Source organism: Sorex araneus, chromosome 2, assembly GCF_027595985.1.
Source record: "Sorex araneus isolate mSorAra2 chromosome 2, mSorAra2.pri, whole genome shotgun sequence".
In the NCBI taxonomy this organism is placed as follows: domain Eukaryota; kingdom Metazoa; phylum Chordata; class Mammalia; order Eulipotyphla; family Soricidae; genus Sorex; species Sorex araneus.
Genome location: NC_073303.1, coordinates 108,620,060 through 108,692,148, shown reverse-complemented (window position 1 = coordinate 108,692,148; position 72,089 = coordinate 108,620,060). Strand labels below are relative to the sequence as shown.

Here is a 72,089-nt window from a genome sequence, read left to right as displayed (position 1 = left end):
TTATTTTTGATCCTATAGTCTTTGCCATTGGCATTATTTCATTGAAGACACCTATGAGGTTCAGATCTTAGAGCATTCTGCCTATATTTTCCTTAGTGCATTTTATAGACTCTGGTCTAATCTCCAGGACAAAATCCATTTTGAATTGATTTTTGTGTAAGGTGTTAGATACAGTTCCAGTTTTAATTTTTTTGCATGTGGTTTTCCAGTTTTGCCAGCACCATTTGTTGAAGAGGATATTTTTTACTCCATTTCATGCTCTCAGCTCTTTTGTCAAATATTAGCTGAAGGACAGACTCTTAGACCAATGGATCAGAATAAAATATTCAAGGACAGACCCCCAACATATATTGACATAAATTTATAATCCAGACAAATATTGACTAACTCTTTCTTCAGCAGTTGCTTTGTTCATATTTTATAGTAGCCAACGCATCATTTTTGTGGGGGATCTCTTTAAAAAAAGAAAGAAAGTTCAAGTTCTTTACCTCACACAGTCAATCACTAAAATTAAACTGGAAATTCTAGAAATTTTCCAAAAAATAAAAATATTATTTGATTTACAAACAATTATAATTGTCACATCCTTTTATAGTTTTTTATGTAAAGTTTTCTTGGTTTACCTGCTTGCAAACAAAAGTTTTATTATAGCATGTTGTTATTACTTAATAATTAAATTCATCTCAATTGAATTTTGAGCCATTTATTATCTTCTAGTTAGGGGCCCAGCATAGGGCCATGGAATTTTCTACAACCCTTAAGTATCCAATATGATACTTATATGTCCACAACTCATATAATAATGTGGTAGTCTTTAGGAACATCATTCCTTTTGGAAGCCTTGAAACACTGACTTCTGTATCACTGTATCACTGTCATCTCATTGCTCATCGATTTGCTCCAGTGGGCACCAGTAATGTCTCCATTGTGAGACTTGTTGGTACTGTTTTTGGCATATTGGATATGCCACGGACAGCTTACCAGGCTCTGCTGTGCGGGTGGGATACTCAGTAACTTCCCTGCTCTCCTAAAGGGGCGGAGGAATCAAACCCGGGTAGGCTGCATGCAAGGCAAATGCCCTACCCGCTGTGCTAAGTTCTCCAAAATAATCATAAATTCCCACATTAGATTCTATTATAAAATGTATAATTTGAAATATATACCAAAAGATATTAATAAATGTCATTTGGATAACGTATTAACATCACAAAATAATAGTTACCTTCCAATCAGGATAAATGGGTCAGTATACAAGGTAAAACTTTGATGTATCTGAGTCTTGGTGAACTGGTTTACCACTTTGGCTCTCTTGCCACATGGGTAATGGATCAGGCAACCAGAAAATCATGGACTTACTTCAACTGTGGAAACACAGGGCACCAGTCCAAGCCAAAAGTGTGTCCATGGCCAGCAGTCTCATGCCTCTGTGTGTACTCAGTAACCAATAGTATGTTATAACATATGTGGTGTCAGTCCAGCCATTTTACCTCTAGAAAAACCTTGTTAGGAGAGTCTTTATTATATTTGGTACATAGCTAGGCACTTTGATTAAAGTATAGGCTGATGGTAGGGAGCTTATGTAGAGACATGGAGAGACTGAAATACGAAATGCAACTTTTTACTTTCAAACGGACTTTTTATTTTCAAGATTTTAATAATAGCCAATCCATCTTGATCTTCTTATTGAACTGATTTTTATTATAATATAAAAACAAATTTTTAGCATTCCTTTATACCTGTCTAATATGGTGAAGCTTCCTCTTTAAAAATGTTTATAAGCAAAGATAGGATATATTTACTCTTAACCACAAATCTCAGAGATATTGATTAACTTAAAAACTAAAGTTCTCCAGTTTTCTATATCTTTCTTGTTGCGTGAACGTTCGTGCAATCGGAGGCGCTGAGATAGGAACGCGGAAGAAATGCATTGATTGGAGGACTAAGGCTCTCTCTGGCTCTTAGCAAAGGCAGAGGGCCTCGTGGACCTCCTTATATTGATCATGGTAGCTCTAAAGGACGCAATATAGTGACGTCACCAAAGGCATCAAAAATTGTTACAGGGAGAACATTGAGACAATGGAAACATATTGTTTCCTTGTATGGGTAGGCCTATAGCCTCGGGAAAAGAATACAGAACTGAGAAGGAAAAGATACAAAACCGAAACTGAAACCTTCTACAGGCACCTGGATACAAAACCAAAACTGAAACCTTCTTCAGGCACCTGGAATCTGCATTGCAAAGACTATGCTGGGCCAGAGCCTACAATTTACAATATCAAAAGGTCAGGCCTGGCTAACACCATCTGCATGTCAAAGACCAGCCAGGCTTCTGTGAGAGAAGGAAAAACTATGTATATATATCACTGTATCATTGTCATCCCGTTGTTCGTTGATTTACTCTAGCAGGCACCAGTAACGTCTCTATTACACTCAGCCCTGAGATTTTAGCAGCCTCTCCTTACTCATCTTTCCCAACAATTGGAGGCTCTTTCGGGGTCAAGGAAATAAGACCTATCGTTATTGTTTTTGGCATATCGAATATGCCACTGGTAGCTTGCCAGGCTCTGCTGTGTAGGCAGGATACTCTAGGTAGCTTGCTGGGCTCTCCGAGAGGTATGTATATATCTTTTACTGTATTGGGGATATGAATACGCCATAGGGAGCTTGCAAGGCTCTCCTGTGTGGGCAGTAAACTCTTGGTAGCTTGTCAGGTTCTTCAAGAGGGAGAACAAGGCTATTAGATGTCTCGTGGCCGCAAAGCTTCCGGGAGCTTGGTCTTTAGTCTCTGGATGTTGGCCGTTGGTGGGATTATATGGTGCCAGGGCAGTTTGTGGGTGTGGCTGCCAAGCTACTGGAAAATGGGGGATCTGGGTGGAGAAGGCCAAGTCCCAATCTGAGCAGGCTTGGAGATCTAAACTCTGGGTTCCGCATACCTGGGTTCCTCTCCTGGTCCCATCATGTGTGAGGCTCGTCTGAATGTGTGGAGAGTGGCCTTGAGTATGATATATATATGTATATAATATATATGTATATATGTATATGTATGTATACTGTTACTGTCATCTCGTTTGCTCATCGATTTGTTCGAGCGGGCACCAGTAATGTCTCTCATTGAAAGACTTATTGTTACTGTTCTTGACATATCCAATAATCCAATACACATGGATAGCTTGCCAGGCTCTGCCTCGCAGGCTCGATACTCTCTGTAGCTTGCTGGGCTCTCCAAGAGGGGCAGAGAAATCGAACTCAAGTCAGTCGCGTGAAAGGCGAAAGCCCAACCGCTGTGCTATCGCTCCAGCCCATATATATGTATAGTAGTAACAAAATAGTACTATTGTGTACAATGTGGCATACTCTTGAAGGCTTTTGGATTCTTTGAAAGAAAAGTAATTTCATAAATAAAAGACTTCGGTTTGTATGCATACATAGAAATTTTAGTCATTTATGGGAACTTAGAAAATGAAGGTTATTTGTTTGGATCATCTCAAAACCATTCCATAAAAGTATGATTTTGATTGGGGCTGGAGCAATAGCACAGCAGGTAGGGTGTTTGCCTTGCATGCGGCCCACCCGGGTTCGATTCCCAGCATCCCATATGGTCCCCCGAGCACCACCAGGGGTAATTCCTGAGTGCAGAGTCAGCAGGAACCCCTGTTCATTGCCAGGTGTGACCCAGAAAGCAAAAACAGCAAAAAAGTATGATTTTGATATTCATAAGATTTAAGTCACCACAATCTGTGATGTGGAGTCTCTAAAACATAAACAGACATAAATTTTCCAGCAGGCTGAAATAAATATTTATTCCTGTAATGCAGAAAATATTTTCCTGGAGATGAATTATATCATGTGTTTCAGCAGTTTCACAAATGTCTGCTAGTCTCGCTTGATGCCTTTGTGTTAAGTGTCACACAAGTCCACCCGGTCAACTAAATGCTCATCAGTCTGTGTGCAAACCCGGCTGAATTCTGCTTCTTGCTTCCCAGAATGAAGAAGTAAAGATGAGAAGGTGCTTACAGTTACCCAGAAACATACTCACTCCTGATCTTGTGGACAGCAAGGAGAGGCAATGGCCTTGAGTATTTTAACATGAATCTGGTGCCTAGACCTTGAAGATCCAGGATTAGGAGTCTTTCTGTGACTGATCCATCTCTACACACAGATCCTGGATATTATTGAATGGATGTCCATTTGTGAAATGGAGAGCTAATATATGGAATAAATAAATCATCTTCCTATAGGCAAAATCTATGATAAAATTGAAAAGTTGGACCTAGCCCCCTTAAATCTCAAGTCCACACCATGCCTTAATATAATATCCATTAAACATATTAAATTTAATAATCTCTTTCTCCTAGAGAATGTAAAGCAATTTTTAAGGTTGTGCATTTGAACTGACTGCAAAGAATAAAAATGCCTTGTCCAAAAGAGGGAAATGCAAGTCTCCATGCCTGATCTCTGCTGTTTCACCAGTTCCAGTTGCTCAGCTTACTGCCACACCCTTTCAGGCAGATCTGTCTTTCAGCTAACAACTTTAAGGCCTTTGGCATGTAGGTGGGTGGAGTCTTCTCCTTTCAGGCAAAGCACAGCATTTTCCATGCTTGATCCTAATCCTAACATTTCAACAAGTCCAGTTCCACTACTCCTGAAGACAGGCACTGTAGCACTGTCCTCCTGTTGTTCATCGATTTGCTCGAGCAGGCACCAGTAATGTCTCCACTGTGAGACTTGTTATTACTGTTTTGGGCGCATTGAATACGCCACGGGTAGCTTGCCAGGCTCTGCCATGCGGGCACGATACTCTCAGTAGCTCACTAGGCTCTCTGAGAGGGACGGAGGAATCGGACCTGGGTGGGCCGCGTGCAAGGCAAACCCCTACCTGCTGTGCTATCACTCTACTGAAGACAGACAGTAGAGGAAAAAAGGCAATTCCCAACCTAATTCCTCAGAGAGTTCCAGGATCTCTAACTACAAAGATTCACCCTTAGCACTGTAAGAGCATAGCAAAGCCAGTGGGGAAGACATATAGAATCCCAGCAAGTTCAATGAGTGAAAACAATAACCCAGAATGCTCAACTAGCACCAACCAACTCAGTAAATACCCAGACAATGACTTTAGACACCATTGTAAGGATGTTTATTGAGCTCACAGAAATGGAGCCACAGGTAGTCAACAAAGGACAAAATGTATAAGTGCTGAAATTGTAGGTAATATAAAAAAATATATTGTAGGTAATATAAAAATGGATCTCTGAGCACCAGCTTAACAGCAGATGAAGAAAATATTTAGAGTTTTTAAGATGAGAGTGAGAAACCCACTAGAAAACAACTAACGGTGTAATCTGAACAGAAATGAACAGCACACCAGAGAACTATGGGATGAGTTGAAGAGAAACAATATGAGAATAATCAGAGAACAGAAAGGCAAACTCAATGAAGGAGTAATAGTTATAGAAATCAATGAGAACAACTTCCCAGGGTTGAGGAATATGGGACCAAGATACCCAAAGGGTTCCAGAATAAGTAGACTCGCATAGGAAAACTGCAAGACACATTTACTTAACACAACAAAATCCAAAGATAGAACAGGTAGAATAAAAATGAAACTTACATACAAAGAAAAGTCCATTGAATCACACTGAATTTACTAAATGAGACTTTATGAGAATGAGAATGGATAGATGTAGTACAAAAAATTCAATGGACTGAAATTGTCACCAGAAATATTCTGTCCAGCTAGATTATCATTCAGATTTGAAGAAATGAGCTTCAGGGACAGGTAACAGCTTAGGGAATTCATTGTATTTAAATAAGGCATGTAAGAAGTATTAATGAATTTTCTTAAAAAAAATAAAAGCAAGACAAACTTGTCAGCACTTGGCATTGAGTATGGCTCTCACACATGGCACTCATGATTAACCTCTTCAGAGTAGGAAAAGGTTGTTTACTCCTCTCCTGCTAAAGGATGTTATATTCATAAAAACAAATTGACATTTTTATATCAAATGTCATATACATGATTCATTGATTTTATTTTTAATCCTAGAGGTTTTTTAAATTATAATCCTATTAATGCAGACACGTAAGCAGTATCTATAATATAATATTTTCTAACATCAAGCCAATATTCTTTTTCTTAGGATAAAAATTTTTATCATTTAAATTTTATACATTTAAAAAATATTTTATTAAACCACTGTCACTGTCATCCCGTCTCTCATCGATTTACTAGAGCAGGCACCAGTAACGTCTCCATTGTGACACTTGTTGTTACTGGTTTTTGGCATATCAAATACGCCATGGGTAGCTTGCCAGGCTCTGCTGTACAGGCGAGATGCTCTTGGTAGCTTGCTGGGCTCTCCAAGAGGGCTGGAGGAATCGAACCCGGACAGACTGCGTGCAAGGCAAACACCCTACTACTGTGCTATTAAACCACACGATTTACAAAGTTACTCATATTTGGGTTTTAGATATACTATGTTCCAGCACCAATTCCACCACCAGTGTCTTCTCCCTCAACCAGGGTTCCCAGGTTCCCCTTCCTGCCTCTCACCCGTCCCCAGGGTACCACCTTGACTGCCACATTTTAAATTTTGGTTATTAAAGTTTGGATCTCTTGTTTTCAGTGTTGTTGACTCTGCTGTTTGGATATTTATCTGTACTACACCTTAGACCACCAGTGTGTTCAGATACTCTTGACTCTTGCTCCCTGTTACTCCCCATTTACCTCTTTAATCCCTCAATATATTTTCTTCTCTGCCTTTCTCCTCCCTAGGCCAAGGATGATCTAGGCATTCCATCATCCAGTACTTCTATGGCCTAGATTTTCCCCTTCAGTTTTTCTTAACTATTTTTCACTCTTACTAATTTCACATTTGTAGCATTTTTCTATTTTATGTAAATCTTAAAATGTACAAGCACAAAATCATGCATAATATTGATTTGAATTAAATTAAATTAAATTAAAATTGAATTTTAATTTATCTGCCTGTAAAACAAATACATAGTTTTGAAAAAAATGTTCTTAATTTACCACTTTATCATTGACTTACTATTCTGTGGAATTCCAGTAGTTTAGTTCGATTAAACTATATGTGTAGGGGTCACCACCTCCACAATTAAAAAAAAAATCTATACCAAATATATTTTTTAAAAAGACACATAGGAAGGGAACAACAAATGGTTAAAGTCATCAACACGAAAGATGCTGCCTACAGAAGTGAGTTTACATGTGTGTGGTGGGGATGGTCACAGGGAAATTGGGAGAGGGAAGTGGGCTCTTAATGGTGGTGGATGTGGTGTTGGAATGATGTATCCATGAAAAGTATGAGTAACAAGCAGCATTGTAATTCCAGGAACTTAATCAAAATGGTTTAAAAAAATGGGAGAGAAGGCTACAAGGTACTAATTTCCCTTTTGTGTTGCCCAAAGTTTCAAAAGAATCTTCCAATTATAAAATCTAAACTTCCTTCCCTTACACATACTTGACAAGCTATCAAAGCCTATTTATTTCTTCCTTTAAAATGTTCCAACCGTCTTTCTTTGAAGATCTTATTCATCTGATGACTTTAATTACAAACTACATGTTGATGACATCCTAAGCTGTACCTGGGACTGAGATTTCATTTGGACCATCAAATATAGCCTCAGGAAAATTCCCGAAGAATGTTGAACTGAGCATATCACCAATTTAAATCATCATCTTTTCCTTCAAATTAGCACTCCTCATCTAAATAAATGGCACCACATCTAATTGTATAAGGAACCTATAAATTACCCTCACTTCTTCCTCTCCATAACCAAAGAATCAGCAAGTCTTGTCACTTCCCTTAAAAAAAAAATTCATTTGATTCTTTATATTCCCATTACTTATACCAAGTACAGCACATCCAAAGCGTTGGATAGTACTTAATACTCATTCTTGTTTTCAAAGCCCTGATGTTCCTCATTAAGATATTTTATCTATTAATCTCCCTTGGCTTATAGCATAGGACATAATCCAGGTTAATGAGATATAAGCGGATTTCACTCCCAGTTTTCCAGGAAGTTTCTCTAAGAAGATGAGTAACTCAGCTAACTGGTTTACTTAGCCTACAGTCATTCCTAGAATATGAATGCAGTGTTTGAAATTGTAAATGCTCTTTCTTGACAAAGGTGAGAAATGTAAACTGCATGTAAACTGCAGTGCAGCCAGAAAGGAGAAGTCTTGGCTCCTAGTTATAGCACAATACTTCTGTGTTAAAATTATTGTTTTGGATATTTTGTCTGAATAAAGAAAAAATATTATTTCCTGAAGCCAGAGTTTCTATTGTGTGAAATCATGAATTTCTATTTCTGACACAGCTCTCATATTCTAATCTTCAGCTCTAAAAATGGCATCCCCTTTTCTTATAATTTTTCATGATCCTACTGCCCTTGGCCTTTTCCAAGAGGCCAGGGGGATGACTGACAGAGCTGGAGCACATTCTTTGCAGATAAGAGCCCCTGTTTGGTCCGCAGTACCACATGATACCTGAACACCATCAGGTTTGCCCCTCCTCTATGGTAATTAATGTATCTGAAAGTGAATTATGGACTCTTTACAGTGAAAATACTTCTGTTCTAAATATCCCTAAAAATATTTTTTTACAAATTTTTAAGCAACATAGAAGGCCCATAAGTTTCTAATTCTTGTCTTCAACTTGAGTCTTATCTATCTAATTTCCCAAAATCTAACCTAAAGAAACTACTTACAGGCCACATGGGCATCGTTTTTCTCTCAACCATTCAAGATTTTGCAATTTCTGGTCTGTGTGGATATCTTCCTTTTATTCCTTCTCAACTTTATTTAGGAAATAACAACCAAACAGTCATACACTCAAACTCACACACACATATATGTCATATATGAACATATATAAAAACACACATGGATACATACACTTACACAACTTTCTTACCCACTTGTTGGGGCTTGATTGAGCCATTATGGTGAGCCCATGTTTGTTTGATGTGAGTATGCAGATCCTAGGTACTTAGTCTGTTTGTTTTCAGTATGCAGAAAAGATTTCAGCTTTGCATGTTCTTCCTGTAACTCCTTTGTTGATAACCTCACTGTATTGAGCCCTTTAGAGTATGAACTATAGGATGGTAATAAAAGGAGATTTCGGGGCTCTCTACCTTTGTCACAGGTCTGAGAGAACCTAGCCCCCCCATGACATAAATTTCTTTCGTGTTCCTTGTCTCAGCACCTCTGACTGAACGAACATTCACCCAATACCCACTAAACCTAGACCAAGCCCTTTATTCTACATCACCTTAACCCACATATACCTATTTTTTTATTTGCTGAAATAGGTATAAAGTAACGTAAACTTTCGGTGGTGGTGGTGAAAGGATGTTGTCCCAGCCACAACAGAAGTTAGAATTACTCATCATTTTGTGTTCAATTCATTCTGGTGGTGTTTGGAGGAAAATTTGTGGTGCTGGGGATCAAACAGGTGGTTCTTTGGCAAGGCAAACACCTTATCTGTATACTATCTCTCCAGCCCCAGTAATGGAAAGTTTTAAACTTTCATTCCTTGTCCAATGAAAGAATAATACCTTAAGAAAAAGACTGTCTTATCATCTACTATAATTCCTGATGTTATATCTAATCAGCAAAATCTCATTAGATGGGTTGATGAATGTACTTTCATTATAACTATCTATCATTAAAATCAACTTCCATCATGGTATGCCTGTATAATTCTGGGACTCCACGCCCCAGGCTGTTTTCACTTGGGGTGCCCCAGAGGGGGGCAGGTAAGAACCCTCCCTGGCCCAAGGGATCCAGCCCTGGCAGCCGACCTCCACTACCCAACCGCCGCCATGCTCCAGGTCACGCTCCAGCTGAGCCTCACACATGAATGAAGTCCCCTGGAACCAGATAATGTGTAACTTTGTAACCTTGGACTCTGGACTCAACGGGACCCTGAAGTAGAGATCCTCAGCCTGCTATCCCCCCAATCTCCAGTGACCCAGGGATCACACCCATAAGCCACATCCTGACACACCCTGCCTCCTCATTGGCCACTCTTCAGATCTCAACGGCTGCTCCTCCCAGACGGGAGTATAAAATGAGGCCCCCATAGCCATGCCACCAGACTCTGTGCCAGGCTGTTTTCACTCGGGGTGCCCCAGAGGGGGGCGGGTGAGTACCATCCTCGCCCCAAGGGACCCAGCCTCAGCAGCTGACCTCCACTACCTACCTGCCACCATGCTCCAGGCCATTCATTTTCTGGACATATTATAAGTCACTTCCTACCCATTTCCCATACTTACCACAGCAAGTAGACAACAAATCATAGTGAGTAATAATACACACACACACACACACACACACACACACACACACACACATATATATATATGGGCTGGAGCAATAGCACAGTGGTAGGACATTCGCCTTTCACGCAGCTGACCCATGTTCGATTCCTCCGCCCCTCTCGAAGAGCCCGGCAAGCTACCGAGAGTATCTTTCCTTCATGGCAGAGCCTGGTCAGCTACCCGTGGTGTATTTTATATGCCAAAAACAGTAACAACAAGTCTCACAATAAAGACGTTAGTGGTGCCCGCTCGAGCAAATTGATGAGCAATAGGATGACAGTGACAGTGATAGTGACCTCTGGGAGAGCCTGGCAAGCTACTGAGAATATCTTGCCGGCTTGGGCAGAGCCTGGCAAGCTACCTGTGGTGTATTTGATATTGCAAAAAAACAGCAACATAGGTCTCATTCCACTGACCCTGAAAGAGCCTCCAATCATTGTGGAAGACAAGTAAGAAGAGGGTGCTAAAAATCTCAGGGCTGGGAGGAATAGAGCTGTTACTGGTGCCTGCTCAAGTAAATTGACAAACAATGGGATAACAATGATACAGTGATACAGTGATAATTTTATTTTATCCAATAGTATTCAAGAGATGACTATGTATAATTAGTCACAAAATGAAAACAATGAAACTCAAGAACTTGACTCTACCTCTATTAGTTCTAGAAGATGTAGTGATTACTTAAGAAGGAGAGATGGTTGAGAATACTTGAGCTCTTTAGCATAATTAATTTTATAATATGTTCTATACTTAGAGGTGTTTATATAGTAAAATTTAGCAACATATATTCTTTGTCTTTTCACTAGTTGTTTTCTATTGATTTCTTTGATTGGAAAGTCTAGCCTATGAACATCGTTTAGGTGTGCTGAATAAGTACATATCCAAGTGGAAACAATCTTATGATTGATCGTCTATTGAATGTACAGGAAATTCTTTTCAAAGCATAGACAAAATCAAGTTTATTTAACTGTTTCCAGGCTTATAAGCACAACTTGAGAATTAAACTATTTAAATGCAATTTAATTATAGAATTTTTACAGTTTTATGGAGAAATAAATGATACACTGTACAATTAATCATCCAATTAAAGGTGCAAAGTAGAACTTTTTAATACATCAGTGTAATTTTGCGACCATTACTATGATCCAGTTTTATAAAACAGCCATCACTCATCAAAGTTTCATCATAATCATGCACAATCAATCCCTGTTCTTAATGCAACCCCAGGTAATCACATTCTACATACTTCTCTACTCCCAAAGTGTCCATGATTCTCAACCACTGTTTTCTCACCTCTTATCTAATTTTCATTTTCTCCACTCTTAATCATTTTTTTGGAATCAAAAGACAAGAATTTTTCATCATTTGATACTGTCAATTTCGTTGTTTGGCTCTCTGTAGTCCAGAGTGAAATCACTTGTTATCTGTTCTTCTCCCTCTGACTTATTTCACTAAATGTGGCACCCTCCAAGTCCATCCACATTGCCTAGAGCTGCATAATATTCCACTATATATATTCACTACAATGTCTTTATTCATTAATCTGTTATTGGATTTGGCTCATTTCCATATCTTTGTTCTTGCCCTAAGTGCTACAATAAACATACACGTGCATATATCTTTTTAAATTATTTCTCTGTTTGGTGGGGGGTATATGCCAAGAAGTAGAATCACTGGGCTGTCTGGGAGCTCTGTTCTTAATTTTTTAAGAAATATGCATGCAATTTTCCATAGAAGTTGAGCAAGATGACATTCTCATCAAGAAATTGGGGTTCCTTTGCATTGCAACCCTACCAAACATTGGTTGTTTTCAGATATTTGTTTTTACAATATATTACATTCTTACTAGCATAAGATGATATATTAGTGCTATTTTGATTTGCCTTTCCCTTGTAATTAGTGACAATGAAAACATTTTTTCATTCTATCTTTTATCATGTCTCTACTATCTATGTACCTATTGTCTGTATATCAAACTATTTCAGAGAAAAAATAAGTTTCCCCTCTTCTCAGTTGTGATGTGATTGGTTTCTGTTGTTGAGTGTTCTCTTTTGTATGTGATTAAGATCTTGGTTAATAATGTACATGTTTTGGGGCTGGAGAGATAGCACAGCGGGTAGGGCGTTTGCCTTGCACGCGGCCAACCCGGGTTCAAATCCCAGAATCCCATATGGTCCCCTGAGCATGGCCAGGGGTAATTCCTGAGTGCAGAGCCAGGAGTAACCCCTGTGCATTGCCAGGTGTGACCCCCCCAAAAAAAAAGCAAAAATAAAAAATAATGTACATGTTTTTCCCTATTAAATAGATGCCATTTATTTTTCCCAAGTTTTCTTTTGCCACACAAAACCTTTTTAATTTGACATATTTCACTTGTTTATCTTTGTGTTGGTTATCTTGGAGAATAGAATCAGATCATTGAAGACACATTTGAGATCTATATCCTGTAGAATTTTATCTATGTTTTTCTCCCGGACCTATTTTATGAATTCTTGTTTAATCTAGATATCTTTAATCACTTTGAATTAATTTTTTGTGAATGACGTGAAATACAATTCTAGTTTTATTATTATTTCCATATAACTATCCAATTTTCGTTTTCCTGACACCATTTACTGAAGAAGCTTTCCTTTCTCCACTTTACACATCAAGCTCCTTTGTCATAGATTAACTGTCTATAAATTCAAGGGTTTGTTTCTAGCTCCTAATTTCTGTCACATTAGTCTTAGAGTGTATCTTTTCTCCAGTACCACCCGGTTGTGATTAGCATTAAACTTCTTATAGATATGTCTGCTCAAAGATTTAACTCTTATTATTTAATGATTTATATTCTTTCTATAAGGCTGGAGATAAGTCTTTTATTGGATTTGTGATTTGCAAATATTTTCTCCTAATGTGGTATTTGTTTTTGTTTTCTTTATGCTAAGGATATTTTTACACACAAGTGTTTTAAATTTTCAGTAGTATAAATTATTAATTTTTATATACATAGCTTTGATTATTTTTGCCTAATGAAAGATAATAAAATAGTTTATTATATTTTTCTCTAAGTTTTATACTATCTCTTTCATTTAAGTCTCTGATCTTTTCTACTGAATTTTTGTGAACAGTATGAATTATGGTTCTAAATTTGTTTTCTTATGTGATTATCCAATTTGCCACTTGACATTTTTTGAAAAGACACTTTTTCTGCTGAATTGTCTAAATACCCTTGTTGCCAATCAATCAACCTTTAATGTGAAGGATGCTTTTCATACCCACTAGTTACTTACTTTTATTGATTTGTGTGTTTTCACACCCATTGCATATTGAATCTGCCTATTACAACAATTTGACCAACCACATGCAAATAAAACTACTTTTCAAACCACCTGAGACAGGTAGAGATGCAGCTTGACTTCATTCATTCATTTAATGTTCTTGTCCAAAGCTATAGCATTTTGTCAGCAATAAATGCTTCTAAATTTTTTCTAAATAATGTAATCCCTGTCATTGTATTTGTTAATATTTTACCTAATTTATACATGCTATGCAGAAGGAATGCTTTATCTCTTCATACAGCCATATTTGGGAACACAACCCACAGGTAAGTTTTAGAAGAAATATTCTTAATAAACCTCATCTTGACACGTTTATCATGAGAGTTATCTAAATTGGGGCTGGAGGGATATCACAGTGGGTAGGGCGTTTGCCTTGCACACGGCCAACCCAGGTTCAATTCCTAACATCCCATATGGTCCCCTGAGCACCACCAGGGGTAATTCCTGAGTGCACACCCAGGAGTAACCCCTGTGCATCGCCGAGTGTGACCCAAAAAGCAAAACAATAATAATAATAATAATAATTTAATAATTTAAAGAGTTACCTAAATTATATTATGAAATAATCTTTAAAATATTTGAATGCATATGACAAATTTAAATTTTTTTGTTTTGGTGCCAAACCTGGGAACCTAAGGGCTTATTACTGAGGGAGTAAGGAATCACTCTTGGTAGTGCTAGAGGAATCATAATGCAATCCTAGTGCTGGGGATTAAACTCATCAACCACATTCAGAACAAGCACCTATCACTTGGACTCTGTTTTCAGCCCTGACATGTTGAATCTTTCTGTTTATGCTTTGCTCCATTGAGAAAGTCCCCAAAACAACAGTAATGGAATAGAAATATAATAAACCACAATAATAGCTACAAGAAACAAAAAAGTAAGTACAGTGACTGTGGAACAAGCCTATATTAAAAACATGTTTTAAATTTGAAAGTCTGAATTTCACAAGAAGGCAATGCATGCATATAATGCAATGTGTAAAGATTCTATGCCATCAGTTTCTCAACATTAAAATGAAATGTAAAAGAAAATGAACCATTTTTACATTTTAGGTTGACATTTTCCTTTTAACCTAGACATACTGTACATACTAGTCATCATAAAATATGGAGGTAGAATTTTTGTATTTTCACAAACTTAATATCTAAAAAATATGTATGACACTTTATTCTTATGAAACTGTTAGAAGAAATGCTAAAGCAAAATGAGGACTAAACCAAAAAAAGTGGATACAGGGAAAATGTACAGTATAGATTTTTAAGAATGGTGAAGTCGCATCCCAAGATTAGACCTTGCATTAAGTCTAAAGAATATTTTCCAGATGAAGTGAGAATTTGAGTTTTCTAGAAAAAGTATTTTTAAGAAAAGCAATATAAACTAATTAAACAATTTTTATTTCCCACAGAACTGACAAGCCTTAAGGTTAATATGGGATTTTACATTAAAAGCTATGCAAAGAAAACAACACAATCATTCATTCTTGTGAAAACAAAATTAGTACACGAAACAAAATGTAATTGCATTGCACTATGTAACTCAGCCATGAATAATTGTTAACAGTCATTATAATACAAGCACTGAATCAAAGTGATAATATTGTAAAACAAAATAAAAATAAGGAAATGTATGCAGAGAAATGTAGAGTAGAGGAAGAAAAAGAAAGAAATCTGTGTTTTCTAGAGTAAGAATTAAATTAAAAAACAAACTCTGGACTATCAGTAAATTTTGTTTTCTAAACAGAATGAAAGTAAAGAAGAAACACTAAAATTGCTAATAGTTTCCTTATGGGAATAAGAATCAGTGATGGAGAAGAAATAGCAGAAAGCATTTGATCCTCCTAAACCTGTTATAACCACTTGATTTTTAAAAATATTTTCTAAATAAGTTTTTAAATATGAAATATAAATAAATTTATCTTAGGAGTACACATTGCTTTATATGTGTGTCATTTTTAAAAGCATTCTAATTTCCATTATTTTGTAAATGGTTTTAAATTACTGATTCACAAGAGAAAACCTTAATCCAACAAAAAATTCACGTGAATGGGAAAAAAAAATAAGTCCTTTACTGAGGTATTATCAATTTGTCAGGATATTCCTTTAGGATCTAAGGTTGTCATTCTGTGACTCTTCTGTTTTAACTAGTAAAACACTCTGCCTTAGGATACGCTTGCTTCATATCCTGTATTTTATTTCCCTCCAGGTATCATTTAAGCTGGATGCATGTAATTAAAATGCATGAGAACAGATGTTGCTCCCCCCTCTGTCAGGCTCTGAGTAAATGTTTCCATGTATTATTTCTTTCAGTAACTGTGGATCAGTCTCCAGAAGAATGGTGTATTTGTTCTAAGATGTGCTGAGACAGAGCTTCTCATAAGCTTAGTGACTTAGAACAATATAAATATATTATTTTATCATTTTGAGGGCCAGTAGTATAAAATCAAAATATCAGAGGGGCCAAACTCCTTTTGAAGACTACGGGTTAGATTCTTCTTGGCTCAAAACTTTTAGTTTCAGGTAATTGTGTTTCCCTTAGTTTGTAGCTGTGTAATTTCAACATGTCTCTGATTTCACAAAGCTACCTTTCATCCATGTGTCCTTTTTTGTGTATCTCTTATAAAGACACTGGTCATTGAATGTAGGGTGATTCAGATAATCCATTTCCCCAAGCTTCCCAGATTTTTCCTTCTATACTTATTTTTTCTTGAGATCCTTAGTTTTAATTATATCAATAAAGACCCAATTTTCCAAATGAAATCACATTTACAGAATTTGGAGAATCAGACATTGACATATATTTATAGGACCACCATATGATCCATAAGAAATGGGTTTCAATGGAAGGGAAATATCACTTGTCGTATTTTTTGTGTGGACTAACACATAATATTTGAAGAACCATCAAGTTAAGTCTGGAATTTCAGTGCATTAACAATAGAAGATGAAAACGTTTAGGAAAATGTAAAATTGCAGCACAAAATTTTATAATGAACTCATTTATTTTTCTTTATTTAGATTTTCCATCGAACCTCTTCCAATATCAGACTTGCTTAATTTGTGTTTGGTTAATAACATAGCTGTTGTAAAGAAAAATGCAAAACTTATTTGAAGTTCTCAACAACTTCATAGATAACAATGAACTTTTACAAATATTAATTTTTTTTCCTAGCTGGTATCAAATAGTTTTCACATACCAAAAAAGAATACATTTAACATAATTTGATGACTTTCTTTATTTATTCAATCACATCTCTTTTAAATTTTCTTATATATATTTATTCAATCCACAATCATTGGATTGATAAACCTTTGCAAACTTTTAAATTAACTTTGGCATCAAGTTCCCAATTTTCATTCCTGTTTTCTTCAGTGGTTCATAGTCTTACTAATACTTTGTTAGCATTATTTTTATTTTACTCATCATCAGACTTCTTGGACATTTAGTCTAGATTCCATTGCCTCACTTGTCATGCCAATCAATTTTAATTGATTCTTCTTTAAACTCCTTAGAAGAAATATCACACCTTTTGGGGGTGTTAAAAGAAACTAAAAAGAGAGCAGTAAAAGCGATGATGTTTTTATCATCTTTGTCATTATTCCTATTCAAAAAGAACTTTCTGTGGCCATGGTACTCCTTTCTTACTCTTTCCTATTGTCATGCAATTTTGTCACTGAATGGTTTCTTTCATTTATAAGGTTATATTTGTAATTTCTGACTCATAAATCTCATAAATGTTCTCAAACCTCAATGAATGCTTTCTATATTAGTTGGCACAATTTTTTTAAACTCTCTTGTTCCTTTGCTTCCAAGTTACTGTGCTACTTTTGTGGTTTGCTTTCTAGCACTTCTCTCTCCTTCTGGCCCCAAATAAAACTCGGTCATATTTTGGGATCTTTTTTCTCACACAACTTTAAAACACTTACACATCTAAGACTCTCACATGGAAATCTCAAGTTCTAGATTTTCCCTTAAAATCAAGATCAGTATTCCAAATTGTCTGTATATAATCTCCATCTTATTATTTCCCTGATCCCTATGTTTACCCTTCCTCATTATCTACTTCTCCCTCACCCTTCATCCCAGAAATTATCTTTCCATGGCCAGGGTTTTTTTAGGCAGCAATTGTGTTTTCTCAGTCATCCATATTGAAGATGAAGAGTGATTTTTGTCACATTTCTTGGTAAATCTTAGATAAAAATAAGAAAACCCTTTCTTCCCTGTTGAATTATTCTTCTTTAAATATTATATTTATAAGTGACACAAATATCTAATCCCTATGGGAAGAAAATCACTGTTGGAATCCATAATCTCCTGGAGAAAGGAGAGGTCAATAGGAAAACAATATACAAGTTGGCAACAGTAAGTACAAATAAATAATTTTGTTCACTAATATTCAGCAAGAGACTGAAACCCAAACATTTGTCTTTCTTAAAGAATGAAAGGAAGAGATAACGGGGCTCTAAGGTCATTCATTTCAACACTATTTATCTTGACAATATTAGAAATTTTAAATTCCCAGCAATAGACCATTAATGGACTGGCATAATAGCACATCGGAGAGGGTGTTTGCCTTGCATGTGGCCAACCTGGGTTCCATTTCTCCATCCCTCTCAGAGAGCCTGACAAGCTAAAGAGTATCCTGCCCGCATGGCAGAGCCTGGCAAGCTACCCGTGGCGTATTCGATATGCCAAAAACAGTAACAAGTCTCACAATGGAGACATTACTGGTGCTTGCTAGAGAAAATTGATGAACAGTAGGATGACAGTGCACAGTGCTACAGACCATTAATATTTTACACATAAAAAATGTGATGAATCATTTGAAGAATTTTAAATATTAGTGTACTCATCTATCAATACTATGGAAAGATATTTATATGCATTGCTGATTTGGCAGAGGACAGTGAGAGAGAGACAGAGAGAGAGACAGAGAGAGAGAAAGAGAGAATGAGTGTGTCTGGAAAGAACAGGCACCGGATATTCTTTACCTACCCAAATACTGAGGGCTACTATTTGCCTCAAACTTTTACCTAGTGATTTATATATATATGTGTATACATATATATAAATGTAATGAATATATGTACATATATAAATGTAATGAATCTTTTTATTTTGTGCTAGGGAATATCTGAAAAAAATGAAAAAAGTGAAATAGATTTATATAGTAAAAATAACAAAGAACAACAATTTTCAAAGAACAGCAGAATTTGGAATTACTTTAGTATAAAGTAAACTTGCTTTATAAGTTTGTGGTAATTAAAGTTGAGTGATTTGCTGTTTGTCATATATAGTTATGACAGATGTGAAATTTGAGGCTTCTACACAATTCTATTAATTCCCATGATTTTTATCACTATTAATCTGACAAACGCATCTACATTGGACACTTTTAGAATGTTTGAAAATTAATGTAACCACAAAACTTGAATATTTATACTTATGAAAACCAAATAGCATTTTAAAATAAAAACTTAGGGAAAGAATTTGTACTTGAATTATTTTTCAGTGGGTGACTGTTAGGCAACAGAACCAATAGAATATAGCCATAGCTATGTAACTGTCCTTGTCTGTAAATATCTATATACTGATTTCTATATCTCCATCTAGCCAGCAAAATAATTGTTATAAGGACTTGACACACCATGATGGAAATTGGAAAATTCCATAATCTGTAATCTGTCAGCTGGAGACCACAAAAAGTGGGGGTGCATTTAATCCAAGCTCTAAGGCCTGAGAGTGAACATTACAGTATAAACTTAATCAGCCCAAGGCCAAAGACGTAAGGACCAGTCCAGTGAAAGTCCAGCAGCCTAAGTTCCAGAGCAGATGATGCTGTAAACTCTCTGAAAAGTTCAAATGAATAAGAAAAACTGAGTTCCAGTGCTAGTGGAGAGAGAAAAATTCTTCTTTCTTGTGCTTCTTTTTTGTATAGACCCTTAACAGATTGGATAAACATAGCAGTGTTGGAGAGAAAAATCTGCTTTACTCAATATATTGATTCAAAGCCCAATATAATCTGTAAAGCCTCACAGATGCATTGTGATAATATCTAGTCAACTGTCTGGATACCTAAAATTAGATATCACAGTCATTTTAAGCAGACTGCCTATCTTAACTCAATTTATGGTACTGTTTTGGCAAAATTGGATATTTACTATATATTGCCCAGGTCTATTTTAAACCTAAATAAGATAAATTTAGCACAAACCTACCTTTGCTATACATGGCTATAAAGACTATACATAATAGCCATTAAATCTATGACATTTTCTTTTTCTCTCTTTCCTATTTTGCTATGGGAAAAAAAAAGTCTTACTATAAGCCATCATTTGGAGATGAGTCATTTCTTCCAGCTAAAAAAAAAATCCTTATGTTAAAATATTAACCAATGAGATATCCTGAGTAAAACCTCATAAAGAAACTGCATTTGAAGATAGGGCCTCTAGAGGTAATCAAGTCACAGAGGTAAATAAGTTAAATTAGTGTAGTATGTTTATAAAAAGGGAAAATTTTCAACAAAAATACATTTAGGATTCCATGTCGATGCTGGAGTTGTGCTACTATAAGCAAGAAGCTATAAGAGGGACCTAGAATCAGTACCTTCTAGCTCCTTCAGAAGAACCATGATCCTGTCAGTGCCTTGATTCCAAACTTCTAACCTCCAGAATCACAACATCAATGATTTTTGTAATTTAATCCACTCTGTTACAGTACTTTCCTAGCTTGTAACTGTCATTGTCACTGTCATCCCGTTGCTCATCGATTTACTCTAACGCGCACCAGTAACGTCTCCATTGTGAGACTTGTTACTGTTTTTGGTATATTGAGTACGCCATGGGTAGCTTGCCAGGCTCTGCTGTGTGGGTGAGATACTCTTAGTAGATTGCCGGGATCTCCGAGAGGGTCAGAGGAATCGAAAGTGGGTCGGCTTCGTGCAAGGCAAAGGCCCTATCCACTGCGCCATTGCTCTAGCCCAGCAAGTAAATATATCTATATTTCCAAAATTGATCATTAGGTTGATAATATCGGAAGTATATGGAAAGGCTCTCAGAAACAGTCCTGTGTTGGTTCTAAGTGAAATCTGTGGGGTCCCTCTTTTCCAACTTCAAGGAAAGCAGGTCCAAAACTTGCTCTAGTCCAATGCTTAGTTGACATGGCTCTTTAAGGATGAAGAAAGTTACACATCTTCTGATACTTGTAATTTTAGTTTTAGCTTTTCAATATCTTACTGAGCCTAAACTACTCATATGGGTCAAAGATTGATGGCAAAAATAAACTAAGAAAAATGGATGAATGGGCAGATCAATAGATGGTTGGCTAGATGGGTGGAAAACTGTAAAAATAAAGTTAGCTATATCTCTATCCTATTTGTTTTAAAGAATTACAATATAAAAAACTTCTACGAACCAATTTTAATGAGGTTATGTCATATTCACAATTTGTATTTATGATGATTTGCCAACTATTAACATATTATTAAGCAACTGATCCCTCTTTAATTTGCTACATCCTTTCAAATAAAACTGTATACACATTTCAGAGTATTTCCTTAGCATACTATGTCAGAAAGGCAATCACTAAGCCAAAGGCTATAAACATTTTAAATATTTTTGATACTTGTTGTCAAATTGCTTTTCCGAAAAGCTGGTGTTCTTTCTCTTTGGGTTAAATCCCAAGACAATTCTTTGTAGAAGAAGAAGGAAAAAAGTTTCTAGTAAAAAAAGTAGAGAGCAGTGAGAAATTCAAACTCCATGACAGGTAATGAACATGACAGGTAATGAATATTATTCTATGAAAAAACTCAAAATGTTTTCACTGCACTTATATAACATGTTGGTAATTCAAGAAATCCTTGGCCCAAATTTTTCTGGAACCAAACATCTCAGTGTAATTTAGGGTATTAAATTGTCAGCTCATGGACTAAGTAGAAGTGTGTTCTTTGGGATGTTTCTCCTGGCCTGCACATTTGAGTGTTTAGTTCAGAGATAATTTTCAATAAACTCTTGTCACTTGAAAATAAACAGTCTGGACAATGTATGGGCCATTGAGAAGCCTGAGAAAATAAACAACCCAAGATCTATTTCCTTCTTGTTTCTTTTGCAGTCCTTTTTGGAATGTGTTCTCTGGATGCTTCATTTTCTTCTTCAACAGAGGTTTTATTTCACGTAAGGCTATTTGTCTGGCCCGTCTAGGTGGCTTTTGCATTTTTCTTTCGAAGAACCACAACGATGAGTGGCTTTAGATTGAGAGCCCCACTTCGAAGAAATGAATTGGTCCTCCTGACGCTCTTTCTCTTGCAAATTGAGATTCTGGGTCTGGACCTGGATAGTCGACCTGCCACTGAAGTCTGTGCTACACACACAATTTCACCAGGACCCAAAGGTGAGAAAAAAAAAAACGGTTTTCATAAAATGCGAGTAAGCTCTCTTGGGTCATCCCTCAAATCCATGCTCTCTTTGACTTCTGTCCTCTCTAGCCCCTTCCCTTCTCTTGTCGAAAATCACAACATGTTACTTATTTTAAATCTCCCTTAATAATAGGTAAAGAAAGACTGGGAAGGGGTAGAAAGGCAGGGCAGAGATGTGTTGACACTCTCCAGGGAAGAGGGAAAAAAACCCTTTCCTGCTATCACAGGTGGATAAACAGGCAAAATAACAATCTTAAGAAATCCTTTTCTTAAGCACATCTCTGCACTTGAACAACTGTTTTTTGAATGCCTTTCTCATGTGGATTTCGGTAGAGCTTCTAGGCAAAAGCTCTGTAAAGTAAAAATTAAGTCTTTTGTTTATTTCACAACTTGGTGGGCTCCCAAGTTCCAAAGAAGAGGAAAATTCTTGCCAGAGTTTTGGAGTTAATATAGAACTGAACATTTCTCTATTTAGTGGAGTCTTTGGGGCCAAGTGCCTTCAGCTGAAAGATGATAGAATTTTGCAGAATATTTCAAGTGGAGCTAAAGTACAAATATGCTTCAAGCAACTGGTTGATAAAAAATGTTGCTGTTTTCCTGGTTCCAGCTCTGACCCTTTTGTTCTAAAAGTGGTCACTGCAGTACAAATCGGTGCTCTCTCATTAGTAATTCATGCTATGTTTCTCCAGGGCATAGGGTAGAAGAATTGCAGCTGTTTAAAATTTTAAGTAGAAAAAAAGAGTCTTTCAAAAGGAAAACCAGAAATACAATGCCCTATGCTTGTCAGCTATTTAAATGTGTATTGCTTAAAGTGCATGTTTCTTAATCAGTGAATTAATTTCTCCTAAGATTGCAATCCAAGTTTTAACCTTTGATACCATAAAATAAATGCAGGGAGGAAGAATGAGACCTTAGGGCTTCCAAATAATTTCTTGGGTGAATAAATGAATAATGTGAGGGCAATGTTCAGAAAAGAAAGCCTTGATTAGAAATAAAGTATTTACTTAAAACCATTACTGGAGTTGCCAAAGAGTGTAGGAAACTTTGTATTTTTTCTGTAGTATTAATAAGAATGCTGAAAATTTAGGATTTCCTGTCCCTGAAAATGGGAGAACTTGTATGAGAACTATTAAATAAATTTTCTTGAAGAAGAATTGCAACCACAAAACTGGAGGAATGGATAAAGTTTTGCTAAAATAATATCCAAAGCATCATGCGTTTTATTTATCTGTCAGCATTTATTATTGGTTACCTGCTAAGGATTGAGCTTGTTTTAGGCACAAGGGATTAGTTAAGTTGTGTGTGTGTGTGTGTGTGTGTGTGTGTGTGTGTGTGTGTGAAAGAAAAGAGAAATAATTCAGAAGAGAGAATGAGGGGTAATTAATATTTGTGGGATACAAGAAGGGTATCTACCATTAGTATTTCTAATTTCTTTATCTAATACATATTTTATGCCTACCCTTTGGCAATCTTGTAGAGATTTCAGACAATTCAATTACTTTATTTTGATGTGTATTGGCGGAAGTTTACATATCCAGCAGGGCTCAGGGCTTACTCCAGATTCTGTGCTCAGGGGTTATTTCTGGTGGTGTTTGGGGGCCCAGGTGTTTAGGGGTCCATAAGAGATGCCGAGGATTGAACCAGGTTTGAAGCAGAAACAACTGCATGGAAGCAAGTGCCTTACTTCCTGCATTATCTCTCCAGCCACATCAAATAACTTAACTCTTATGTGATGATATAAACTAGAAGTATGGCAAGGATGGGGAAGTGGGGAGTGAGATTTTCGAAGACCCTCTAAACATGTGATGGACCTGTTGTTTCTTTTTCCTCTTCCCAGAGGCTACATTTTCTTTGCATTAAAAAAAAGGTCTATCTTCCCTTCTTAAGAAGGAGTTTCTGCTCTTACGGAATGTACTATATATCCCACTGGAGCAAATCGATGAGCAACGGGATGACAGTGACAGTGACAGACAGTGACTATATATCTACTAAGTTCCGGGTATCAAATATTTGAGATTTTAGCTAAGGAAGAACTTGTTCTAATATTTATATCTATATTTTGAAGCTGGGTTAAAACTTAGGCTGCATACTCTTAGGGTCAGGTTCCAGTTATATCATGTGGGTTTTTTTTTTTTATTTACAAATTGCCCAAACATTTTATGGAACAAGTGAGGTTCAATTCCCTGCGCTGCATATTGTCCCCTGAGCAGTACCAGGAGTTATTCCTGAGTTCAGAGGCGGGAATAACTCCTGAGCACCACCAAGTATGGCCCCAAAATGAAAACAAAAAAAACAAAACAACAAGAAAGGGACGCGGTCTTTTCTCTTACTTCAAGATACATCTACCATACCACATTCCTTCATGAACATGGTGATTTTATTTCTCTACCCCCAGAAAACGTAGATTTACCAATTTAGCTTGATAGAATGAGACAAAAAAAATCTGAGAACTCAGTAACTATTTTAAAGGGCTGAGTAATTTTTCCTGTTCAAATTTTGCCTAAGATTAAGGGTTCATTTTTTCGTAGCTAACCATACCAATACTATACTTACCAGTACTGCACTTGGAATTTACTAGATACTTAAAAAATTAATAAAAGAAAATTCATCTAGATTCATTTGAGAGTCTTGGACCTAGTAGAATATTTCAAGTTTTAGGTTTAAAAGAAAAACAGTAATGCCAACGTTCATATAATTCGTTGTTCAATATAGACACCATTTTTTTACTGTGTTATTTTCCCAGCATAGTTTAGTTGAAAGAAAAACACTGGATTCATCTGTCTGATCTCCTGTATATTATTTAATCTATTTGTGCTCCAATTTCTTTATTTACAAAATAAACCATTTTAGATCTGTCTTAAGAATAATACAAGATAATCAATATAAACTTTCAGCTGTATCATAGATACTTAACGCATTCTCTTTTACTTTCCTTCCTCTTCCTATCTGTTGATTAACAGCTTTGATAATAAACATTGTTTCAGTTGTCAACACTTTTTTGTTCAAAGCCATCTTTGTCTTACTTCCTACTCCTTAAATATATTATTGTATGTTTGGAAGGAAAATGTTATCTGACTTTTTCCTACTTGGGGCTTTCTTTATACAATTGATGTATAATTCTGACCTCTAGTGGTTAACTTGAAAACAAGAATGATAAAACTTTAAAAGCAATGTTAGAAAGAATTTTGAAAGCAATAAGAAATATTTGGGTGATGTCTTAAAATCTCCAAGGAGCTTTCAAATTCATAATCTTGGTGTTCACATTTGCCTGTGTGACTTCAATTACTTTAAGCTTATAGATAAGAAAACAATTTCAATGAGGCCAAGTACTCAAATGCTTTCAAATAAGTGCAGTCACACGACTTGAAATTTGCTTTGGCACTCTGGTTCTGGCTTTTTCATTCCATGGCATACAGTGGTCTCTGTTAAAGGCTTGGAAACAGAGGCCATTGATTCCCTTTTGATTTTTTAATTCTTTTAAATTACTATTATTTTTATTAGCTTATAGTGCAGAGGGTAGGGCATTTGCCTTGCATGCAGCTGACCTGGGTTCGATTCCTCCGTCTCTCTCAGAGATCCCAACAAGCTACCGAGAGTATCCCACCCCCACAACAGAGTCTGGCAAGCTCCCCGTGGCATATTCGATATGCTAAAAACAGTAACAAGTCTCACAATGGAGATGTTACTGGTGCCCACTCAAGCAAATTGATGAACAACAGACTATAGTACTATAGTACAGTGCATCATTGGTTCACAATATTTTAATTTCAGGGGCTTAGTTTTATACCTTAATATGTACATTATTCTCACTAACTCATCAAACTTCCACTGTTTTCCCATCACCAGGAAAACCCCTCTTCTCATTTCTCCTAGGAGCAGTCCGGGTCACCACTTAACTGTTAATAAAACCAGAAGTTAGTTTTATTGTTTCTGTCCAGTCAGTTCATTTGCCTCAGTTTCTCATATTCCGTATATGAGTAAAACCATCAGATGGTTCTCTTTTACTTCCTTATTTCATTATTAACATAATCATCTCAAGTCCCAATCATTTTATTCCAACATAATTCCATCTTAACTTTTAATGGCAAAATAGTATGCCATTGAATATTTTACAGTTTCTTTCTTCAGTCATCCAGTGATGAGAATTTAGGTTGACCCCATATTTTGGTTATTGTGAATAGTTCTGCTATGAAAATAGTGGTGGAATATTCTTTCTTTATTAGAAATGCATAAAATTCTAAGAACATAAAATTCCTATAAGCTGGATACCAAAATATGCTGAAAGCAGTAGCATGCTTCCTCTTTGATAATTGACCCCTTTTCATCAGTTTGTTTAAAAATTAATAATATCTCTATTATTTTAGCTTTCTACTAGGGTTTTTTAATTTGGAGCTTTTATTTTCAGTGATCTTTTTTTGCATTACTTAAAAGGTTCTTTTTAGTGCACCTGACTTCTCATTATTTTCTCCAGGTCATTCCAAATTGCTTTTCTATGCATTTGCTGCAGGCATCCTTGCTTTTTGCCCCATTCCTGGTACAAGATCTTTGCACTTGATCTTTCCTGCACTTTATTTGTCTGATCTAACCTCACTCAAATTCTTCCCCCAGAAGAGTTTCTTTCTGCTTGGTTAGGGTTCAGCTTGAATGCCACCTACACAGATGCCTCACCTCCACTCTCTGTCATAGTTTTTAAGACTTTACATTATTTGCCGAGAAGTATACTGAATTTGAAAAGCTTTTTCCCTCTCTATATATTACAATATTTCATACATTGCCTTCAGACCGAGAAGACGAGCTTCCAGAGAGCAGGAACTCTGTTCTTTTGCTGAGCATTATTTCCGACTGCTTTCAAGAGCTCTGGACACATAGCAAGTGCTCAAGATAAAAAGAAAAAAAATGGATTCAATAAATACCCTCAAATCTTTAAGGTGTCCCAGTATGTTAGTTTGTGGCTTTGGCTGATTATAAATGCAGTGCCCTGAAAATACTCTCCAAGTATGTCTCAAACTCCACAAGTATGTGTCTGAGGAAGGGCACCACTTCTCCAGTGATCAAACAATTTCCACTGATGGCTACAGACACTGTCACCTGGTCGTCATCTCGCCTGCTGACAACCCCGATGCTAATTCCCTCAGTGTGGAAGGTTTTCCTCTGCTTCTAACGGTATCAAAGCTCCTGCAATTAACCATCATAACTCCTGTACCCAGTGACCCCCGGTGAACTCTTGGGTTAAAGTACAGCTCTTCCTTCTGCAGATCTGTGCTCATGGTAGCCGGAGCAGCATTCTAACACAGGAAGTACTCTTGCCAAATGCCTGTATGTGTGCCTTTAGAGCCGCTTTAGACTTTAATTCTCTCAGTCGACTTTGAGAAAGAAAGCATTATAGTTCTCATTTGGTTTATGAAGAAACTGAGGTTCAAACTATACAGTCACCAGGCCAGACAGCCGAAAGGTGCAAGATGATCACTCAATTCAGATCTGTATGGACACTAGGTAGAAATCAGCCTGCTCAGTCCCCTAAGTCACGCTGACTGTTCAACCCTCTTTAATTGGGCTACATGAAAGAACTATTTTATTTTTTTTTACTTAGACCTCCCAGTGAAGCTTAAGAATGCATGTATGGATATATCTGAACAACAGATAATATGAAGTCAGCATGGTTTTGCCATGAGGGAAGCCTAGTAGAGCCCCCTGCTGTTTTTTTTTTCAATTTTGGGGTTTATTTTTGGGGGGGATTATTCCTTTAGTAAACCCCATTCTTCATTAGCCTCCAGTAAATGGACTTCTTTCCAGTCACTCACAATCTTAGTCATCATGGCTTTGGATCCCAGCAATGAGCAGTGTGGAATCTCCTCAGTTTCCTCTGTAACAGGCTTTCTTGTCAACCTCGCAAAACAGATGGTCAGATTGGTCCAGGTAGATGTGGATTTGTTTCACATCCAGATGACAAAGCTCACTACCTAGAAGCTAACTCTGAGACACCATGAGGTTTAACCCCAACTATTGTTTAATTTATATAAAGTGAGGCCTAAGGAGAAAAATAACTCATTCTAGATACACAGCTTCTTAATTGGTGGCAGGACTAGACCAAAACTCCATTCCAGATTCCAGGGCCCATCTTTATTCCGTTTGTCCATGTTATATCATTGTCCTCACGTTTTATCATTCTCATTAGGCGTGAAATGATATTTCCTTCAGTTTCAGAAATTAACATTAGAAAAGAAGTTCCGTGAGGTCAATGTATAAACATGGCACGAAATTGCTTTAACTCGGTCACCTTGATATAAATTAAGTGGCTGATTTCTTTCTGGTGACTCTATCAGAGGGGTTAAGCGAGCAGACATTTTCTCAAAACTTTTATATTAATTGCATTAATTCACTGGATTTTTTACAATATGAATTTTAATATGTATTTCATGCATAAGGACAGATAAAAATGTTAAGTGGCTTGGCTTTTTAACTTTTATATTATAGTGTTTGAATATTCTAAAATATTGTCCTCCCTTTTTTCCCTTTGAGTAGATGCCTAGAAGACATTTCCTAAGTCAAGAAAGGAAAAACAAAACTCTAATCAAAGTGAGGCAAAAAATGAGTCAAGAAGTACTAAATGGCAATGATTATTTTTAAGTTTGCATTTTAATAAGGGTCTTTTCCGTGACCACGCCATGCCATTTTTCCACCCACAACTCTCTCACATAGTTTGACTTTCTATATTCGTTGCATTTAGGGACCATATTCATAGGCATTTGCATATTGGTTCAGATAAGGGGCTCTGGAAAAAAAGAATCTGACTTTAAGTTTACGTATTATGTGACCTTAACTCTCAGAAACCACACATTTTGCACGATGCTGCAGCTGCTGCTGTCCATCTCAAAAGTTTATTTTTAAAACTAGATACATTTGAGCATTTTCTTAGCTGTCATCGTTTTTCCATTAAAAAAACCTGGAAGTAAAATATAATACCCCAAACCTTTCATAAAACCATGTTTACTTTTTCTCCCATTGATCACCTTCTTCACTCTGATAATCTTACAGTGAAGTCCTCTGTCTTTTTCATTAAGTTGTATGTTTGTTGTTGTGTTTTATAAGTTCTTTATATGCCCCCTGGATATTAAGTTCTTATCAGATGTACAGTGTGTGAAAAGATATTTAGTAGGCTGTCTTTTCTCATTCTGCTATTTTCTTTTGTTCTCAATTGTTTATGTCTGCTTTCATTTCCCTGTGGTTGCAGTTATCGTTTTGTTCATTAGTTTCTATTGCAATTACTATTCTCCATAAGCTTCCCCTCTTCTCATCTTCACAAAGAAAGGCTCATGGATTATAAAGTTAGCTGTATGAACAGAAATATGCCAGGAAATGCTGATACCTTCTACTTCTTGATAGTTTCTTACTGGTTTTTACTCTCAATGAAAAGCCAACTTTTATTTATCAATAACACACATTTGGGTTCTAAAACCACCTCGTCTCTTCACTTATATACCCACCTTTGTGTAGTTCCCAGCTGAACCTCATATTTGGTATCATTAAAATGAAAATAATAACTGTATAAAGACACCTACAGATAAAAGAGGGATTAAATGAATTCAAACGCTGGCACAACCCCTGTGGAAATAGTATGGAGAGTTCTCAGTAAACTTAGAATTAAACTGCTATATGACCCAGCAATTCAACTTTGGAGCATCTATGCCAGGTCATAAAAATACTCTCTCAAAGGGATATATGAACACTATTATCCATTGCTGCATTTAGTAAATAGCTAAATATTGAATCAACCTAGGTGCACAATGACAAATGTATTATGTATTATGTATTATGAAGATATGGTATATGTATATATACATATACACACACAATGAAATACTCTGCTAGTGATGTCAAAATCATGCAATTTGCTGCAACATGTTTGGAACTGGAGTGAGGTAATCCAGAAGAAGAAAGACAAACACAAGATGATTTCATTCCTTTGTAGTGTATAGAATGCTGCATGAGGAAATGTGCTGCAGTTCAAAGGGATGGCTAGATCACCCTTGACCCCAGGGTTCAGAGAGGAGGAGAGAGAAGGAAAGAAATCAAAGTGGGAAGAAGACAATGGGAAATAATGGGTGATGAAGCATCAGGGCTTTGGTAATACTATTAATACAGAGAAAGGTATAACCATGTATCCAAACACACACTCAACAACACTGAAAACATTAGATCTAAGCCGCAACCACTGAAGCTTTGTAATGTGCCTGTCAGGGATGGGGCGAGGGTTGCTGTGGAGAGAAAATATGGGAGCAGTGATGGCAGAAAGTTGTCACTGGTGGTGGGATTCATGTTGAAATATTATATGCCTAAGAAAAACTATCAATAACTTTGTAAATCACAGTTATTAAAAAAGGAAGAAAAATAAATTAATTCCAATGCACACATACAAATCTGGCCTAGGTTTTCTCAACAGAAACATGGGAAGATAATAGTGATGTATATAAAGATAACTGCACTGACATAATACAAAATGATTATTTCTTTTTTTTTAATTTTTAAAAAATTTTTAATTAGTGAATCACCGTGAGGGTACAGTTACAGATTTATGCATTTTTGTGCTCATGTTTCCCTCATACAAAGTTCGAGAACCCATCCCTTCACCAGTACCCATTCTCCACCACCAGTAAACCCAGCATCCCTCCCACCCTCCCCAGTCCCGTCTCCCCCCCACTCCAAACTGCCACTATGGCAGGGTATTCCCTTTTGTTCTCTCTCTCTGATTAGGTGTTGTGGTTTGCAATAAAGCTGTTGAGCAAAAATGATTATTTCTATGTAAAGTTTTCATAGGTTATGGCAAGGAGAATGGAGTTAAGTCACGTAAAACTTTATTCATTGATACACTGTTGAAAATTCTGCAATTATTAGTGATCTAGTGTAAAGCAAAACTCAAGGAATGAAAATGTCTTTCCTTATTAATTATTATTGTTATTTTCTTTCTCTACTTTTCTTTTGCCCCAGGTAGTTCTGTTGGTTTTGAGTCATTAATAATATTTACTATCCAGCTACTGCTTACCTCTTTCTTGCTCTCCTTGCTTAAATTGATAAAATTTTGCTATTGAAAACTCACTAGTTTTGTTAAATGATTTTATTTGGTCTTTCTATTTCTTTTCTGAATATTTCAACACATAAATAGTCTGGTTTGATACCACCTATTTGATCTGAAATAGTCTATGATTTTTTTTTTTTTTGCTTTTTGGGTCACACCCAGCGATGCTCAGGGGTTACTCCTGGCTTTGCACTCAGGAATTACTCCTGGCCGTGCTTGGGGGACCATATGGGATGCCGGGGATCAAACCCGGGTCGGCCGCGTGCAAGGCAAATGCCCTACCCGCTGTGCTATCGCTCCGGCCCCATGAAATAGTCTATGATTTTGAAAAATTCTTTAATAGAATTATTTAATTTTTGTAAAAGAATTGCACATAGATGGAAAAAAATTGAGGCTTATGTGAAGTAGCATCTGAATAATTTCATTATTTTCAAATTATTTATCTGATTGTTCTTGATTTGAAAAAATCCAGAAATATCATTTTAGTTTTTTTGTGTTCCCTTGAGAAACCTGTATGTATTATGCAAATTATATAAAGAAGTCTTTAGAATTTATCAAGGTGTAACAACAAGTCTCACAATGGAGACTATACTAGTGCCTGTTCGAGCAAATCGATGAGCAATGGGATGACAGTGACAGTGATACAGTGATACCTTTTCTCTTGCCTTAATTGCATTGACACGTCAAAATGATTGTCCATAAGTAAGAGAAGGAAACCTTGGGACTCTTGTGAAGAGTGGTATTTCATTGCATGCAAGAATGAGTGTACATATGTAAAAGTTACTTTAGCATTTCAAGTAATCAAAAACAGTAATCGAAAAGTTGTATTCTGGAGGTTAGAGAGGTACAAAAGTTTAGGAATTAGAACCATGGGGACTGGTGGTTAAGAAAACAACACCTTTCCATGTCAGAAAACATTATTAATGCAAAAAAGTTATCAACTCATATTTGAGATTGAGACTTGGGGCAGTGATGTCCACTGAAGGAAGAACTAAATGTTATCTTATCGCATTTTAGGTGGACAGGGTTGGTCTTATAATAATTCAGAGTACAGAAGTATTTTTCAGTCTATTCCCACTGGTTTTGATATAAGTAGAACTCATCATTCTCTGTTAATACAATTTACTGTAACTTGAGTTTTATTTTTTACTTTTTTCTTTGTTTTTCCATTTTTATAGCTATTTTATAGAAGTTGTGAGATTGTATTGGAACTGTCCATCCAAATGATACTAGAAGAGTTTATGGAAGTTTATAAGTAGAAGGATGTAATTAGATTTGTTTTTCAGGCAGATAAATCTCTTGGTGGGGCTGAAGATAGATTGAAGGTTGTGAGAAAGTCCTGGTGGGAGATGAATTAAAAACAAGAGATGAATTAGGACTGCTGCGATAAGGAAAAACGGAGTATTTTAGAGAGATATTTTTGAAGCAAAATTGACATGTTATAATGAGTTCTAACTCTGTGTTTATGCTGCCTGTGGGCATTCAAATAGAAAATTCCAGTAGGCAGTTAGAAATAGTTATTATAAGTATTTCTTAAGTTTTTTTTTATCTACAAAAGCTGATTACATGACCTATATTCTTGACCTCTGCTTTTAATGATTTAAAAACCCACAACCCACCCAAATGGAGCCCTGGCAGCTGAAAACCTCCAGAACCTAATTGCCACCATGCTCAGGGCTAATCTCCACGGGCTCGGACAAGCCTCATCCGGGAATGGATCTGTTGAAAAACTCGTTTATGCAGATTTTATGTCCGAAATCTCCAGGCTCTCACGGGCTCAGGGGTGGACAACCTCCCTCTATCCCCTATTCTTCTGGGACCCTGGCAGTCATGCCCACAAACTGCCTCTGGCGCCATATAAGCTCATTAACAAGCCATGATTCAGAGGCTCACAAATAAATATTGGAAGAGATCAACAAGCTACAAAGATGCCTCCAGTCCCCAAAGTCACCATTCATTCAAAAATTTGACTCCAGCTGTTATCACCCTGTTTAAAATTTTAGAATTTCTGGAGCACATGGTCGCATTTTGCAGCCAAATGACAGCTCATACTCTGCATCACTGATGCACCAAGACTAGCACACCACTTTGGATTGGATGTAAAGTAGAAGGCAACCAATCTCAATTAAAAAAGTATTAGCACACAAGGCTCAACCTGTAACAACATACTAGTAATCTCTCGTGTAAGGGTCTAATGGCTCCAGGGTGAGATACAACAATCTTCACACACTTCTAAGGAAATCTTTTCAAATCATTTTTAATGAATCATTCATAACAAGCAATACAAATAAATTCTTTAGGGCATACTATTGGGGCAGGCTTGGGTGGTTGTTGGGAAAATTCGAAGTAATGGTGGTGGAGGGTATAATTGTGGAATATTGAGTGTAATAATATTTTGTGAACAGCTTAAAAAATAAGCATGATTTATAATACTGTTAAAGTAGGGTTTCATAAATAAAAATTTTCAGCATCAAGAAAATGAAATTCTCATAGAGAATTGGGATGTCCATGGGATATTTAATATTTTTAATTTCTTCTGCCTTATTAAATACTTAAGGGGGTTAGATAAAATTTATGTTTTAATGCCAAAAAACCCACAAATCTCTGAAAGTAACAGTATTCAGTATTCAGATTAGGAAGTTGCAAACCTGTACAGTCATTATTTGGGATAAAGGGGCATTACAGAGGCAGAAAATTAGTATAAGAGTTAAGGCACTGACTTTGCATGTGGCCCATCTGTGTCTTGATCCTGCTCACTGCATGTGGTCCTGCAAGACTACCAGAACTGATTCCTGAACGATCAATAGTAACCCATTAGTACAGCTAGTTTGTGGTATAATACCCTCACCCATCCTGCCTCAAAAAGATATCATTTCTCTTTGGCCTCTTTTTTCCTTCACAACTTCTAGTGACTCCAAATTCAAGGTGTCTTATTGGATGATAGTGTTATAATGCAATATCCCTCAAGTGCTCACTGCATTCTGATGTCATACAGCTGTTTATATCATTATCATATTTTCTTCTCTTGACAAACTGTGAAGGAGTTTGTTTATTTATTCTGATATAGAAACAAGGGAATGGAGGCTTCCAGAATTTGTGAATATTTCTTGGCACCAGTCAACAATACACAAAAACATTGTTCCAGAAGTAAAAATTAACACCTATGTTCAGTGCAGTACTTATTACAATAGCCAAAATATGGAAACAATCCAATTGTCCAACTATGGATGACTGAATCAAGAAGTTGTGGTTCATTTACATAACAAAGGCTATGCATTAGTAAGAAAGAATGAAATCATGCAGTTTGCTGCTATGTAGATAGAACTAGAGGGTATCATGCTGAGTGAAGTCTTTAACAAGGAGATAGACAGATACAGAATGATCTTTCTCATATGTAAGATATAAACATATATAGTAAGTGAAAAACAAAAGGCAAAAGGAGGGGCTGGAGCGATAGCACAGCGGGTAGGGCATTTGTCTTGCACGCAGCTAACCAGAGTTCAACTCCCAGCTTCCCATATGGTCCCCCGAGCACTGCCAGGAGTGATTCCTGAGTGCAAAGCCAGGAGTAACCCCTGAGCATCGCCAGGTGTGACCAAAAAAAGAAATAAAAAAGGCAAAGGGAAACAAAACTGGGACAGCCAATGCCATTGAACAGACAAAGGAGGAAACAAGGGCCAGGCTGGTTGGTGATCAGTTGCTGTTTATTCCATTCTCCCCACGTGCCTGTTCCAAACTCACTAAGCCCCTCATTCCCATCTCCTCCTGTCTCCCTCGCTTTTTTCTCCACCCTCCAACTCACTGCCTTGGTCTCTCCCTAGTATCTCTTTACTTTTCTACATTGTGAATATCAACCACACCAAGGTCCAGTAGCACAATCAATATATGAAAGCCCTCTGCTCAAGGATGAAATACCACCTAGGGGATTTTCTCCTTTCCTTAGTCCAATAACTTAATTAAGATCTTAATTAACATCTTAATTCTACTTCTTAATATTAGTTATTTTGTATCAACACAGTAAGAGATACATTGAGCTAATAAGGTGGCTCTCTTGAGGACATCTCGCTATAGATCTCAGACTACAGTGCTCACGCCAGATTAATCTTTCCTAACCCTAGCAGGGTTGTAATCCAGTTGTTACTTTTTGGATCATGACAGAATTTGTCCATGACCATGCTCTTAACTTATAGTTTAGTGTTATGGTGTTTTGGTCGGCCCATTTCGATGCCAGGGCAGCTCACAGCTTGCCCTGGGTCTATCCAGTCCCTCATTGGTACCCTTACATAGGAAGTAAGGGCACCTGAGGCTTAAGTTGAGAGAAGAAATGCCCAGGGTGAGTATTATTCAAAGTTAATTAACTCCCCAAGTTATAAAAGCATAGTATTAACTGCCTTTCTGTGTCTATACAAAAAGAACACTGCTCAGAATTAACTATGCAAAGGATGTAAGGAGAAGAGAAAAACAATATTTACAAGTTAACACAGTTTCATTAGGAGATAAAGGTGATTGACCAGTTGAGGAAGCTGAGCACAAAGAAAGAGGTTACAAATGAACACAGAGGACTGGGAGTGCCTCAGGAGCACTGTAATGGGAGTAATCCAATAAACTTAAGCTCCCTGTGGCAAGGCAGAAAGGACAAACCAATGTTACCCTACAGTGAACCAGGTGGGTCTCATGCTATACAAGCCCTTAACCTCTGTACTATATCCCAGGCCCAAGAATACATTTTTATAAGAAATGTTATATGAAAGAAAAAGAAAACTTTCCTAAGAAACCTTCATGATCTATTTTTCAACAAGAACAAATACTGAGACATGCAAGAATTGTAAATGATGTGCTAACTCCAAGAATTTATTTCAAACCAAGTAAGCCTAAAACAAAGATTTGGTGCATTGTAATATAAGCAGGAAAGATTGTTAGTATTCTGGAAATCCTCACTTTTCTGTTTTCGTTATACAGGAGCCCACTGAAGTAACCTCATGGTCATTGGCATTAAGAGCCTGCTGTGGGGAAATATTAAGCATCTTACAAATATTAGCTGCTATAATTCTTGACACTGATACTGCTATTGCCAATTAATTGTGCTCTATTTCATTACATGTCTTGCATTTGTTATTATATTAACATTGTTAAAAAGTACTTTTATTTGATTGTCTTATTGATTTGCTCTTTCTGAGAAGAGACCAATATAAATAAGAAAAGGCCATTTCTCCTTACCGCTTATGTAACTGATATATCTAAAGCTTCACCTTGTTAGAAACCAACAAACTATCTGGGCAATTTCCCTGGATGACATTTTCCAGCTCCTGTGCAGAGCTTTCTTCTTAACCAACTTTGAGACTCGGGCAAGTCTAATCTGAGGGAGTGTTACATTCTCAGCATCCAATATGGAAATTGTTATCTTGTAGAAACACAATAATTGTTCAAACACTGAACGGGAAAGCAAATCTGTGTAGTTTTTAAAAACTCGAGAATGAAATATAGAATGTCTGCCTTTATCAAAGAGATACCAGAACCTTAGTTAACTAGTTGCGCTTACTGCAAAAAATAAATAACAATATATTTTTGTTTTTGTTTGGGGGTTATATATTGTAGTGCCCAGGGTTTACTCCCGGCTCTGTGCTCAGAAATCATTCCTGGCAGTGTTCAGGGGATTATATGTGGTGCCCAGGAACAAAACATGTTCAAGGTAAGAGCATTATCTAATATACTATCTTTTCCATCCAGGAATAAAGCACTTTTAAAGAATCTTCCGAGGCGTGGAGAGGAAAAACAATTTTCTATATATTTTTCTTCTTCTTTTTTCAAAATAGGATCATACACATATGACTAAGAAACATGTTTTATATAACAGAGCTCACTCTTTTTTACAGGAATGTTTCTAATCTTTTCAACAATTACTTAATATTCTTAAATTTTTCATCACTTCCTTGATGATAAAATGCCAGGTTGTTTAGGGGGCTTTGTCACCACACTGTAGGCATTTTGATATATGACTGCATATAAAATTTTCATATATATGTATTCACATATTCATTTGTTCTTGAAGTTTTAATAGTAAAGAAGGTCCAATGTGAGACTGTGAATATTTTTATTATTTTAATTATTATTTAAAGATTATCTTCAAGACATATTGTAGTAATTTATACTTCCAAAACAATAATATTTCTGTCTGCAACTATTAGGATGCCATCAATATTTTTTTTCTTTTTGGGTCACACCTGGTGATGCACAGGGGTTACTCTTGGCTCATCCACGCAGGAATTACTCCTGGTGGTGCTCAGGGGACCATATGGGATGCTGGGAATCGAACCCAGGTTGGCTGCTTGCAAGGCAAACACCCAACTCACTGTGCTATCACTCCAGCCATGCCATCACTATTTTTTAGTTACTATCTATATTTAATGGTAAAGTATGATATGGACTCTTACATATAAACATATTTTTTCTGATCAGCGGTGACACGTTTTCTCTCTGTTCTACATTTTTAAGTTTTAAATGGTTTCATTTTTATTGTGCATTTTTTCTGAAGCAATTTACAAAATGTCTTTGAATTAAAATATCGATATTTTATATTATTAATATTTTATGAATATTTATTATTTTGTTTTTATTTTTATTTATAATTTTTTTCTATCATATATCACTTTATAAATTTTACTATAAAACTCTTAATTTCTCAGATGATCATTAAGTCTATCTTTTCTTTTTGTTTTCTTTTTTGCAATCTTTTTGAGAAGATAAATTCCAAATGGACAGGAAAAAGCACTGCTTCTGTTTGTAAGCAGCAACTTAAAGACTTTTTGATTAGTAAATTGGACTGAAATTGGGAATTTTGCAGATCAGTGTCAGTAAATAATGTTAAAATGTTCCATTGTTGGGGTTGAAGCAATAGCACAGCGGGTAGGGAGTTTGCCTTGCACTTGGCCGACCCAGGTTCAATTCCCAGCATCCCATATGGTCCCCTGAGCAAGGCCAGGGGTAATTCCTGAGTTCGGAGCCAGGAGTAAACCCTGTGCATTTCCGGGTGTGACCTAAAAAGCAAAAAAAAAAAAAAAAAAAAAAGTTCCATTGTTGCCAGTCTGTGAAAAAGTCCTAATGTGAGACTCCTTTATTTGACATGGTCTTTGACCTATTGAAGCATTTCAAATGGGGCAGATTTTTTGTTATGGAAACAGTTTTATGAAAACTGGTTTCCAAAATAGTTTGGAACAAGGCACTTGGGTTATGCCAGTGAATAAAGTATTAAGAAGACCATTTAAGATCAGCCATAAAAAAACATAGAGTTGGAGTTTGAGAAGAGGAAGAGATGACATGATTACACAGGCATGGGAGGTAAAATAATGAAAGAACATGAGAAAAAGGGGGAGTCAAGGTGAGAATGATGAAACAGAAATCATGAGAGCTGATTGAGAATGGAGACTGGAACAACAGGACATGAATGTGATATTGGAAGACAGGTCAAATTACTATAAGGACACAGAAATATGACATGTAGGGAACCATAGAAACAGTGACTTATGTCCTTCTCTGGGCTTCTTTGCTTGACTATGAGCCATCACTGTAAACCCCCCAGCAGATTCAAGTTAATTCATTAGTGAGCCATTATTGAGTATGACATTTCAATCAATGGCTAATTTATTTGACTGCATTGTCATTAAACTTACATCTATCCATCTTGTTTTTAAGGATGTTATTTCTTTCATTTTGAGAACTGCTGTTGAGAAAGAATCAATTACACCCTAGACTCTATGCCCAGTGCTGAGGACGCAAAGAAGAATGGGGGGAGTTTCCTTTCAATAATGAGGTTATGTTAACTACTGAAAAAGGAAATTGGAAGGACAAACAAGTCTTGACTGGGAAGCTCTGGGATAGCAGAAGTGACACGTGCATGCGCGGTACCTTGCAGGGCGCCTTGAGGGTGTATGGGTTTGGAAAGAGATAAAAATACACATGAGTCCTCAAGGGACTCCACAAGAAACCTATTTATCCCCAATTTCCAGGATAGGTAATTGAAAAGGGAGATAATTTAACATTATAGAATTGTTAAGTGGATATTCAGGATTGAAAGCTGGGCCTGTGGGACTATTAATCCATTTGTTAAGGAAGCAGTAAGAAAATAGAGCAGACATTTTGATTTCAACAAAGGACGTTTATTTTCATGCCTTCATGGTGCGTTTCCCAAGAATAAGATAACCACAGACTTGTTCTCTCTTAGCTGTGACTGCTCCACTGCGCTTGCAGCAAGCTGTATTGTCACTGTGCCCTCACAGACCTTTTCTCAGTGTGCGCATCTCCCTGATGTGGGGACCAAGTGTTTCTTCTCCATAAGGAAATCATTCCATATCCATTAGGGCTCACCCTCAGAGTAAAATTTTAACATAGTGTCTTTTGTATCTCCCCAAACAGTGGATTGAAGTGCTAGAAGGTAGAGTTTCAATTCAACTAAAGGAAAGGGAGAGAAAAGTTTGCTCATACGATTCTAGAATGCCTGTGCTGCCTGCTGCAGCAAGAGTGTCCCGGGTCCAAGAAATGGCTCAACAGCAGATTGAGCTCATGCTTTGCATGCTGGAAGTGGGTTCGATCCCATGCATGGGCCCCTGAGTATGAGAGCCATTAGTGGTCCCTGAGCCCACCCAGGTCTGACCCCAGAACAAAACCAAATATATGAGTATTTTCCCTCATAATAAACATGGACTTTGGGGGGGAGGGGACGGGGATTTTTTTGTATTGTTAGTTTTTTGCATAGTTTGTTTTGTAGGATTTGCATGCAAAGCTCAGAGGCATAAGGAGTCAGAATTTATTGCAGATCAGATAGATTGGTCCAGGTCACTCCCCAAAGTCCAGGCCTCTCCTTTTAACTGTGTATGACGTCACTCAACTCGTCTCTCTGCTCAGATCCTGGTTGCCTCCAGTCTATGATGGCCTGGTCTGGAGTCTTGTCCCTGGGCCTTTTTTGGGCTGTGTCCCAGCAATTTTCTATCATTCTGGCTTTCCTTAGTCTCCAACCATGGCCCCATGTTCATGCATGAAACTCTTGTGCTCAGTACCTTGTCAGTGTCTAGGATCCTGAGCCCTCCTCGATCCTGCGGCCTGCCCCGCCTATGAGCCTGGCCTCTGTTCTGCCATCAGTCTCAGCATAAAATTCTGCAGTTCATCTTGGGCATAGTTGAGTATGCAAAGAGGAGAGGGAAGGGCTGAGGGCTTCCTTTAATCTGCTGTCATTTCCCACCCACAGCCATCCCATTATCTATGTTGACTGGATACTTTCTCCATGTGTGAGATTTAAAGTGACCAACTAAATTAATTAGTTCACTTAGTACATCCCCCTCCGCTCCCACTGTAACACCTCCACCATTATCCCAGGGTTCCTTCCCTCCCACCTTTCCAGACGCCGAGTTCCCTGACAAATTGCATCTTGCTTCAGAGCTGCTATTTTCCACATAAACATCTCCCTGGGACAACTTAAAAGCATGTGATTTTCTGCGATATGAGATAAGGTTGGTTCTTGACTACATTTGCACTCTAGATCCAGATAAACAAAATACTGACTATGTTCCCAATGCTTCTGAGCTTGTTCATTGTTTTGAAAGAATGACATTATTTCATGTGCATTCATTATAACTGGAGGAAGCAATACAAGGGGAAAATGTCAGAAAGTTTTCCTGGAGGACATCTGTCCTACTATACTTAAAGTTTTTCTATTTTTGAGAAGTATCTTAGCCCTACTTACAGTGAGTAGGGTGTTTGCCTTGCACATGGCCAACCTGGGTTCCATTCCTCCGTCCCTCTCTGAGAGTCCGACAAGCTACGAGAGTATCCTGCCCACACGGCAGAGCCTGGCAAGCTACCCGTGGCATATTCGATATGCCAAAAACAGTAACAATAAGTCTCGCAATGGAGACATTGCTGGTGCCTGCTCGATCAAATTGATGAACAATGGGATGACAGTGCTACAGTGCTATCTTGCAATTTACTGTTTTTAAGTAAGATTGGCTCAGCTATGGCTGCACAGTTAAGCTGCTTCATGGCTATGAAGATGGCAGGCACAATGTCTACTAATAATTTTCAGAGAAACTTCACGAGCAGTGCTCAGGGAGCCTGAGCTTAGTGTGCCAACTAGGATGGACATTTCCAAACTGGTAGGCCCAGCACTGGTAGAAGCTAGCAGGGTTTTTCTGGTGGTGGAAACCCTGTTGTGTCTAGGGTCAAACACTGAGCCTCATGCACGCAAAGCATATGCTCCAGCCTGTTGAACTGTCTCCCCAATTCACAAATCATTCTTCATTTAGAACAAATGTTCGCTGCTTTTACTTTTCTTAAAAGAAGTATGAAGAAAACTGTTCATTGGTGTCTCAAGTAAGGAAAGAGGGCTTACTTGATTCAACCATCTCATTGGTCTACATCCAGTGCTATCACTGGGGACCTCAGAACTCTATTTTCAGCAGTCGTCTGGTTTTGACTACAGGGTATTGTATCTTACTGACACCCTTAACTGATAGTTGTGTGCCGTACCACAGTATAGGCTCTGTTACCCTACTGAAGAATCCTATGTGCAGGCAATGGGCAGGAGCAGCTAACACAAGAAATTACCTGGCAACACATTTGACAAGGAGTAAAGGAAGTGAAAAGTCTCCTTATTGATTTCTTCCTCTACCCTGCAGTTTCCATCACAAGCTATTAAAATGCATCACAGTATCAGATGTCTCAGAGAGGAGAAACAGACCTCAGTTTGGGAAGCTCTAGAATGGGTAACAACTACAGCTATTTCCAACTGCAGATAAAAAGATTCAGTGACATTAAATATCATCACTGTATCACTGTCATCCCGTTGCTCATTGATTTGCCCAAGTGGGCGCCAGTAATGTCTTCATTTGTCCTTGTCACATGCTAGTGTAGGCCAATGGCGTCTGCTTACTCCAGGAACATGAAGAGCACATTGTTGTTACTGTTTTTGGCATATCAAATACGTCATGGGTAGCTTGCCAGGCTCTGGGGCGGGGATGGGGGGTGGAAATAAAATAAATAAAATAAATAAAAATAAAGAGGTCGCGTGGCCACATTCGTGCTCCAGGAAAAATTTCCATTAAATATCTCCATTAAATATCATACCAAGGTTAATAAAGTTCAAGTTCAATAGTATTAAGACTTTAATTCGGGATGCATAAGTGTAGAACCCATAGGCTTTATCGATGGACCATCCCAGCTTGCTTGACACCAGTTTTCTATCTGCTGTGAATGACCAGTGTAAATTTTCTTTTTCCAGGCACTCTCTTCATGGCAGTTTCTAGGCCTATTAGTTCTTTCAGAAGGGGAAATATGTTTGTCATGATCGATTATAAAAGAACCTAGTTTTACTAAACTAAATTTCTGCTGCCTCTTCCAAGGGCTCATGTATTCTTCACTAGACTATGTAGAGCACAATGGTATTGGTCCAAGGGGAACAAAATTATAGACTCCTAGGAAAGTGACTTTAGCAAATATTAATAAGTGAATTTGATATAATAATATGTGTGTGATTTAGAGACACTTTCTGAAGAAGCACACAAAACCAGCCAAAAATATACCATTTGGAATCAGACCATGAAACTGAGGTTGCCAGAGCAGAACAGAGAACTGAAAAGGGGAGTGTTTGTCCAATGGACTGTTATGGAAAGATAGCCGTACTTTTCTGAGGTGTGCAGATATATTCTGAGGAGGTGTGAAATTATACCCTTAAAACATGTCCTCTTGTAAATCAACATTACCACAATAAAAGGTTAAAAGAAATAAAGAGAATCAATTTGGGTCTAGTGAGGTAGCACAGCAGACAGGGAGCTTGCCTTGCACACAGCTGACCAAGGGACAGTCCGTGCTACCCCCTAGGGTCCTCCAAGGCTGCCAGGAGTGCTCCTTGAGTGCAGTGATCCCTAATACAGGCAGGTGTGCACCCCAAACCAAAATCATTTAAAAAGAAAAAAAATGAAGTTGATCAAAGCACAAAGTAGATGAAGTCTTTAAGAAAGATGTGTCAGAATATCTGCGATTTTAAGCATATCAGCAAATAATAAATAGATGAAACAGTAACAATACATTTGGTAATTCATAGTAGGGGACATAAATTTATTTCAATCTATCTTTGATCAAAATTTTTCTTAGTGTGCAGAGCATACACTCGAGGAAGAAAACAAGGTATGCTTATAACATAGGTATTGATGTAGTGAAAAGAAAGAAAAGTTTCAAGGGGGAAGTTATTTCTCTGATGGTGTTTATTACAATGACCATCATTTTAATTCCTCCTTTGTGCTCTTCTTGCAACAAAGCAAAGGATTTTTCCAAATGTCAGACATGGAGCTCACCCTAGTTCATGTGTTGCCTTCCTCACGTTACAACAGTCCTATGAAACTAGAATCTTTTCCCCCATCTCATGCATGAAACAGACTCAGAGAAATGAAAGAACCAGCTCCTTCAAGCCAGGCTGTCCCCTACTTTCGCTTTAGGGAGCACTGTGTGGAAGTAACTTTATTGAAAAAAATTTCAGTGCAGAGATGTAGGTGAAGGTACAATAAGTCTAATAAACTGAGAGAAAGGGGAGAAGGCAAATTATAGCAGGTCCCAAGGAGGCTCAAATATTTCAATGAAATGAAGTTGTAATTGGAGAAGGAAAAGTACAGGAAGGAGATCCATAAATCAGTGGCACTAGTAGGTATGCGAGTTATGCAGTATAATTGATAAAACTATCAAAATTTCTGAAGGTAAGGATGCAATTTGCATGCACAGAAAGAAAATGTAAAGAAATGTAGAGACGATTTATTTTAGGCAGGGATCCTGGCCTCATCAATAAAACATACCATATTTCCTATTCCACTCAATTCAAAAGCTGATGAGAAGAGGGCTTCCTAACAACTCCCCCCCGCTGACCCATCAGATTATTGGAGCTGTCAGAAAAGTCCAACTTCCAGTGAATTTTCTTTAGCATTTTCAAAACCAGTCTGCTAATTTTTAATAATTGCTTTCTTGGAGCAGGAGGTACTGACCTGGGTTTGCTATTTGATTTCAAACTAAAATTTAATTGTAAAAGACTTTCTTCTTGTTGAGAGGAAAAATAGATCCTACCTAAAAAAAAAAAATAGTCAACTGTGCGCTCTGCTGAAATTCTTCTGGAGAGATTATCACAGCAAGCATGTGGTCCAGGGGCTAAGATGTATGTGTGTATGTGTGTGTGTGTGTGTGTGTGTGTGTGTGTGTTAGGGGGCAGGAGGAGTGAAACAAATCATTTCTATGGAATTGAAATGAGTTCATTTCATTTGATAGCTTTTCATTTAATTTTAAAATGTAAGTGGCTATTTTAAAAGGAAGGAAAGGAAGTCTAAATTGCTGTGCTAATCCAATGAGATATTGCCAAGAGAATAGAAGCAGACTACTGTGAACCAAGTGGGGGATCCTTTTCAAAGTTCGCTTTTATACCTCTCTTCTATTCTCATTAAAGCAAGTCCCAGAGATCAAATGAATTGCAGGCTGAAGCTGAAGGCAAGGGCACGAGTTGTTTACTCCATCTCTGCCAGGAGCTTGCGCACCACTAGGCTGGGATACAGGCACATAGGTCACAAGAATAATAATCCTATTTTCACCCTCCCTGGAACCACCAGGGAGCAGCAAATGACTAAGTCATTCATCTGACGGCCGCCAGTTAGGTACTTGCCTGAAAGTGAATAAGAATGTTCACAGGAAGAGAAGGATGAGAAATAAGAATTCACATCCATGTGGTTTTAGGAGTCAGAAAGTACTTCTCGTACATATTTGTCTTCAATCTCTCAGTAAGTATGATTTTTGATTTTCCCCCCATCTTATAAGATAACCCGAAAAGCTCAGAAATGTTAATATAGTAATTTGTTTCCAATCATCTAGCTTGTTCAGAACATGGACTTTGTAAGCAAATGTCCTGGTTGCGATCCTGGCTATCTAATTTACAGTTTATTTAATGATGAGAAGTTACCGCTCTTTGACTCACTTTGTCATCTGTAAAATGGAGCTAAGAACAATATTCATAACAAAGGCTGATGGAAGATCAAATGCCTGGATCCCTTTGGCACACAGTATACTACTAACACAATTCCAACACATCTAGACAAAATTTATATTTTAACTTATATTTAACTCCACTCTATTTACTAATTCCAAAGCAAAGCACTGTGATAGATTCTAGGGATGCTAGAATAAGTTACTCATAACCTCAGCCATCCAACAGGACACAGCTGATTATGAGAGATTGCAGAGATTATGAGAGGTGACTCAAGGAGTAAAACGTGTTGTTTTAAACAACAAAGTAATTAGAGAATAGAACCCACCCTGAGAGTTCTCATGAGAGATTCCTAAAGGAAAATACTTTTCTAACTTAATCTTTATTAAAGCCTATGAGAATTATAAGGTATCATTTTGTTCATTCTCCCAGTGAGCAAAACAAGTCTCAGGAAAGGTCAAGGATTTCCCAGCACCCCTCAGCGGGTGTGTGGCAATGCCAGGTCTCAGTTTTACCAAATTATTTCAAGGATGCATTCTCTGTGAATTAAGTCATTAAGATAATAAACTGGATTTTAATTTTTTTATTCTTTCCCACTTTCTTGATTAAAAAGACATGAAAGCTATCTTTTCTTCCCCTCTCTTCCTATGAAAGTGGATTAGTATATGTTCTCTAAAATCTACCGTCCGTCAGGGTCACAGAGCCTTGACTGAAGGGGAAAAATATTTCCCAGTGATCATTTGGAGGGATAGAGATACATATTGATTCCCGTTCCTGCCACCATCAGCTTTATGGCCATAGGAAGCACTTAACCCCCATGACATTCCTAGTTCTAAAAGTGCTGTGACATTGACATTAGCTCAGTGCCCAACCCACATTGCAACTTCTGGGTAAACACAGACTATTAACTTTAAGTAGAAAAATGCCACCTTGTCCATCCACATCAATCCTTGATCTAATCACACAAATCATCTATTCTTTCTCAAAAGTTTGCATAGGCATTCTAGAATTTCACTGCATGACATGTTGTAGTACTTGAGCAATCTCACAACCCAGAAATCTAATACTTCATTCTTTGCTTGTGATTTCATTTAAAAGATCAACATTCTGATCCCAGAAAAAAAATTATTAGAGAATTCCTGGTCATGTTTTTTCTGAAGAAATAAGAGAAGACATCTCCCTTCTCTCTCTTAAACCATTTAATTCCAGGAATGTTATTTCTGTCTCCTCTCTACTTTTCTTTCATAATTGAAAGGATTCCTTATTGTTCTGATATTACTGTGGTGATAATGCAGGTCATAATATTGTGTTATTCATTTTATTTTCAAAGCATATCCAGATCTTTATGTTGTTGATTCAAAAACAACTCATAGAGTTAGAGAGGGCAGGATTATCCTCTGGTTAAAGGTGAGAAAACTAAGTCTAGAGAAAGAAATAATGGTCACTAGTATTAATCATTGGTGCCAGGTCTTCTTATTTTGTATCTAAAATTTCTGGGAGTGGGACTAGAGTGACAGTACTGCAGGCAGGGTCTTTGACTTGCATATGGATGACCTGGGCTTACCTGGGTTCAATCCCTGGCATCCCATAAGGTCCTCCAAGCTTTGCCAGAGACAATTCCTGAGTGCAGCACCAAGAGTAAGATGTGCATCACTGGGTATGACACAAATAATAATAATAACAATAATAAAAACACTTCATGGGAGTTCTCTCAAGTAACTATTGTTAAGTTGATATTGTAGGAGAATATAAGACCCAGAAAGGGCAGTTATGTTCCCAACTTTCTCAGATAATGAATAGTAAACTGAGACTCATACCCATATATCCACAACCAATCACTGGCTTTAGGTTTCCTTAACTTGTCAGTGGCCATTATGATATTAAAATACACAATTCCTGAGTTCCATCCGGGACGTTTTTCATAAAGGCCATCTTTCAGTCAGCTTTCCTTGACTGGGCTCAACGCAAGGGTGAGACCTCTGGTTGCGCGTCGTCACTACGCGGCGCCCAGACCTACATTGCGGCACTTCCCTGTTCCTAGTTCATTTTCGTTTCTTAGCTTCCTGGTTCATGCCTATACTCTGGAGGATCCCAAGCATGCAAAGAGCAGTGAATTTATACAGTGTATCTCCCCCTTATCCACAGTCAGCCGAAGTCCAACAATAGCACATAAAATAAAATTGTATGTAAGATATTTGGAGAATATATTCACAGACCTTCTGTTAAGGTGCATTATTATATTCTACATTATTCTCAGTTATTGTTACTCATCTCCTTTTTTGTTATTGTTGTTGCTTTTTGGGTTACATCCGGAGATGCTCAGGGGTTACTCCTGGCTCTGCATCAGGAATTACTCCTGGCGGTTCTCTGGGGACATATGGGATGCTGGGAATTGAACCCGGGTTGACGCGTGCAAGACAAATACCCTACCCACTGTGCTATTGCTCCCGTCCCTGTTACTCATCTCTTACTGTGTTAACTTACATGTTAAACTGCACTGTAGACACATATACAGAAAAAAACATAAGGTAGAGAGTTCTGTACTATCTGATATTACTGGGGGGCGGGGTTCTTAGTATAATAAATCCCTGATGGATAAGGGGTACTACTCAAGAGGCATAAATATATGTGTACACAAAATTATGTTACATTTTAATGTGCATGTTTGTATAATTTATAATTTATAAATTTATATTTTAGCATGCATCTACGTGCTGAAAGTAGACTATGGACCAAACATGATAGCCATTTATTACCTGTATTGCAAACCATAATACCCAAAAGGAGAGAAATAAAAGGGAATGCCCCTGCCACGGGGGGGGGGGGGGGCGGGGGGGGGGAGTGGGGGAAGGGATACTGGGAACATTGGTGGTGGAGGATGGGCACTGGTGGAGGGATGTGTATTCAACCATTGTATGACTGAAATGTAATCACAAAACTTTGTAAGTCTGTAACTGTATCTCACGGTGATTCATTTTAAAATTAATTAATTAAAAATTAATTTATATTATATTTTATATAACGTCTATATTCATGTGCATTAATGTACATATGTGCACATACTTCCAGAATTTGCCAGTTTCTCCAGAAAGAATGAAGTTTGTCAGGCAAACTATTAAAGAATTTTAAGGGATTCACTCACAAGTATATTCCTTCGGACATAGAATGGAGAATAGCGAAAGAATAAAATATAGGAGTTGTTTTCTTGCCCCAAGTGTTCCAGGTTCCATAAAAGTTTATACTCAACTGAGACTTGTAAGGCAAACCCTGACTGACAGATGGATTCCAACCATGTTTCCCCTCTCCCGGCAGGGTGTGTGTGTGGGGGGGCGGGGGGGTGATAGAGAATGTACTTATATTCCCATTTGAACTGTTCCATTATTTTATTTTATTGCACTTCAAAAGGAGATGATGGCGAGAAAGGAGACCCGGGCGAGGAGGGAAAGCATGGCAAAGTGGGACGCGCGGGCCCAAAAGGTAGGTCGAACAGCACAGCTTTTCCACTACGCTTCACCCTTTCTTGCCATCCTTCCTCAGGAAATGAGTGGCTCTCACGAAATCCTCCACTTCAGATTCATGAGATGCCAACATTCCATGGCACAGTTTTCAGATAGAGCCCCTGGCTGATGGGAGAGGGCCCTCTGGGGAAATCCTGGAAAATAGAAGCCCCTAGGACATGTAAGAATCATTCCATTCTAGAAACACATGTGTGTTCAGAGCTGCGGCTTTCATGGACAGCCATTCCCAAGCAGCTTTTATTTTTGTCTGGCCTACGTACAAAGAGGAAAAAAAGAAGCCCAAAGGCTCTCTGACCCCAAAATACACTTCCCTTTCTCCAAGATATCACAGTCGCTGGTGGCACAGGAAAGAGTTAGGAGAATCGAGATGAGAGCAATTAGAGATGTCTTCACCCACAAAGAGAAGAAGAGTAAGCCACACCCCAACAAAACCCCTGGTGTTTTGTGAATGTGGGTCTTTTAAGCCCTAGAAATATTCCCTAGGGCTTGTTGAAGTCAGCTGCAGTAAGGTGGTGCTCCTACCATGTGATCTTTAAATTTTTAGCTAGTTAAAAAGAAAAGCCTCACAGTCCTTTGAAACCGCAGTAGAGAGGTGCTGAATTAGACCCTGCCTGGCTTATTATAACAATAAAAATTGCAAATTGTATTTTTTATATACAACAAATCTCAATCAATTGTATACAACACAAAATCATATACAATCAATTGCAAAATTATTCTCACAAAGGTATAACTCAAAAGTTGGTAATTATATTTAGACCATCATGGAAAAAACATGACAAAATTTATAAAAGTTTTGGAGGGACTTTCATCAATCCTGAAGTGCTTATTTATTTCATGAAAGTCCAGTAGGACAATCTCTTTATATTTTTATTACTTTATTTTATTATTGCATATTACTTATTGATCCTTAATTTGCAGGTGTGGTAAAAGATTGTCAGGAGCTAGGGGATTGAGAAATGGGTAGTTTAGTTGTTTTGTTTAGTGGTATTAAGGATCAAATGTAAGACTTCACACGTGTCAGACAGATGCCATATCAATAAGCACTTAGTTCCTCTCTATTGCTTTATTAAGAACCAAAACTCATTTTGTATTTTGTTTATTTACCCTCATCAGAAATAGCATATCATGGGCTATTAGGTTTTGCACCATTCTCTGAACTCACCATCTCATTCTTGAAAGGAAGGCCATTAAACTGCTAACCCATCTTCCAGGCCTTTGAAATCCTATTCTTCTATAGAGAAGAAATACAATCTCTATGATGCTCTAGAGAGGACTAGAATTTGAATAGGGTAATTTTTTCTTTTCCCTTCCTCTGACTTTGGGATTAACACAAACTTTTAGAAGCACTACCATTGGCAAGCGATTTTTTTATTTGTTTGTTTGTTTTTGCTTTTTGGGTAACACCCAGCAATGCTCAGGGGTTACTCCTGGCTCATGCACTCAGGAACTACTCCTGGCGGTGCTCTAGGGAACATATGGGATGCTGGGAATTGAACCTGGATCGTCCGCATGCAAGGTAAATGCCCTACCTGCTGTGCTATATAGCTCCAGTCCCTGGCAAGCATTTTAATATCTATTCTGACACAGCATTTTAATTTTAAGGATATCAAAATACATAATATAGGTACAGGATAGATATAAATTTCATAGAAAAACCTTCTCAGTCTTACATTCAGGTGAATATGTTAGCCATATCTCTAGAGTGAATGTAAAAATTTCATGCATAGGGGCTGGAGCAATAGCACAGCAGGTAGGGCATTTGCATTGCACGTGGCCGACCCGGGTTCAATTCCCAGAATCTCATATGGTCCCCTGAGCACCGCCAGGGGTGATTCCGGAGTGCAGAGCCAGGAGTAACCCCTGTGCATCGCCACGTGTGACCCAAAAAGCAAAAAAAAAATCATGCGTAAAGATAATATGCTTTGTCTTTCAGGAATTAAGGGAGAACTGGGCGATATTGGAGATCAGGGCAATATTGGCAAGACTGGGCCCATTGGCAAAAAGGGTAAGAGTTATTTTATAATTCTTCAACCCTAAGAGGATTGAATACTTATATTATTTGAATAGAATATAATAGTTCTCCATTTTGGATATATGAGTAATAGGAATGTAAAGTCTCTCTATGTCTATTTATCTGTACCATTTTGTTTTGGATACTGACTGAAGTTGTACATAATTTTAGCTTCCATATAAAAGCAGAAGGGAGCTTCCTCTATGTCTAAGCACTCCACCCCTAGCAGACTCTCATAAATCTCCTCAATAGAAGCAGGTTCTAAATCGACTATTCAGTTCATTATACACACATTGCTCTACTTGGTTTGGCTAATCAAAGAAGATGTAAATACATTGCAGTGAACCCAGAAACTATTTATAAAGACGGGGCTTTCTCAGAAAGCATCGCTCCCTCACTATTATGGAAACCGTGTGGGAGAGTAAGGCCAAGTAGTGACAAAGAAATGATCGAAGTCTTGAGAGACAGTTATAAGTGACTAGGGGTGGGACATGGAAGGTAACAGAAAAAAAGAAATGCTTAATTTCAACGTGGTTGAAATGTAGTAATTTGAAAATCAGAGGGTTAACTAGTTTCATCATGCTCAGGTCCTTTTTTCTTTTTTTTCTGTTTTTTCTTTTAATTTTTTTTTATTTTTCAATTAGTGAGTCACCATGAGGGTACAGTAACAGATTTACACATTTTCATACTTGTGTTTTCCTCATACAATGTTTGAGCACCCCTCTCTCTACCAATGTCCATTCTCCACCACCAGTGAACCCAGTATCCCTCCTACCTCCCAATCCCATACCCCCCCTTGCCTCTGTGGCAGGGCATTCCCTTTATTCCCTCTAGTTCTCTCTCTCTCCTTTTGGGTGTTGTGGTCCACAATAGGGGTATTGAGTGGCCATAGTGTTCAATCTATAGTCTACTTTCAGCACACATCTCCCCTCCCAAGCGGGTCCTCCAACCAGAGCTTACTTGATGTTCCCTTCTCTATCTGAACTGCCTTTCCCCCCAGCGTGTGAGACCAGCTCCCAAGCCATGGAGCCAACCTCCTGGTACTTATTTCTACTATTCTTGGGTATTAGTCTCCTACTCTGTTATTTTATATTCCACAGATGAGCACAATCTTTCTATGTCTGTCTCTCTCTTTCTGACTCATTTCACTTAGCATGATACTTTCCATGTTGATCCACTTATATACAAAATTCATTACTTCATCTTTTTAACAGCTGCATAGTATTCCATTGTGTAGATGTACCAAAGTTTCTTTAATGAGTCATCTGTTCTAGGGCACTCGGGCTTTTTCCAGGTTCTGGCTATTATAAACAGTGCTGCGATGAACATGTAAGTGCAAATGTCATTTCGACTATACTTTTTTGCTTTTCCGCGATATATTCCCAGAAGTGGTATTGCTGGATCAAATGGGAGCTCAATTTCTAATTTTTTGAGAATCATCCATATTGTTGTCCAGAAGGGCTGAACAAGTCGGCATTCCCACCAACAGTGTAGAAGGGCCCCTTTCTCCCCACATCCCCTCCAACAGTGGTTGCTTTTGTCCTTTTGGGTGTGTGCCATTCTCTGTGGTGTGAGGTGGTATCTCATAGTTGTTTTGATCTGCATCTCCCTGATGATTAGTGATGAAGAGCATTTTTTCATGTGCCTTTTGGCCATTCGTATCTCTTCTTTGGAAAAGTTTTTGTTCATTTCTTCACCCCATTTTCTGATTGGGTTGGAAGTTTTCTTCTTGTAGAGTTCAACCAGTTCTTTATATACCCTTGATATCAACCCCTTATCAGATGGGTATTGGGTGAATATCCTTTCCCATTCTGTAGATTGTCCTTGTATTCTGGTCACTGTATCTTTTGTGGTGCAGAAGCCACTTAGTTTAATATAGTCCCATTTGTTTATGTCTGTTTCCATTTGGTTGATCAGTTGCATGTAATCTTTGAAGATATCAGGTCTTTTTTTCATTCACATCTAGATTCATGGTCTTCTACAGACCTCCTGTCATCACTTTACTCACTGCCCTGGCATGTTAACTTCCCTGTTTTCCTCCAAAACACTATGAACTTAGGAAGCAATAAAAGAAAGAAATGCATAATTGTTCTATCTGCTTCAATCAATAGAAACTCTGTGGGGACTGTATTTTATTTATTTTTTTTTAATAAATGATAAATGAATTAATTCATTTATAATAATAAATGAATTAATTTATTCATTAATTTATTTATTTGGGTTTGGGGGCTACACTTGACTGTGCTAAGAGTTTTCTCCTGGCTCTGTGCTCAAGGATCACTCCTGGCAGTGCTTAGTGGCTTCTAGGTAGTGTCAGGTATCAAATCAGGTTTGGATGTGTACTAGGTCACCTCAGTCCCTATCCTATCTCTCCAGTTCCCGGGGACCCTATTTTTAATGTATATTATACAGATGTCTAATATACAGTATAACTTTTTAAAGGTACATTTTTCAGAATGAAAATAATGGATGGAGTAATAAAAAATACATCACATTTCTGTGATGTGGCCTTCTTTTCTACTTTGATTTTAGTAAACATAAAGACAATACACAAGGTTCTGCAGATCTGCAATATGCCCTTCTGCAGATCTCTTGTGATGACTTTCTCTTAGCACTAGTTTCCTCTTGTTCTCTTCCAGAGATACACCACCAGAATTTATAAGCATCTACTAGAATTATTTTTTAGGGCGGCTAAATGTTTTGGCTCATCTGGATTAATTTCCTTTTTAATCTGTATTTTTGAAATTTATTGTCCTCATTTTGTCAATGGCCCTTCGAAATTTTTCACTGATTGAACTCAACTTTCTGAACTGGCTTAATGTTCTCACTTGCACAGAAAAGTTAGCTTTCTGGATGCCAACATTTACTCTAAGGAATAAGAAAGAAAGATTTACTGTAGGTTAATACAATCTTATAGCAAAATAAATGTTTTTACTTAAGGTCAACATAATGCTTTTACAATAAAAGCATTATGATTGTTTGTTTAAGTGCAACCAGTAATTCTTCACCTTGAAGGCAGTTATTGCAGATATATTCTCACTTTGGGGCCCAAATAAGTTTTGTATTAGTATTCAATAAAAACTCATTCGGGGAATATAATCATTTAAAGTACACATCCTTCATGTACTAAGTACTAACTTGCTTTCCTTTGCCATCGCTCTGATTTGGAGTACAGAGGCTTACTTAGGTTGAAGTAATAGTTAGGCAAAAAATGCATCTCAAAACAAGATAGTATTGCCTCATTCTTTCTCTGAATGTTCTTATTAGTTATGTACTATTATTTATTTATGTAACATTATTTTCACTTGTTTATTGAGCCTCTGTGCGATAGACCATTACAAAATTGACCGTGATTTTGTAAAAAATCATAGAATGTTCTCACTTTGGCCACTATTTTCACTTTATGAATGAACAAATGAAGCTAAGCAATAGTATAGTGCAATAGTGTTTGCCTTGTGTGCAGTGAACAAGATTCAGTCCCTGACATCCCATATAGTTTCCCAGACTTGCCAGGAGTGATCCCTGAGTGCAGATCCAGGAGTAAACCCTGTATGTACCCACCCCCTAAAAAAAAAATGAAGAAATGAAAGCTTAAAGAAATTAAAGAACTTTGTACATCAAACCATAAAATTAAAACTATTGTGATTATTTTATCTAAACTATTATATATGTATATATGTGTGTGTATACACATAGACAGCTTTTGTAATGATAATGTTAAAAATTATGGATATATAGAGACAATATAGTCATGCATTCACTGTATCACTGTCATTGTCATCCCGTTGTTCATCGATTTGCTCAAGCGGGCACCAGTAACATCTCCATTGTGAGACTTGTTGTTACTGTTTTTGGCATATCGAATACGCCACGGGTAGCTTGGCAGGCTCTGCCGTGTGGCGATACACTCTTGGTAGTTTGCCGGGCTCTCGGAGAGGGACAGAGGAATCGAACCTGGGTGGCTTCATGCAAGGCAATTGCCCTACCCTCTGTGTTATTGCTAATTTGTGAGGGTTATTTTTTTCTGATTTTACTTGGAAAGCCTAAAATTTCCCAATATAAAATATGATGTTAACAGTATGTTTTAGGTAGTAGTTCTTTATCAAGCTGAGGGTTTCAGTGCTTTTCTGTGTGTTCTTTTCTTTGTTAAAATAAAAAATATATATTGGTTTTGTAAAATTATTTTTCTACACGTCTTGATATGATCATCTATTTTTTCTCAGTCTTTTGGTATTTTGGCTTATATTTATTATTTGAAATTCTTGATTTCAAGTGTCCAAAATAAAGTTCAATGTTGAAATTTCAGTCTTTTATAAATAAAATAAGTCCTTTGAAGTTATGAATTCTTTTCAAAGTAATTAAGCAGCCTACCCCCACTTGCTGGTAAGAGGCAGTGCCAAGATTCAATCTATGCTTTTTCTTTTTATTTGTGTTGTCTTTCACTCCACACCTCCACCCCACACCTGCTTTAGCTTTTCATCTGTTGACAAAAGGAAAGGCATTCGTGTGAAAATGCCAGAAAATCCAGAAAATTGAGGGAGTGCTTACATCTGTTTCCCACATCACTAAGATGCAACTAAAGGCTACCACTTTGAAGAAACCCTCTTTTTTGTATTCACAATGGTTTCTGCTGCCTCTGAAGTCCTACTAGGTATTTTCCTTATTTCGTTGTATTCTTATATGACAGTCATACAGTCTCCTTGGTTGCCAGTGCATACTTTAATTTCTTTTCTAAAGTCTACAATTTTGTCAAAACAAATATTGTATTTATACCTCATTTGTGTTCATTATTAGGGTTAGCCCAGAATCAGGATTATAAGAAAACGAGAGTCAACTTTTGGTCCAGATGAAATGGAAGTGAATTTATATATATATATATATATATATATATATATATATATATAGTTTTTGCCTTTTCGGTCACACCCAGCGATGCACAGGGGTCACTCCTGGCTCTGCACTCAGGAATTACTCCTGGCAGTGCTGGGGGACCGTATAGGATGCTGGGAATTGAACCTGGGTCAGCCGCTTGCCAGGCAAACATCCTACCTGCTGTGCAATACTCCAGCCCCTAAAATAGTATTTTTAAATAGGCTAAACTATATTTATATATTATTTTATGTACTTTTTTTGGTGATAACAAAGAGTGAGTATTTGTGGTTATTTATGTTTGTTTGTTTGTTTTTGGTTTCTGGGTCACACCAAGCAGTGCTCAGGGGTTATTCCTGACTTTGCACTCAGGAATTACTCCTGGCAATGCATAAGAACCATATAAGGCCCCTCCGGACTGCCGGCCTAGTGGCCGGCATGCCGACCCCAAGCACTGCAGCCATTCTGTCTTACAACCCAGGTGTGTGACGTCCCCCCCTTCCGCAACCCAGCCTGCTCCTTGGCCCTGAGCACCCCAGCCTTCCCTCTCTTCCGGACTGCCAGCCAAGTGGTTGGCACACCCCCCCAACCCCTCGACCCGCTGTCAGGTTGTGGGAAAGGGGCGTGGCCTAATTGTCAGGGGGCATGGCCTAGGCTAAGTGGGCGTGGCCTCTTCTCTGGCCAGCCGCCTCTTATTCGACCACAGATATTCTCAACATCATGTCCAAGACTAACATCCTAGCTATTTGTAAACAGTAGTACAATAAAACACAAGACTTCACATAAGGATTAAAGGAACATCTGACTGGGAGGCCAGGTTCTAGAAGGGGAAAACAAAAAGGCAACCACCATTGACTGAGCCCATCCACAATCCTTTTTCACAACAAGAGGGAACAAGGATACTGATCTTCAAGGTCCCTCTTCCATACCACCACAACAACATGAAGAAACAGCGCAAATCCCCACCACAAGCAGAGGACAATGAAAGGAGTCCAGAAACCTCAATTGGCATTTCCTACAAACTTGAGCTCTCTGATAAAGAAATCAGAGTTGAAATCCTCAAGATGTTCAATGAACTCAATGCAAAAATTGACAACTTAAAGGAGGACCTGACAGAAACAGTACAACTGACAGCTGACAAAATACGGGAAGAAATGAGAGTAGAAATTAAAAACCTACAAAAAGAAATGAAGGATTCGGTAGATGAAATAAAAAACTCTGTGGCTGCCCTCAACTATAGAATGACTGCAGCGGAAGACAGAATCAGTGAACTTGAAGATGAGCTGCAAGAAGCCTACAGGCAACAACAAACAATGGGAATAGACCTCAAAATAGCTCTAGGGCAAATCAGAGTCATACGGGATGATTTCAAGAGGAACCACATTAGAATCATTGGAGTACCAGGACAAGGAACCAACCCCAACGAAAAAGCCACAGTAAAACAAATCATTGTTGAAAAGCTCCCAGAGCTGGACAATGCAAGCATCCAGATTCAAGGCACCCAAAGGGTGCCAGCTAAAAGAGATCCTAACAGAAAAACCCCAAGACATATCATAGTTACTATAATGGACGTCATGGATAGAGACATTATACTGCAAGCAGCAAGGTCAAAGAAGGAAATCACATACAAAGGAGCACCCCTTACATTCACAGCAGATCTATCAGAGGAAACCCTCCAAGCCCGAAGGCTATGGAGGGATATAGTGAAAAGACTCAATGAAATCAACGCTTCACCAAGAATACTTTATCCGGCTAAACTCTCATTCAAACTCAAAGGAATGATACACTATTTTTGGGATAAACAACAGCTCAGGAACTTCATAGACTCAAAACCAAACCTAAAAGAAGCGCTAAAGGGGCTATTGTAAGACAAGAAGAACACCCTTACACAAAGATGGTGCAAAATCCCATAACAATAATCTCTCTTAATGTCAATGGTCTAAATTCACCAATTAAGAGACACATACTGGCAAAATGGATTCAGATACTGAACTCAACATTCTGCTGCCTGCAAGAAATGAATCTGAATAACCAGAACAAACACTCAAAGTCAAAGAATGGAAAACAAACCTGCAAGCAAACAACTCTCTCAAAAAAACTGGGCTGGCCTTACTAGTATCGAACAACATAGACTTCAGGTCGAAAAAGATTAGAAGGGATAGTGAAGGCCACTTTTTATTATCACGAGATATGTACATCAGGAAGAAATCACACTCCTAAACGTCTATGCATCCAATGAGGGACCAGCTAAATACCTACAACAGTTGCTAACACACCTTAAGAAGAACATTGTGAGCAACATAATAGTAGTTTGAGACTTCAACACAGCCCTATCACCTCTGGACAGATCAAGAAGATTAAAACTTACCAAGGAAATACTGGCTTTGAAGGAAGAAATAGAAGAGAGAGGGCTAATAGATCTATACAGGACTTTATATCCCCCAAAAAAGGAATACACATTCTTTTCCAGTGCACATGGAACATTTTCCAGAATAGACCATGTGCTGGGCCACACAACATACCTCAACAGAATCAACAAGATAGACATTGTACCAGATATCTTTTCATACCATGATGCACTGAAGATAAAAGTTAATCATGGACAGATGCAGAAAACCAAATCAAACACCTGGAAATTAAATAGCTCGATGTTGAACAATGAGTGAGTCAGGAAGGAAATCAAGGAAGAAATCAAAAGATACCTGGAAACAAATGAGAATGAAGATACGAGCTACCAGAACCTGTGGGATGCAGCTAAAGGCTTATTAAGGGGAAAATTTATAGCTCTGCAAGCATATCTCAGGAAGGAAGAAAGGGCCCACATAAATAACTTGACTTCACAGCTCAAGACCTTAGAAAAGGACCAACAAAAGAGGCCCAAACCAGGCAGAAGGAAAGAGATAATAAAACTTAGAGCAGAAATTAACGACATGGAAACCCAAAAGACAATCCGAAAGATCAATGAAACCAAGAGCTGGTTCTTCGAGAAAATAAACAAGATTGATAAACCACTAGCAAGAATCACAAAGAAAGAGAGAGAGAGAACCCTTATAAGCCGAATCAGAAATGAAAAGGGGGACATCACAACAGAAACCAAAGAAATTCAAAAGATCATCAGAGACTACTTTGAAAATTTGTATGCCATGAAACAAGAGAACCTAGAAGAAATGGATAAATTCCTCGACTCCTATAATCTCCCAAGGCTGAACCAAGAAGACCTGGAGTACCTGAATAGTCCAATTAATATCAAGGAAACTGAAATGGTAATCAAAAGTCTTCCCAAAAACAAAAGCCCGGGTCCAGACGGATTCACTAGCGAGTTCTTCCAAACATTTAAAGAGGACCTATTTCCAGTTCTTCTCAAGCTTTTCCAGAAAATTGAAGAAACAGAAACCCTCCCAAACAGTTTCTATGAGGCTCATATCTCCCTAATACCAAAAGCAAACAAAGACACCGCAAAAAAGAAAACTACAGGCCATTATCCCTGATGAACACAGATGTGAAGATTCTCAACAAAATATTAGCAAATAGAATTCAACAACTCATCAAAAAGAAAATATACAACGACCAAGTGGGATTCATCCCAGGGATGCAAGGATGGTTTAACATCCGGAAATCAATCAACATAATCGATCATATCAACAAAAGAAAAGATAAAAATCATATAATCATATCAATAGATGCAGAGAAAGCATTTGACAAGATCCAGCACCCGTTTATGAAGAAAACGCTCACCAAAATGGGTATAGAAGGGACCTTCCTCAATATAGTCAAAGCCGTTTATCACAAGCCTATGGCAAGCATCGTCCTCAATGAGGAAAAACTAAGAGCCTTCCCTCTGAGAAGAGGGATGAGACAAGAATGCCCACTCTCTCCACTTCTGTTCAACTGGAAGTACTTGCAATAGCGATTAGGCAAGAAAATGATATTAAGGGCATTCAGGTAGGAAAGGAAGAAATCAAGCTCTCACTATTCGCAGATGATATGATATTACACCTAGAGAACCGTAAAACCTCTACCAAGAAACTCCTAGAAACAATAGACTCATATAGTAAAGTTGCAGGCTATAGAATCAATACCCAAAAGTCCATGGCTTTCCTATATGCGAATAATGAGAGAGAAGAAAGTGACATGAGAAAAGCAATTATGTTCACAATTGCACCTCAAAAAATCAAGTACCTCGGAATCAGCTTTACAAAGGAGGTAAAGGACTTGTATAATGAAAACTACAATACGCTATTTCAGAAAATAAAAGAGGACACAAGGAAATGGAAAGACATCCCCTGCTCATGGGTTGGAAGAATAAATATTGTCAAAATGGCAATTCTCCCCAAAGCATTGTACAAATTCAATGCGATCCCTATAGGGATACCCTTGACATTCTTCAAAGAAATGGAGCAAGCGCTCCTGAAATTCATATGGAACACTAAACCCCCACGAATAGCTAAAGCAATTCTTGGGAAAAAGAAAATGGAAGGAATCAACCTCCCCAACTTCAAACTCTACTACAAAGTGGTAGTCATTAAAACATCATGGTACTGGAACAAAGGCAGATCTTCAGACCAATGGAAGAGGGTTGAATACTCTGACACACACCCCCAAATATATGATAATCTAATCTTTGATAAGGGAGCAAGAAATGTGAAGTGGAGCAAGGAAAGCATGTTTAACAAATTGTGCTGGCAAAACTGGACAGCTACATGCAAAAAAATGGGCTTAGACCTCCACCTATCACCATGTACTAAAGTCAGATCAAAATGGATTGAAGACCTCAACATCAGACCAGAATCCCTAAGGTACATTGAAGACAAGGTCGGCAAAACCCTCTACGACACTGAAGCCAACGGTATCTTCAAAGCTGACATGCCACTGGCCAAGCAAGTGAAAACAGAGATAAATAAATGGGACTATCTTAAACTAAGAAGCTTCTGCACCTCAAAAGAAACAAAGACAATCTACAGAATAGGAAAGGATATTTACAAGTACCCATCTGATAAAGGGTTGATATCAAGGATATACAATGCATTGGTTGAACTCCACAAGAAGAAAACTACCAACCTGATCAAAAAATGGGATGATGAAATGAACAGAAACTTTCTCAAAGAAGAAATCCGAATGTCTGAGAGGCACATGAGAAAATGTTCAACATCACTAATCATCAGGGTGATGCAGATCAAAACAACAATGAGATATCATCTCACACCACAGAGACAGGCCCACATCCCAAAAAACAAAAGCAACCGGTGTTGGCGTGGATGTGGGGAGAAAGGGACTCTCCTTCACTGCTGGTGGGAATGCCGACTGGTTCAGCCCTTTCGGAAAACAATATGGATGATTCTCAAAAAATTAGAAATTGAGCTTCCATTTGACTCAGCAATACCACTCCTGGGAATATATCCCAGTGAGGCAAAAAGGTATAGTAGATATTACATCTGCATTTCTATGTTCATTGCAGCACTGTTTACAATAGCCACAGTATGTAAAAAAACAGAGTGCCCAAAAACAGAGTGCCCAAAAACAGGCTAAAGAAACTCTGGTATATCTACACAATGGAATACTATATAGCTGTCAGAAAACATGAAGTCATGAAATTTGCATATAAGTGGATCAACATGGAAGTATCATGCTGAGTGAAATGAGTCAGAAAGAAAGAGACAGACATAGAAAGATTGCACTCATATGTGGAATATAAAGTAGCCGAGAGGTACAAGCTTACAATGATGCAATTTCTGGCAGACATTTCTCTGGACTTAATTACTAAAATGCTAAAATACAGAAATCCAAATCCATGCGGCCGCTAGTGCAGCCACTCAACCTCATATCTCTTCATTCTCAGCAATGGAAAACAAATTATCAAATGCTTCCTTTTCAGCAGGTCGACTTTAGGGGGGAGGAACTCCAAACAATAATAGTGAGTTTTTTGTTGATATATTGAATGTAATCAAGGTAAAGGGAAAGTAAAGTGAAATTTACCAGTTACACAGGTGGTATGGGGAGGTGGGCGGGTGGGGGGGAGGGGGGAAGTATACTGTGATTCTTGATGGTGGAATATGTGCACTGGTGAAGGGATAGGTGTTCGAGCATTGTATAACTGAGAATTAAACCTGAAACCTTTGTAACTTTCCACATGGTGATTCAATAAAAGGATAAATTTTAAAAAAAGAACCATATAAGCTGCCAGAGGTTGAACCTAGGTTGGCCACATGCAAGGCAAGTGCCCTACTTGCTGTATCATCTCTTCTTACCCCTAACAAAAAAATAAACCCTAATATTTCTTATACATTTACTTACATTTTTTGAAACTATGGTTTCCCCTTATTAAATTATTGGTTAACAGAATGGGGAAGCACCAGGACCTAAGAACTCAAGAGATTTGGGCTTCAATACTGGCACTGCCACGAAGTGGCGTCTGTCCTTAAAAAAGTTAATTTACTTCCCTAATCATCAATGTCTTCAGTTGTAGATATAGTCATTGTAACTAGCTCATCAGATTTAATATGTTAATGCCTATAAATAATATGAAATTATTGCTAAATTAATCTGGAATAGTACTTAGAAAATGTGTAATTCCTTTCTTGCATTAATATAGCCTGAAAATATGGTCTTACCTTTTGTACTTTATGTATAAGGGAAACAAGGAAGCAGATTTCATTGTTCGGATGCTTGACATAAGCCCATAAGTTTTACCCACTTGGATCTTTGTTATACATTTTCTCCTACTTCAACCCACTCCTTATCTGCTAAAATTTTTGATCACCAAGATTCAATGCTTCCTCCATGGGAGCACTTTTTTCAACCTTCCATCTGAAGCACTATCGCTTTCAAAATATTTCTGTCTAACATCTCTGCAATGTATTTATCACATACTATTGTGATCACCTTCACTCTGTGTTCAAGTACTGAAGTCTCCCTCTATGCATTTTACTTATTTATTTACCTATTTATTGATTACTTTTTTGGTCACACACACCTGGTGATGCACTGGGGTTACTCCTGGCTCATGCACTCAGGAATCACTCTTGGTGGTGCTCGGGGGACCATATGGGATGCTGGGAATTGAACCCTGGTTGGCTGTGTGCAAGGCAAACCTATCCACTGTGTTATTGTTCCAGTCCCCATTATGCATTTTAAATGGTAGTCTTGGTTTCAGGGACTCTCCATTTAAAAGTTCGAGGAGTTTGTGAATGTCTGATCTCACTACAAAAAAATATACTTAGGTGAAATCAGCTTGAAGAGGCTCCACAACCCTAGAGATCCTAGTAGCTGTAAATTTCTGGATGATCAACAGGCAGTATGTAGTCTCTTAATGGAAAGCCTTGAGCAGACAGTGATGAAGACATGGAGAGGACGCAGGCACTTCAGGTTTAAGAGTGGCTCCATATTTTTCTCATTTGTTGGTAAAGATGGGTTAGGCAGAAACGCGACGGTGACTCCATCCCCTTTCTGCTTAGTCCCATTGGTCATACTATCGATTTAGTCACACCAAGTTCCTGTGAGGGTCCTCTTCACTCTATTTTCTAGCCTGGCTGACCTTCATTCTATATTCATCCTTTCTTGGTTTTTTTCTTTTCTTTTTCCAGATTGCCATTGAAGCATAAATTCTATTTTACTTCTATCAGGGTCTTTTCTTTTGATTACCAGGAACTTCAGCCAAACATTTTCTCTTATAAATCAAAAGCTTTTGCTTTCAATTATTGTGTCTGATGTGAGCTTCAAGAGCTTTTTTTGAAGTTGAAAAAAATCACCACCTTTTTCTCTTTGCTTTAATAATCTCAATTCTCTGAGAATTATTTTTGTGAATATCTCTGAGTGACTTATAAATGGTCACACACAAAGCAAGGAAAGAAGATGGGAAACTTATTAAGGCTTATCAACTTATCTTACCATTTACATGTTCAGTAAAACATGTTTGACACAACTTTATATAATAGATATTTGCACACATCATCACATTTTTTCTAAAAAGCACAAATTACTTTAAGTCAACGTTTAATCTTGTCATGCTTTATAGTCTCATAAATCACAAGCTCTTTTGTTTAGAATAGAGAAAAATAAATACTAAATACATGTTGAATTAAAAGGTATAGTAAAATTGTTTGAAAATCCAAGGGTTAAGTTACATAGGTAAACTTGGTTTATCCAAGTTTATTTCCTAAAAATACATAAACACTGCAATATGATAGTTAATTGATTTAAATATGCCATACAAGATAATATTGAAATTCAAAAAATGTGGATAATTGAATTAGTCTTGCTCAGAAGATCACATTATAAAAATGTATCAATAGGGTAGGTGACACAATCAAAAATTCTTCTTACACATTCTTCTAGAACTCCACATTTAATCTAAGTAAGTCATGACTCGTTTCGTTAGTTGTATCAGTACAGTCAACTCAAAATCAAATGACATAAAATCAAGGAATATCAGTTGATGATATTGCAAATGCACCATAAAAACCATATTCTTTGATCTTTGTCATATAAGATATAATCTGGCTAAAATAATATACCATTTTAATAATTTTTCCTTTCATGGCTATGTATATGTATTTTTAGGAGATAAAGGAGAAAAGGGTTTGCCGGGAGTTCCTGGAGGGAAAGGAAAAGCAGGTATGTTATGTTCACTTTTATCTTTCATGTCTTTCATGTTTTATTCCAAATGTAAATAATGAAGATATTTTAGGGAAAAGTGAGAATGTTGTTAGTCTGCTTAATCTTGTGTTATTTGAGCCAAAGATGTGGAATACAGGGACTTTCTTCTTTTCCCACTGGTGACTCTCTAGACTCTGAGTAAGAGGATGATAACACATTCTCCCTCCATCACTCTCCCATTGAGAAAGCAAACCCAGCACATCAATAAGAGTCTCATCCTCTACACATGAGTTTCAACAACAAAACTGTGTCTTTTACTGGCATCTTACCTAAACACTGGTCATCAGTTTGCCAGCAGCAAATGAACCAGATCTACAGCAAACAAAACAACCCAAAAACATGGGTATAGACCATGCCTTCAATAGCCTGGAGGAGTCTCCGTGAGTGATAAAGAAATTTTTATTTCTAGTGCCACATCAGGAAAAGAAAGTGCATTGCTCATAGGGCCCTTTAATCATTTCTATCCACAGGAGTATAGTGAAGACAAATTCTAAGTAATATTTTACATTCCTTATATTGAACTGTGAATGTGGATAAGTAGAGCCACATTTTTTTTCACATTGGTGAATGAAATTAATTTTGTTTCTCAGCTACCAAAGGAAAAAACAAATGAAAAGATTTTCATGAAGCAGTCATTAAGTAGAAATTTAATCATTTTAAGTTTATATCATTTCCTTATCATTTTTTCCTCTGCCAAAATATTAGTAGGTAGCTAGAAGGAATACCAGAATGAATGACTGAGATTAAAATCATTGTTGAACCATAGATGGAACAATGTTCTCTTCAAAATATAATTTGGACCTATTCACAGATTAAGTTTAGAACTTGAAGCATTCAAGTTATATTCTAAATGTGTAATCAGAATTAACATTTTAATTTATCATGAATAATCTCTTCTATCTTGGGAAATTTGGATAAGTCAGTGAATAATGCAAAAACAGAAGAGAAGACTGGCTTGAAATATGTTTAAAGAAAGCTGTAAAGATTTTATTCTGAGATTAGAGAGGCACATTCTGTGTTCAACAAAAATGGCAACTGGTCCACAATATGTGTGAAACGACTTGTTGTATTTACTCTTTCTTTTAGTTTTTCGTTTCTTATTTTTGTATTTGTTCTTGTTTTTTATTTGGAGGTCACCCCTGGAGGTACATAGACCCCCATGTGAACTGGGAAATTCTATTTAGTGTCAGGGATGAACTAAGGATCTCTCTAGAGCTGGCCTGGGCTCTGTCTCTTCAGTTGCATTCCCTAGCCTCCACTTCCTTCTTAAAATTCTAATTTTAAATTGTTTTAGCTCATTTAAAATAGTTCAGTTGTTTCTGAATTTCTAAAGATAAGTTCAATTAGAAACCTTGCTTTCAAGATTAAAAGCAGGGGAAAGAGCTCAAAAGGTTTGGAGTTCATACTTTGCATGTTGGAGTCCAGGATTTGATCCCTGGCTCCATATGGTCCCTTGAACACACCTCCAGGACTCTTGAGAATCTAACCTCAGGTGACTGCTGAGTGTGACCCAAAGCAAACAGATGAATAAATAGAGAACTAATAGATTAAAAGTGTAGTACTTCATAGAAAGACATATAACCAAACTAGCAAAAGTTAGAAGATATTGGGAAGAAATAAATTAATTTTTTTTTCATGGAACATGCAAGTACCTCAGTACAAAGTTGCAGTTCTTATTCTTTGAAAGGCACCGTCTGTGACTGTGGCAGATACCGGAAAGTCGTTGGACAACTAGATATCAGCGTTGCCCGTCTCAAAACATCTATGAAGTTTGTTAAGAATGGTGAGTATGTGCTCTTTATCTTAGTGCTATTCATTTGTGGATTTTGACTCTTTTAACGCTGCATTCCAATATTCCTGCCAAAAATATGTTGGGCTGGACACAGACCTGCTGAGGAGTGTAATGTCTTTAAAGACCTCTCAAAATGTAACTATTCACTTGGATGCTAGCATCCTTCAGGTCTATGACATGAATTCATACATTTGTGCATGGCCTGTGATTAGAGAACATGCTTTCCCAAAGAAGGCGAGTGAAGAAAAGGACAGTGTGACAGGACATGCCTTCTGAATGAAAAGGGATGGAAGAGCCAAACAGGGATGGATAGTGATGATTATATAGGTACTCTGCTCAAATTTAAGCCTGGAGAGATGACTTTGCCCAAAGACAGAGTTAATGAACGGAGACTTGAATGGAGATGGCACTGATTACATGCCCTCCGGGCAAATCAGGAAAAAAAAACTCTAAATGTACCTTTTTTTGCATATCAGTCACTTTTGTTATTTGTCATACTTTTAGCCAGCGGAATTAGCAGTGAAGCTTTACAATTTGGTTTACATATTCTCTTCAAAGACAGTTTTGAAAGAGAAAACTTGTAGTTGCTGTTATAATTTGTTTTATTTGTTGTACTTTTAGTTATTGCAGCCCAGCTATATTTGTTGTGCATTATTAGAAGCACACAGATGCCATCTTGTGTTCATCCTCAATTTGCAATATCTAAAGTATTGAAAATACTTGATATGAACTAGCAATCCTTATTACACCTCAGGTTATAATTCCCACAACAGAGGCTGTCTTGAACTTGGATTCTCATGCGTAAACCAAATCCCAGAGGTTCAATATACATCAATAGTGATAAATACTTGAGAGAACATTTTTTAAGTAAATTTTTATTTACAGACCTCAGCTGTATTCTCTCCTCGTTTTATGAAATCAGGATAATTTTCAGTCCCCAGTTCTATTTTGAAACTCAGTTTATTGCATGCACCTGGAGTGAAGTAGAATTCCACCACTGATCTTTAGCCCAGGAATTTAACTGATAGTGGACCAAATTTTTTACTATTTCCATATCAGTTCAATAATCTTTAATTTCCATTCCATGCTATGCTGCTGCTACCTGCAATGTTTCAGACCAGCAGAAATACACTCCTTGTCCTCCAGATGCCCAATGTTTAGTGAAAGCAATCTATAAACAGGTAGCCTATGTTGAGTGCTCCACAGCAAGAAGTAAGGGGGTGATGGGAATGTGTGAGACATTATGCAGGAGGATCCTTGTTTGTGTGTAGCCTGGAAAGGCTTTTGTAAGAGAAAACACTTCATCTGAGATTTTGAGGAGTGGAAGCCTTCCAAAGAGAGAAGTAGTGAATCTTCCAAGGCATGAAAGGGACAGGAGTGGCTGAGAGAAGGGCATGTTTCCAGGACTCTGTGTATGTAAAAGCATAAGCATGGATGGGAAATATTGCCTGAGATTAGCAGGGATAGTCACTGCTTCCCAGTAACTGGAATTTATTAGAAAGGGCAGAGAAGGACAAATATTAGCCGTCAGTTCTCCAATTTGGCAATAAAAATGGTGGCAAATACTATTAAACCAGTTCCTATCTGATAATTGGAGCTTGCAAAATAATTGTTGAGAGTGAGAAAAATCTGTTTAAATCCAGAAATGTTATGTACTTACTCTTTTACTTTTATTTTGAGATGTATAATCACACACTTCTTTTCCTCCCTGCAAAGTCATCGCAGGGATTAGGGAAACTGAAGAGAAGTTCTACTACATTGTGCAGGAAGAGAAGAACTACCGGGAGTCTCTAACCCACTGCCGGATCCGTGGAGGAATGCTAGCCATGCCAAAGGATGAAGCTTCCAACACACTTATTGCAGACTATGTTGCCAAGAGTGGTTTCTTCCGGGTATTCATTGGGGTGAATGATCTTGAGAGGGAGGGGCAGTATGTGTTCACAGACAACACCCCACTGCAGAACTACAGCAACTGGAAGGATGGGGAGCCCAGTGATCCCTATGGTCATGAGGACTGCGTAGAGATGCTGAGCTCAGGCAGGTGGAATGACACCGAGTGCCATCTTACCATGTACTTTGTCTGTGAGTTTGTCAAGAAGAAAAAGTAACTTTCCTTATGTTACACACAGTGGTTATATCTCTTGGAGAGCATTGCAGTTACTCTTATGCATCCTTGCCTTCTTAGTCCTACTACATTGGTTCTGATTCAAGACACATAGATAATGTGAGACTGAGGTTTAGGATTTCCATCACCGTGCTCCACTGCGATAATTCTGCATCTTTTCATGCATGGTATTTAAATGAGCCAATAGCTCAGCAGGTTACATGGGTCTGAAAAAAACAGCCGGCATTCCTGTTTGTCAATTAACTGTCTCTCAAATGAAATGCTGTCTCTGCATTTGTGTTACCATATCCCTCTAGATTTCTAAACTATTCTAAATCTAGCCCAGAAGATTGAAAAGTTTCCATTGAAACTGGGAAGTTTTGGTGATGATTAGTCCTACTTGTCCTTGCCCAAAAAGTAAGTCTCGGGAAAAAAGTTTCTGTTAATAATTATCAGCTACTGAAAGTAGATAAAGGACCAAACATGATAGTTTCTCAGTATCTGTAGCAGTAGGGCATTTGCCTTGCACGCAGCCAACCCAGTTTTGATTCTTCTGCCCCTCTCAGAGAGCCCAGCAAGCTACCAAGAGTATTCTGCCCACATGGCAGAGCCTGGCAAACTACCTGTGGCATATTCGTATTCGATATTCCAAAAACAGTAACAAGTCTCAAAATGGAGACGTTACTGGTGCCCGCTCGAGCAAATCGATGAGCAATGGGGTGACAGTGACACGACAGTGACAGTGACATGCCCAAAAGTAGAGAGAGAGAGTATGGGGAAAATTGTGCGCCATAGAGGCAAGGGGAGGGGTGGGATAGGGGGTGAGATACTGGTGACAATGGTAGTGGAAAATGTGCACTGGTGGAGGGATGGGTGTTCAATCATTGTATGATGGAAACTCAAATATGAAAGCTTTGTAACTGTATCTCACGGTGATTCAATAAAAATAAATAAATAAATAATAAAAAGAATTATCAGCTACTGTCCTGAACACAAGAAGCCCAATTCTTTTTTTTTAATTTAATGTAGAGTAGAAGTACTGCTATTTATTCAGTCATTGATTAAGCTGATTGAATTAGGCATGAACTCCACATTACGTTTTTTACATTTTTAATTGAATATCTGTGAGATAAACCATTACAAAGCTGTTCATAATTGAGTTTCAGTCATACAATGAGCTAGCACCCATCCCTTCACCATTGTACATTTCCCACAACCAATATCTTCCGTTTCCCTACCACTATCCCAAATACCCCATCCCCCCACAGCCTCCCTCTATGGGAGACACTCTCTCTCTCTCTCTCTCTCTCTCTCTCTCTCTCTCTCTCTCTCTCTCTTTTCCTTTTGTGCATTATGGTTTGCAGTGCAAATAAGAGGTCATGGTGTTTGTTCAGGGCATTCGGTATTTTTACCAGGATGGTAAGGCTGGAGTAGCTTTTCAATTCGCTAAGAAGCCCAATTCTTGATCTTGTCACCTGCCCTGCTGTAGCTATAGTTGCAAAAACTATGTGAACACTCTTGTTTACATGGACATAGAAATCCTTTCCCCAAAACCTGTATATGAGCAATTAAAATCAGCCCAATGATGTGTTTCAGATTATATGGAATCACACAGACTCCTTCTGTTCTTCTGATCTACGGTCTTCACTGAAGCATACAAGTAGACCAAGATGCCTCTAGGCCTATAACTTAACCCCCAGTCCCCAGATATTAATACTCTAACTTGAGTAAAAGGATAAATTTGAAAGAAAAAAACTTGTAGGGGAAAAAAGGAGTTTATTTCTAATCAAAATAAACGATCCTCTAAATTGCCTACTAGTAATAACAGGCTCCATTTTTCATTGTATGTACTTGTCATTCACCAGATCAGTTTTCCTCTCCAAAGGTAAAAGAAAGGAGGGAAAAGCACTATGAAACTTCAAGAAAGTTATAGAAGCCTCAAGGAATATCAGCATAACATTCTATGGTCTTATCTTCTTGTTTCTGACATATCACTCATGGTGACGTATCCTCGGACACTTTACTCCTGTATGTTGTAATATTTCCCCCGAAGAGATATACTCACTAGTATTCTGACAACACAAGAATATACGTGGCATGAAGTTTAGAACTTGTCTTAAATCCACCTTTATTGAGCTGGTAAAATTCTACTCTGAACTACAGATTAAATCTTCAAGGCAGCTCCCATATGGACTTTAAAAATAAACATTTTAACAAAACTCTAGATTATTCCCTTATAAACTGCTGTTCCAGTTATAGTGTGTGACATATGATTAGGCTGTTTAAAATTCTGGCAAAATGGTTAATGAAATAAAAGAGAAACAGATCAGCAACATATGTTCACCTTAAACCATCTGTGCACGATTTTACCCATGACTAACTGGTTGTGAGACAGGATTTAATTAGGTTATTTCTGAGGGCCACAAACTGAGGTCCTTCTGGGACCATACAGATGACACAAATAAATGGACTGGAACAGGTGGGAATTGTAGCCCTGACACAGTTTGCCCCATGTTAAGGAAACAGCTGCTCTTGAGTCATTGTTACTATTGCCATGCAGATCCAGTGTCATGGCATGTTCTGATTTTAGGAGTCAGCTAAAACCTCATGTTTCTGCATTTTTTTATGTTGGCAACCACAAAACTTTAACCCTGATTATTTGAAGAAATATATAGTAGTATGCAAGCCAAAATGATGAACTTTCTCACCTCTAAGGAAAAAAATTTGAAGTTTCTAACTAGATCAACTGCCACTGGAATGCAGTGCTAACAATGCCAAGATCTCTCAGTAATACCATTTTCAGTTCTACGTATTCATTTGGTGTTTGCCATTCAAGTTAACAGCCTAGTTACTCAGACCTTTGAGGAAATAGTTTACAAAGCCTTGAACACATCATAGTTTATTTAAAAAATTAGAGAACAAAGGCCCAGAGAGATAATACCAAGGAGGCACCTGCATTGCATGGGGCCCACCAGAGTTTGATCATTGGCACTACATATGACCCCGTGAGCACTGCTTGGAATGATCCCTGAGTGAAGTGTATGGAGAAAACCCTGGGCAGATTTCAGGGTTTGGGTGGTCTCAAAATACCCCATTGAAAAAACCCTGGAAGACAGAACACAGTACCAAAACCATTAATTCTGAGTTAAAAGTCAACCAAGATGAGGAACAAAAACCTACAGACATATGGAGGGGAAGGAAAAGAGATCAGAAAAGAGAAAGGGAGTGGACAGCAAACACTGCTTAGGGGCACTTGTATTAAGAACCATATTCCAACTTGTTCTAAATTCCCAATGTTTGAGTTATTGTGTGCTATTGCGTTCGTTCCTATTATGGCTATTAGAATCATAACAATATTTCAGTTACTTATCTTCACTGCCAATGCTTCTAAGAGATGACAGCCTGAAAAAAATAGGGTTTATCCTGCAGCCTTGCCTGGAAAAAATTTTCAAGGCATCACGTACTTAATTAGATTTACTATGAAACTTAGATTTTGTGAGTGTCTTGTGCTTTACAAAATAAATGCCTTCACGGATCATTTCTCATTTGATCCCAGTAAACTCTAATGTATGAAGGGCACACATTTTTACTGTCATTTTCCCAGTGAGAATACTGAAGCCCAAAGAAGCTAAGCAATTTACCAAATCAATGTACTTGGAGAAAAGCAGGGTCCCAGACTGCTGATAGAAACTGCCAATTCACCGTTCTCTCTTGCCTCTGTTTACTGCTGGGAGTTGATTCACAATTTCCTCATGATATAGGGACTTAACTAAAATGTCTTGTAACTTCTCAAAGTTAAAAATTAGAGTTAATTATTAGAGATTCTTGGATTCATAAAGCTGTTCACAAATTTAGCATTTACTACTTTATCTTGTGATTCACAAATGTATGTGCATGGAATTAGTGTTGAAGATGTGACTTAATACAGCTCACTGTGATATCATAGGTCACTCAGATACAGGAGAAAGCAAATCAGATATCAAGATTTCCC

At 37.7% G+C, this 72,089-nt stretch overlaps 1 protein-coding gene across 1 annotated transcript; it reads left to right on the top strand.

Annotated features, from left to right (window-relative positions):
* The first annotated feature begins 21,889 nt into the window (after positions 1 to 21,889).
* COLEC10 (collectin subfamily member 10) lies at positions 21,890 to 68,877 on the top strand. Its single transcript, XM_055128694.1, has 6 exons — positions 21,890 to 22,052; positions 48,555 to 48,626; positions 50,604 to 50,675; positions 64,107 to 64,160; positions 65,890 to 65,985; positions 67,711 to 68,877. Exons 1-6 carry the CDS (start codon positions 21,899 to 21,901, stop codon positions 68,100 to 68,102), a joined length of 840 nt encoding a protein of 279 aa, XP_054984669.1. The 5' UTR covers positions 21,890 to 21,898; the 3' UTR covers positions 68,103 to 68,877.
* Positions 68,878 to 72,089: the final 3,212 nt, after the last annotated feature.

Excerpts from the sequence above, each read along its gene's own strand:
- COLEC10 (XM_055128694.1), top strand. The coding sequence starts at position 21,899 with ATGAGTGGCTTTAGATTGAGAGCCCCACTTCGAAGAAATGAATTGGTC. Across the intron at positions 48,627-50,603 it reads GGGACGCGCGGGCCCAAAAG|GAATTAAGGGAGAACTGGGC; the intron begins GTAGGTCGAACA and ends TTTGTCTTTCAG. Across the intron at positions 64,161-65,889 it reads TGGAGGGAAAGGAAAAGCAG|GCACCGTCTGTGACTGTGGC; the intron begins GTATGTTATGTT and ends ATTCTTTGAAAG.